Source organism: Triticum aestivum, chromosome 7B (genome assembly GCF_018294505.1).
Source record: "Triticum aestivum cultivar Chinese Spring chromosome 7B, IWGSC CS RefSeq v2.1, whole genome shotgun sequence".
Classification (NCBI taxonomy): domain Eukaryota; kingdom Viridiplantae; phylum Streptophyta; class Magnoliopsida; order Poales; family Poaceae; genus Triticum; species Triticum aestivum.
Window position 1 is genome coordinate 92,154,317 of NC_057813.1, and position 72,089 is coordinate 92,226,405.

General features: G+C 46.0%; 1 protein-coding gene and 2 pseudogenes across 1 annotated transcript; all 3 read right to left on the minus strand.

Annotated features, from left to right (window-relative positions):
- Window positions 1–18,557: 18,557 nt before the first annotated feature.
- On the minus strand, window positions 18,558–19,508 carry LOC123163196 (12-oxophytodienoate reductase 1-like; annotated as a pseudogene).
- LOC123163197 (putative 12-oxophytodienoate reductase 4) lies at window positions 19,480–20,122 on the minus strand. Its single transcript, XM_044580943.1, has one exon. It carries the CDS (start codon window positions 19,957–19,959, stop codon window positions 19,588–19,590), a length of 372 nt encoding a protein of 123 aa, XP_044436878.1. The 5' UTR covers window positions 19,960–20,122; the 3' UTR covers window positions 19,480–19,587.
- A 16,551-nt stretch (window positions 20,123–36,673) lies between these two features.
- LOC123161730 (12-oxophytodienoate reductase 1-like) lies at window positions 36,674–38,137 on the minus strand (annotated as a pseudogene).
- Window positions 38,138–72,089: the final 33,952 nt, after the last annotated feature.

Consider the following 72,089-nt stretch of genomic DNA (forward strand, 5'->3'; position numbering starts at 1 on the left):
AGATGTCCTCTTCGGAGACAAAGATCATTTTCGCCGAGAGCCAGTTTGGTTTGAAGTGGTGGACCTTGAAAGCCCATACCAAGCATTGCTTGGCCGACCTGCTCTGGCCAAGTTCATGGCGGTCCCCCACTACGCTTACCTCAAGATGAAGATGCCAAGTTCAAAGGGGATTCTGACCATGGCCGGCGACTACAGGAAGTCGTCCGCCTGCGCGACCGAGAGTAGTCGGCTGGTCGAGTCCCTGGTGATCGCAGCTGAGAGGCGGCTCCTTGATCGGGTTGTGGCAATGGCTGGCAAGCAGCCAGAGATGTCGCCCGACCCCAAGGAGTCGGAAGCTGAGGGTTCGTTCAAGCCGGCTAAAGAAACAAAGAGGATACCTTTGGACCCGGAGCATCCGGAAAGGCACGCTGTCATAGGTGCAAACCTAGACAGCAAATAGGAAGGCGAGCTTGTCGATTTCCTCCGTGAGAATCGAGACATCTTCGCATGGTCCCCTAAAGACATGCCAGGTGTACCCGCCGAGCACAAGTTACATGTCCGATCTGATGTGAAGCCCGTCAGGCAGCCTTTGCGCCGCCTGTCAGAAGAGAAAAGAAGAGTTGTTGGAGAAGAGATAGCCCGACTCCTAGCGGCTGGCTTCATTATGGAGGTGTTCTTTTCAGAATGGCTGGCGAACCCGGTCCTAGTGTTGAAGAAGAACAAGTAGTGGCGGATGTGTATCGACTACACAAGCCTCAACAAAGCTTGCCCCAAAGATCCATTTGCTCTGCCAAGAATTGACCAGGTGATAGACTCCACAGCCAGATGCGAGCTGTTGAGCTTCTTAGATGCATATTCAGGATATCACCAGATCAAGCTGAACCCGGCAGACAGACTGAAGACTGCCTTCATCACGCCGTTTGGAGCCTTCTGCTACCTGACTATGACATTCGGCTTAAGGAATGCCGGCGCCACCTTTCAGCGTTGCATGCAGAAGTGTCTCCTCAAGCAACTCGACAGAAATGCCCACGTCTACGTGGATGATGTGGTGGTGAAGACGGAAAAGCATGGGACATTGTTGGAACATCTCCAAGAAACCTTTGAGAATCTGCGCCGATTCCAGATCAAGCTCAACCCGGAGAAGTGCGTCTTCGGAGTACCAGCCGGCCAGCTCCTTGGCTTCGTGGTCTCTGAACGCGGCATAGAGTGCAACCCTGTAAAGATCAAAGCCATCGAGAGGATGGAAGTCCCCCGCCGACTGTTAGATGTGCAGAAGTTCACCGGCTGCTTGGTGTCCGTCAACCGATTCATCAGTCGGCTGGGCGAGAAGGCTCTCCCTTTGTACCAACTGATGAAGAAGACCACCTTTTTTGAGTGGAACCACAAGGCGGACGAAGCACTTCTCGAATTGAAGAAGATGTTAACTACTCCCCCAGTGCTGGCGGCTCCGACTCCCAAAGAGCCTATGCTCCTATACATTGCCGCCACCAGCCGGATAGTCAGCACAGTTATCGTAGTCGAACGCAAGGAGGAAGGCAAGGCGCTCCCTGTCCAGAGACCGGTATATTACCTGAGCGAGGTACTGTCGACCTCCAAGCAGAACTACCCCCACTACCAGAAGATGTGCTACGGCGTGCATTTCGCCGCCAAGAAGTTGAAGCCTTACTTTCAAGAGCATCCAATCATTGTGGTTTGCACCGCTCCACTGGCCGAGATCATCGGAAGCCGTGATGCTTCAGGTCGAGTAGCCAAGTGGGCCATAGATCTGGCTCCCTACACCATCTACTACCAGCCCCGCACCGCCATCAAGTCACAAGCATTGGCCGACTTCCTTGTCGACTGGGCCGAGACCCAATACCTGCCGCCAGCACCCGACTCCACCCATTGGCGGATGCATTTCGATGGCTCCAAGATGCGCACCGGCTTGGGAGCCGGCGTCGTCCTCACCTCCCCCAAAGGCGACAAGCTCAAATACGCAATGCAGATCCACTTCGCTGCCTCCAACAATGTTGCCGAATATGAGGCGCTCGTTCATGGGCTCCGGCTTGCCAAAGAACTCGGCATCCGTCGGATCCTGTGCTACGGCGATTCCGATTTGGTGGTCCAGCAGTCATCTGGTGACTGGGACGCCAAAGATGCAAACATGGCGAGCTACCGCTTCCTGGTGCAGCAACTCAGCGGATATTTTGAGGGGTGTGAATTCCTTCACGTTCCAAGAAATGACAACGACCAAGCAGAGGCCCTGGCACGAATCGGCTCCACCCGTCAAGCAATACCATCCGGCGTCGCCCTTCAGCACCTCCCCAAGCCGTCTATCAAGCCTTCGCCAGAATCAGACTCCATTTTTGTGCCAGCTCCCCCCGAAGAAGTCGGATCCGACTCAAGAGCACCAGCAGACGGCACAAGAATCCGTACAGACGGCTCCAAAAAAGTCGAAGCCGGCCCGGGGACTTTAGAACCTGGCCCGAGGACTGCGACGGTCAGCCTGAAGACTTCAGAACTCGGCCCGGGGACTGCGCCAGTCGGCCCGGGGACTTCACCGATCCAGCAAGAGGCCGCGGATCCCAGCCCGCCGCGTCCCAGCCCAGCCGCCCTTGTCCAAGTCGCAATAGTGAAAATCGAAGAAATAGCAGCACCCTCATGGGCCCAGCCCATCCTCAAGTTCCTAGTAAACATAGAGCTGCCAGCTGATGAAATCCTGGCTCAGCAAGTGCAACACCGAGCGGCAGCCTATACCATAGTCAACAGAGAGCTGGTCAGGCGCAGTGTCACTGGTGTCTACCAACGCTGTGTCGAGGCAGAACAAGGCCAAGCAATTCTCAGAGACATTCATGAAGGCGAGTGTGGCCACCATGTGGCTTCAAGGGCACTCGTCGCCAAAGCCTTCCGACACGGTTTCTTCTGGCCGACTGCCCTAGAAGAGGCCAAGGAATTAGTACAAAACTGCAAAGGGTGCCAGATGTTCCGTTCCAAGCCGCTCCAGCCAGCTTCAGCGCTCAAGACCATTCCCATCGCCTGGCCCTTTGCGGTTTGGGGCTTGGACATGGTGGGACCATTCAAGACGGCACGAGGCGGCCTAACTCACCTACTTGTCGTGGTGGACAAGTTCACCAAGTCGATAGAAGCAAAACCCATCAAGGAGTTGAATGGTCCGACTGCAGTAACCTTCATCGCCGACATTACGACTCGGTACGGCATACCACACAGCATCATCACCGACAATGGCACAAACTTTGCCAAAGGAGCCTTGGCCCGTTTCTGCGCAACACAGGGCATCCGACTGGACTTAGCGTCCGTCGCCCATCCGCAGTCAAACGGCCAGGTGGAGTGAGCAAACGGCCTCATCCTATCCGGCATCAAGCCCCGTCTGGTCGAACCACTGGAGTGTTCGGCCGGCTGTTGGCTTGAGGAGCTGTCAGCCGTCCTCTGGAGTCTGCGCACGACTCCAAACAAGTCAACCGGCTTCACGCCTTTCTTCCTCGTCTACGGTGCTGAAGCCGTCATCTCGACGGACATAGAATTCGACTCCCCGCGAGTCACCATGTACACCGAGGAGGAAGCAGAAAAAGCACATCAAGACGGCGTCGATCTGCTAGAAGAGGGCCGGCTGTTGGCACTCAGTCGGTCCGGCATCTACCAGCAGAGCCTGCGCTGATACTACAACAGGAAGGTCAGGCCAAGATCTTTCCAAGAGGGCGACCTTGTGCTCCGACCGATCCAGCGGACAGCCGGCCAGCACAAGCTCTTGGCACCTTGGGAAGGCCCCTTCATTGTCAGCAAAGTGTTGGGCAACGACTCCTACTACCTGATTGACGCTCAGAAGCCCCGAGCACGCAAGAGAGATGAATCCGGCAAAGAGTCGGAACGGCCATGGAATGCAAACCTCCTTCGAAGATTTTACAGTTGATTCAGTATGTATCACGCTACCCCTTTGTATTAAAGTACCGAGACTTTGGGCCCCCCGAGACGAGCTCGGGGACTGCCCCTTTTGATTATCTGTATGATAAGAATTATGCCTTTAAGTATGCTACCTCTTGCTATGCCGCTTGGCGCCGGGTTCGACTAGTCGGCCCGAGGACTCGCCGTCTGGCGCTATGAAATGTTTCCTGAAGTCAGACAAGTAGTGTGCGGCGCCTAAGCCGTCTCCTGCCAGAAGCCGTAGCTCGCAGAGCGACTGTTTGGTAGGCAGGAGTAAGGATGAATGGGCGTCCACATGAAAAATGGCTAAGGACCTAAAACATTAACATAGCCTAAGCCGGCTTCGAGCCCCCTTTCCACAAGCCGACTCGCGAGTATTTGGCTTGCCACTTTCTATCCAACTTGTTAAATAAACTCCAATGAAAGGCAAGTACTTGCTTTCCCCAAAGTAGCCAGGCATTTGGTCCAGCGGCAGTCCGCAGAGCGGACGTCCGGCTGACAAAGTGGCAACTAGGGGAAGGCGGCAAAGGAAAAAAGCCAAAGGAGCAATGAGCAAGGAAAGATAGAACTCGGATTAATATTTACATAAGCATAGGCCCATTGGCCAAATCTTCAGGCAGAAGTTCAAAATACACCCCGAGGGTGGAATTGTGCAAATTAACAAGTTCCTTAAAGACTTTCTAGAGCAGATAAATAAAGCCAGAAGGCAGCCTAGGGAGCAACAGACGGGTTCGGAGGGTCGGAGGAGACGACGGTGCCAGGCGCCGGGGGGGTCGGCTGGGCAGTCTTGGCTTGATCGCCGCCAGCGGCAGTCGGCCCGGTCGGACGCGGCTTGTTGCTAGAGGCGCGGTCGAGCTGAGGCTGGTCGCCCGCTCCGCCTTCTGGCGCCTCCGTCTCGCCTTCGTCCTCCGCCTCGCCTTCTTCCTCGGTGCTGGAGTCAATAACCTCCGCCGAGTCCTCGCCATATTCCGGGTTCATCCCGAACCACTCTGACGGCACCTTCTCGCCGCCTTCAGCCCGCTCGGAGACGAAGACACTGGTGTCCGTGTAGTCAGTGATGGCCGCCGCACGCTCGACAAGGGCGCCCTCCACGGCTTCCAGCTCGGCCTGGGCCTCTGACCGGAACGCGGCCAGACGGTCCAGGTCCAGCCCCGGATACCACGCCTTGACGAATTCTAAGGCCCGGCGCGCTCCGGCCCGGGCCGAGGAACCCTTCCAGGCCTCAAGACGGCCGGCTGCGACCTCCAACCAGTCGGCAGTCCGACTGGCGGTGCACAGAGCCGGCATGTCTGGCCACAAGGCGGCAACTGCCTGGGCGCCGGCACGCTGAAGCCGGCGCATCAGCCGATGGGCAGGACGAAGACGGGCCTCGATGGTCAGAAGCTGCTCATCGACGGTCAGGGGGGCGTTGGCGGCAATCACCTTGCCACTCGCCCTTCGCGCCTCAGATCAGCCTCGATGGCTAGAGGGACTGCCTGCGAGTGGCCAGGGAAGAAGTCTGCCAAGACAAAAAAGAAGCAAGTCAAAAAATCAAAAGTCAGCCTGACACATAGTCGGAGACTCAAAGAAAGAAACTCACCGTCGACGATGTCCTCAATCTCATGGAAGCCGGAGGTCAGCATCGCCTCCTTGTCGGTCCAGGAGGAGCGTTCGCTCTCGAACTCGGCCAGAAGAGCAGCCTCCTCCTTCTCGGCCTCGTCCTGCGCTTTCTTGAGCAGCTCCTTCTGCTCGGCCAGCTGCACAGTAAGCAGATCGCGCTCCGCAGCGAGCTTGCTGCACTCCTCCCCCTTGATGCGCAAGGCGGTGTTAACTTCACCCAGCTGCTCCTGAAGAGTAGCGTTGGCCCCTGAAGAACGAAAGAAAGAGACGAATAAGTCGTCAGCAAAGAAGATCGCCGGGAAGATCCGGCCCGACTGCTCAACAGTCGGCCTGAATCTCGGGGACTACAGCCCGGTGCGCCAGCGCGCCCCGCGAAGAAAGAAGAACAAGGAAGGAGACGTCGAAGTCGTCAAGAAGGAAGATCGCCGGGAAGATCCGGCCCGACTGCTCAGCAGTCGGCCCGAATCTCGGGGACTACAGCCCGCGGGTGCGCCAGCGCGCCCTCGTGAAAAAGAGGAAAAGAACTTACTCCGACTTTCCATCAAGTCGGTAGTCCACTTGCTCAACTCCTCAACATTGCGGTTGAAGGCAGTGGCGCGGAGGTTGTGATACTCCTGCAAACAAAAATTTCAGACAAAGATAAATACTTGGAACTCGCCAGAGGGAGTTCCGAGCCGCCTGCTCAGCAGCCGGCCCGAAACTCGGGGACTACACCCAGTGGGTGCGCTGGTGCGCCCCCACAAAGAAGAGCGAGAAAGACAAGAATCAAAGAGGAAAACATACCCGGACGGCCGCTCGCGATGCTAGATGCGCCTTGGTGCAGATCTGGAGGGCGTCGCCTTCGGCTCGCAGCTTCGCTTGGACATCCAGAAGCGCCTGGTTCAGCGAGCCCGTGCCGCCTCCGCGCACCCATCCAACGGGCGCGGCACTCGTCGCCTCGGCGTCTGGGATGGCCGAGCTGGCGGCTCCGACCTCCAGGGGCCACGGCGCCGAAGTCGCCTTCTCGAGGCGGCGGCGCACTGGCGAGGCAACCTGAAGAAGCAGCCTCGCCTCATCCTTAGTCGGCGGCACCGGCGGGCCTGCCGGCTGTTTGCCGTGGGCCCTCCCAGACGGCGGTGGAGGCGGAGGCGGCGGCACCAGCGTGTCCGACATGGAGGCCTCGCCGCTCTCCTCCACGACGGGGTTCTCGGCGCCGGCTTCTCCGGTCTGCCCCGTGAATTCCAGAGGCGGCGGTGCGGAGGATAGTGGGGCGACAAGCAACGCCGATTGGCGACGTGCCGCCTCCTCGACTCGCCGTCTCGCCACGAGGGCGGCTTCAGCATCCTCCAGCTTCTTCTGGGCGGAGGCAGCCGCCTTCTCCAGGCGGTCGGCCTCCTCCTCGTTGCGCTTCTCCCGCGCGTTTCGCTCCGTCGCCTCCCGGAGGTCGGCGGCGGGGTCGACCCGCCGAGTATTGGCAGACGTCTCTACCGACCCCATGACAGAGGGGACGGTGACTCTCTCAAGGGAAAGGGGGCCCTGAAGAGAAAAGGGGAGGAGTGTAAAAGAAGAACTCGGACAAGATTCACCGGAGAAAAATAAAGAAAAAAGCAAAAAAACTTACGCAGAGACTAGCGGCGGCCTTCTCACTTCCCTACGAAAGCGATTGGCCTTCGCGGCCGCCTCCTCCCGCTTGGTCGCGGCGGCCGCCCCCTTGAACTTCTTCAACTTGCCGCCAGGCGCACTCGGCCCGACATGGCGCCTCTTCACGCCGCCTTGGCCGGCCAAGCCGGCGGAGGAACCCGCGCCCAATGGGCCGACCCTTAGTTGATGGCGCGGGATGACTTCCCCTTCAGCGTCGTCCTCGGGCCAGTCGGCAAAGGTGGCCGAGGGCCTGAGGCCGCTTCCCGCTCCTCCTCCTCCGCCTTCGGCATCGGCTTCCATCGCCGCCGCCCCCAAGTCGGGTTCGTCGACGTTGCTCTCCGCTCGGATGGGGACGTACTCGCGGGGCGGTCTCGTGACGCCGGCTGCAGGCTGCATGAGGGGGTTCTAGTTCAGAAGAAACCAATGAAAATCAGAAGTCGGATTCGGCTATAAATAAGACAAAGCAATAAGGAGATGCGACTTACCACTGGAGGGGGGTTGGCGCGCGAGTACGGCTCCTTGCCGAACTGCCAGTCCTCCCCGAACTTGCAGTTCGCGATATGGTTCACCATGTTTGCCACCTCCACGCGGGGCATCTCCTTGGTGCTCATCTGACTCGGGTCTCGGTGGCCGCTCATCTGACAGATCAGGCGGGGCCGGCCCTTGAGCGGGAGGACTCGGCGCGCCACGAAGGCGGCCAGCAAGTCGGCCCCGACGAGGCCCTCCGACTGCGTCAAGACTCGGAGTCGCGCCACGGCGGCGGCTCCGGCGGGAGTCAGCGTCTTGACTCGATGAGACCAGCTGGGGAGCCTCCCAGCTGGGGCGTCGGCTTCATAAGGCGGCAGATTAACCCAGTCGCCGTCGGGGGCGAGGTTCTTCACGTAGAAGTACGAGCGCTGCCACATCTTCACCGACTTGATCAGCGAGATGGAAGGGAAGGGGTTGTCGGCCGTCGATGGCCGCATCGCGATGAAGGCACCGCATTGAGCCGGCACGCCGGCGACGTGTGTGCCGAGCTTAGATGAGAAGAATTCCCCCCACAGCTCAATGGTGGGGAGAACACCGAGGAAACCTTCGCACAGTGTGGCGAAGGCGGACAGCAGCACCACCGTATTCGGGGTGAGGTGGTGCGGCTGGAGGCCGTGAAACTCCAAGAAGGAGCGGAAGAAGCCGCTCACCAGCAGCCCCAGGCCGCGCATGACGTGCGAGCGGAAGATGACCCGCTCGCCCTCCTCCGGTGCCGGCGATATCTCCCTCGCCGGTGCGGTGCGGGCTTGCACGAGGTGTGCGCCGGGGAGGTAGTGCATCTTGCGGAGGAACTAAATGAGGTCGCCGTCGACCACCGAGCCGTCCCACGCACCGGAACGCACGGCCGGAGCCGCGGCGGCGGAGGAAGAGCTCATCGCTGGCTGGTGTGGTGTGGTTCTGCTCGCCGGCGGCAAGAAGAAGGAGAGAGGAGGCAAGAGGAGACGGGGATCGGGGGAGATGCGCGCGCGTTCTTTGCCGCTCCACTCCCCCCTCCTACTTATAGCCTTGGAGGCTGAGAAGCCGAGGGGCGGGCATGGGATTAACTGCGCTCAGAGCCCCACGCTGCCCCATGATTTACCCCACGAAGTTACTGCATGCAGTAACAACGTGGGTAGCCCAACCGTTCGCACGGCCGCAGCGGATCCATTCGCGTGCCGAGGCGCGGTAGTGGCGGGCCCCGCCTGACGGCCCGTCCCGTCGCGCGCGTGGGCAAGCAGACTGCCCCAGACGCGTGGCAGGCGGCAGCAGGGAAGCGTATCAAGCACGCCGCCTGGTCTCCCGCCACGACTTTCAAGCTCTTTATAGAGCAAGACGACCCTCTACGAATCCGACTTCGAATAGTTGGCCCAGAGGAAGACAGCAAGCGAAGCCCAGATTCCACCACTGGAAGAATGAAACTGTTGAGGCCCCACAACGTGTCACTCTCGGGGCCTCACCAGCTTCGGGGACTACTGTCAGAGTAATGGGCCATGGGTAGGCTAACCCGAGCCCCAGAACCTTTCAAGACATCGGGGCAGGCCGCGCCCCTCAAAGCCGACTCTCAGATGGCGACTCCCAGATGAGCTGAGTCCCAGATGGCGACTCCCAGATAAGCCGAGTCTCAGATGGCGACTCCCAGATGAGCTGAGTCCCAGATGGTGACTCCCAGATAAGCCGAGTCTCAGATGGCGACTCCAAGATAAGCTGAGTCCCAGATGGCGACTCCCAGATAAGCCGAGTCTCAGATGGCGACTCCAAGATAAGCCGAGTCTCAGAGGCGACTCCAGGATAAGCCGACTCATGGCCGATGACTTCTGGAGGAGCTGGCTATGGAGAGTCGGCCCACGACTCTACTCTCGTCGCGATGGGCGAGGCGGGTACGACCACGGCGTGGCCGTCACCTCCTGCTTACGAGGGGCCGGCATGGATACAGTGTGCCCTACCGCTGGAGATCTCGGGCGTGGCCCGACACTGTTGCCATGACAGCCCTGACCTCAGCCACAGTGTGTGGCGCACTGTGGCCACGATGGCCTACCTGTACGGCTCAGAGACGGCGGACCCGCCAGTCAGTGAGAGCATGGAAGACGGCGGATACGCCCCGAAGGCGGCCCCGTGGGAGTCGGCTCCCTAGAGTCGGCCGGCCTCTCCCACGGTTCCCACGCGCCATTAACCAGACAAGACGGGAAGTAACGACAGTGATCGCCCGATAGACGGCGGCACTGTTGCCATGACCCCATGACCAAGCCTGCGTCATCAGAATCACGGCTACAGTACCGGACTCGCTGGCGGGGCCCACAAGTCGGCGGGCCCCAGCAGTCGGCGGAGAAGACGGCGGCCTATGAGACAGACGGCTGGGACCCGCGCCCAGCCGGATTACCATTGTACCCCCGGGGGGTAGGCCTATATAAACCCCCCGGGGCACCCATGCAAAGGGTTCGCATCCATTAGCCTTAGACCAGATCATATAGGAAGAAGAGAGCTAGCCTTGCCTCCTTCTACCTCCCGAATACAGCTCTAGGAGCAACCTTGTAGTCACTACGCCTTAGTGATCATGCGGAGACCCCACAGAGCAGTAGTAGGGGTGTTATCTCCCCGGAGAGCCCCGAAGCTAGGTAAGATTCGCCGGCATGCATGCCTTCGCCTCATCCCGTTTCCAGGCACCGGCGACGTTCTACTCGCTCCCACCATGATAAGCCATCCTTTGGCATATGTCGCACCCAACCCCCGACACTCAACTTTGTACTAGAGCTAGTACAAAGTTGTACTAAGCTTGAGACACCTATTTTGGGACAGAGGGAGTACAAAATAGCTCAGATGAGATGCTAAATGACGAACAAATCAGATGAGACATCTAAATTGTGCAGAAAATAGTACAGAGGAGCAATAGACGGAGCGGGGCAAGGCAACCTTGGCAGGCATGGGAATGGTGCCAGGGGTCCCGAAGATGGTACATGCCTGGAAGAGCAGCTGGATAGGGAACACCCTCCTCACTCGCTGCGGCCACCGCCTTACGCCGCCGCCACGACCTCCACTGTCACCACCCCCATTATCCCCGCCCCGAGCTCCACCATCACCATCCCCATCACAGGCAACTCCAAGACCCAACCATTAGCGTGAGAAAGAACCAGTAGGCGGAGGTTGTCTTGTGGCAGGAGAAGTCCGACATCTCGGACGGGAGCGGCGCCACCGCTGTGGTGAGACAAGGCAACGGACAAAAGCTTCAAGCCCAACTCGATTGCCGTGCCCATCCTTCACGCCGATGGACGGCTGCAGCGAAGATCGAGGGGGGCGGTAGCTGGTTCACTGGATCTCTCCACTGCCCACGGTTGGCTGTCGGAAGGTAAGGCGAAAGGGGAAGGAGGGGAATACATATTGGGGACAGGAGAAATATTGGAGCTCGATGTAACGAACCAGGGAGAGGGGATCGGGGTAGGTGAGGAGAGCAAGGGAGGCGAGACTTGGAGAGGAAGATGGGATTACTATTAGAGAAGGATTGGGAAGAGTTGACAGTCTGTTATATCGCATGCCTCGCCACAGACGGCTGGCTGCCCCTTTTATCGCTCCCTCGCTCTCTCGCGCGCACTCTTACAGATGGGGCCCGATCCTTGCCAAGTCACACTGGACAAGTGGCAGACAAGTGGCTAGGTATGACATTCTCCCCTCCTTGAGATCGAGCTCCGTCTTCAGGGCTGTCGTCCTCGTCTTCCCAGATGAGAGCTGCTGGAAAGCATTGCCGTAAGGTGTCGTAGTCCTCCCATGTCGTGGCTGAAGTAGTGCTGGTCCCCCATTGCACCCTGATCTGGACGACTGGGGCATTGCCCTTCTTCATCATGCGTCGTTCCAGGATGCGCGTGGGTGTCATGGTTGCCACGGACAGATCGGGCACCCGTGGCAGTTCGGCGTACACCAGCGTGTAATCCGGCATGAACGGCTTCAACTGCGAGACGTGGAAGACCGGGTGCACGCGGCTGGATTCCGGTAGGTCAAGTTTGTACACCATGAACCGATGCGCTCGATGACCGTGTAGGGCCCGAAGAACTTGTAGGCGAGTTTGGCGCAGGGTCGGCTGACGACAGATTGCTGGACGTAGGGCTGCAGTTTCAGAAGTACCTGCTCGCCCACTTGGAACTGGCGCTTGGTGCGGTTGCGATCAGCTTGTTTCTTGCAGCGCTTCTGGGCACGCTCCAGCTGGGCGCGTATGTGCGTTGTGTGCGCCGCCCAGTCCAGGTCGTCGCCGGTGGGAGCGTCGCTTGGCCAAGCCGCCATGGCTCACGGATTGGCCTCCTTCCCGTACAGCGCCTTGAACGGGGTGCAGTTGAGCGACGAGCGGAAGGTCGAGTTGTACCAGAACTCCGCTGTGGGCAGCCAGCGACGCCACTTGCCCGGGGTGTCATGCACCGCGCACCGGAGATACATCTCCATGCACTGGTTCACTCGTTCGCTCTAGCCATCGGTCTGCGGGTGGTAGGCGATGGAGTACAGCAGCTTCGTGCCGGCTCCGGCGAGCAGCTCCGGCCGAAGATGGCTGGTGAAAACCTTGTCGCGGTCAGAGACGATCGAGGTGGGCACCCCGTGCAGCTTGACCACGTTGTCCTAGAACGCGCGCGCCACCTGCGCCGCGTGGAAGTGGTGACGGAGCGGGACGAAATGGGCGAACTTGGTGAAGTGGTCCACCACGACCATGACTGTGTCAAAGCCTTCCGATGGTGGCAGCCCCTCCATGAAATCCATGGTGAGGTCTTCCCAGGGTGCGGATGGAATGAGCAGCGGCGCCAAGAGTCCGACAGGCTTGGTGTGTTCGTGCTTGGCCTGTTGGCAAGTCATGCACTGCTGCACGAACTCCTCGGTGTCGCGCTTGAGCCCTCGCCATTCAAAGTGCTTGCGCACGCGCTAGTAGGTGGCGGTGACGCCAGAGTGGCCGCCGACCGCGCTGTTGTGGAGCGCGGCGATGAGCTTGGTGCGAAGCGCAGTGTTGGCGCCGATCCACAGGCGGCCACCGCGACGGATCACACCGTGGTGAAGTTCGTAGCCGTCGTCGTCGGGGATGGTGATGGCAAGTTTTTGCAGTTGATCATGGGCGTCCGGGTCGATGGAGTAGGAGTTGAGAACCTCCTGGATCCAAGCCGGCTGGCACGCCGAGAGCGCGACCAGGTCGAGTTGCTTGCCCACGCGAGACAAGGCGTCGGCCGCGCCGTTGTCGAGTCCACGCTTGTACTGAAAGCGGAACTGCAGCCCGGCAAGTTTCGCCATGGCCTTGCGCTGCAGCTCGGTCTCGAGGTGTTGCTCCCCAAGGTTGCAGAGCGACTTGTGGTCAGTGAGGATGTCAAAGGGGCCACGCTGCAAGTAGGGGCGCCACTTTTCGATCGCCATCATCACCGCCAAGAACTCCTTCTCGTACGTGGAGAGCTTCTGGTTGCGCACGCCGAGCGCCTTGCTGAAGAACGCGACCGGGTGGCCTTCCTGCACCAGCATGGCTCCGACGCCCGTGTCGCATGCATCAGTCTCGATGGAGAATGGCTTGTCGAAGTTGGGCAGAGCGAGCACTGGTGTTGTCGTCATTGCGATCTTCAGCCGTTCGAATGCTGCTTGCGCCTGCTCACTCCAGGCGAAGCCCTTCTTCATGAGGAGCTGCATGAGGGGCTTTGCGATGATGCCATAGTGCGGCACGAACTTCTGGTAGTAGCCGGTGAGCCCCAGGAACCCGCACAGCTCGGTGGCGTTCGTCGGCGTTCGCCACTGCTCCATGGCCTGCGTCTTGTCCTTGTCAGTGGCCACGCCCTCCTTGGAGATGATGTGCCCAAGGTAGTCGATGTGGTTGCAGGCAAAACTGCACTTGCTCTCCTTGACGAACAGTTGGTGCGCCCGCAACAGCTCGAAGACGATCTGGAAGTGCTCGATGTGTTCTTCCATCATTTCACCGAAGACAAGGATGTCGTCAAGGAAAATGATCACAAATTTGCGCACATACTTACTGAATATGGTGTTCATGAGGCATTGGAAGGTCGCCGGGGCGTTCGTCAGTCCGAATGGCATGACCCTGAACTGGAAATGCCCATGATGCGTCTTGAACGCGGTCTTGGCCTCGTCCTCTTCGCGTATACGAATTTGGTGGTACCCCGCGCAGAGATCCAGCTTGGAGAAGACTGCTGCGCCCGCGAGTTCATCCAGGAGCTCATCGACGATCGGGAGCGGAAACTTGTTTTTGATCATGGCATCATTCAGGCAACGGTAGTCGACGCAGAACCTCCACGTCCCGTCCTTCTTCTTGACCAAGAGGACCGGCGTGGTGTACGGGCTGACACTGTGCATGATGATGTCGGCGTCGAGCATTTCCTTGACCCGACGCTTGATTTCATCCTTTTGGAGCGGCAGTAGCAGTACGGGCGAGTATTGGCGGGGACTACGCCTTCCACCAGGGTGACGGCGTGGTCGTACTGGCAATGGGGCGGCAGGCCCTGGGGAGCGGCGAAGACGTCGGCTAATTCCTCCAGGAGATCGGCGAGGGGCGTCTGGCTGACGCACTTGCGCCGTGGTGGCGGTGCGCGCCCGCACGTGTCCACCATGGCCATGGCCCAGACGTCATTGCTCGCGATCATCTTGCGCAACTCGTCGGGTTTGATCGCCTTAATGGTGGCGGGCGCCTTGGTGGGCGCACCCCGGAGCGTCAACTTCTTATCGTCGTCGGTGAACTTGACCCACTTGTCTTGCCAGTGGCATGTCATGGGGCTGTGTTGGGCAAGCCAGTCCATGCCCAGGATGCCATCGTACGCGCTAATGTCTAGCTCGCGCATCGGTGTGGCAAATGTGTGCCCTTGCATCCACCATTTAAGCTCGGGGATGATGCGGTTGTAGGAAGACGGTCACCGTTGGCGACGCGCACGTCCACCCACGGCATTTCTTCTGTCGCCAACCCGAGACGATCGACGAAGGACTTGTTGACGAAGCTATGTGAGCTGCCCGAATCAAGGAGAAGCAGCATGACCTGGTTGCCCACCAGGGCGCGCAGGCGGATCGTTGTCGCCGAGTCCATGCCGTCCAGAGTGTGCGACGAGAGGAGGCAGCACTCTGGTGCGTCCCCAGCAGGAGCGGGTGGCGGTGCCGGTCCGGGGTCGTCGAGCAGTTGCAGGGCGTGGATGGTGTCGTCGGAGAGGACCTCACCGTGGTCCCCTATGTTGATCGTGAGCAGCTGGGCGGGCTGAGCGCACCGGTGCTCCCGCGAATAACGGTCACCGCACTTGAAACATAAGTTATTGGCGCGACGGTAGTCGCGTAACTGGCGCTCGCGTGCGTAGTCGTCCGTGGGAGCGCGGTTGGGCACGGCCGCCCGTGGCTGGAGTTGCGTCGTCGCCCGTGGAGGTCGCCCCGTTGATGTGATGCGTGGGCGTGTGCGCGTCATGCCCAGTTCCTCTTCCTGGATGCGCGCCAGCACGGATGCCCTGGTGATGCTCGAGGGCGCCTGGAGCCGGACCGAGGCGCGCAGTTCGTCCTTCAGGCCCAGGATGAACTGGGTGACAAAGAACTTTGTGTTGATGTTTGGATCGAGCGCGAGCAAGTGGTACATATGCTCGTCGAACGCCGCATGGTATTCGGCGACGGTGGCAGTCTGCCAGAGCTGCAACAGTTTGTGCATGAGCACCTCAAACTCATCGGCACCGAACTCCTCCAGCACCGGTGCGGTGAACGAATCCCAGGTGAGACCGCGGCGTGTTTGACGAAATGCTTGCAGCCAGTGCGCAGCTTGGCCTTCAATGTACAGGGCCGCCATGGTCACCCACTTGTGTGGCTCGACCTTGTAGAGTTCGAAGTACGCCAGGCATCGATCCAGCCAGAGGTACGGCGCGGCGTCGTCGAATCGAGGAAAATCATGCTTCGGTGGCTTGTGATAGTCGTTGCAGTGGTAGCCCGATGTAGGATATGGAATGGCGGCGGGCGCGACGAATCCGCCCTGGGCGCCACGGGAATCAGCAGAGGACGATGATCGCCCAGGCGTGCGTGGGTGGTCGCCGGGTGGCCCTGTTCGGTGGCCACGCGTGGCGAGTGTGGAGGCGGCGGGGGCGGTGGTGGGGGTTGTTGCGGAGCGTTATGTTGGTGCAGCACGGTGGTGACCGACCCCGATGGCGATGCCGAGCCCTCCGCCGTCTTGCGAGTGGCGTCAACGTCGGCCTGCGTCAGATCGATCTGGCGGGCGAGGCCGCGCACGTCCTGCAAGATCTGCGCGTTGAAGGCGGCCTGAATCTCGGTCTGCTTGTCGTGGACCGCCTTCTGTTCGTCCATCTTGGCGAGGAGAGACTCGAGCATCTTGGTGATGTTGTTGTTGCCTTCGTCCATGGCGGCCAGCACCTGACACGTCGCCACTGAAGCTTTGGAGGGCGCTGTCGCCTTGCTTGAAGGAGATCGAACCCCGCGACGGATTTCGAGTGAGCTTGCCGAGGCAGCACACACCGACGCAGTGGATGTTACCAATCTGCAACCAGCGCGATTGGAAGAAAAGTTTTGGGGTGATTTTGGCTTTGATTACCAACTGTAACGAACCAAGGAGAGGGGATCGGGGTAGGTGAGGGAGAGCAGGGGAGGCGAGACTTGGAGAGGAAGATGGGATTACTTTCAGAGGAAGGATTGGGGAGAGTTGACAGTCTATTACATCGCATGCCTCGCCACAGACGGCTGGCTGCCCCTTTTATCGCTCCCTCGCTCTCTCTCGCGCACTCTTACAGATGGGGCCCAATCCTTGCCAAGTCACACTGGACAAGTGGCGGACAAGTGGCCAGGTGTGACACTTGACGATTGTTTGTTGGCTGCCAGCCGGGAGAGGCGGCGGTGGCGGCGGCTCTGACCGTGGCTGCGTGCGAGGTGGGGAAAAGAGTGGCTGTGAAGTGAAGTTTAGGTGCGATGAGGTGGGGAAAGAGGATAAGACTAGATTTTCTCCCGAAGAATAATCATACGGGAGCTCTGCGATTCTTGTGTTTTCTTGTGTTGGTGGGGTAAATGCCTTGGTGCTTCAAATAATTTAGTACTCTATCCGTAAAGAAATATAAAAGCGTTTTGATCACTAAAGATTTTTCTACAAAGGAAGTAATTTCAAACAAGGTTAAAAATAATTTAAATCTTTCTTTTTTTGAGAATCATTTTTGAATCAAATATTACACTCACATAAAAAGTTTGACCAGAGAATATTTCCCATTGACTACAGGGCAAAAACAACAAATCTATGACGGCAATACATCGTGACTAGTACTTTTTATAGTGTTTTTTTCTCGAATCCTTAACCCATGACGGTGAATCAAATATAATCAAGTAAAAGGCATTTCCTGACTGCGGATCTTTTTACATGAGCACAAATACTTGTCACGCTGATTCCTAAAAAGTTTCGGAATTTTTAAAACTTTTGTTGAATTACTCTTTTTTTTTTGCATATAGGGGCGCGCGCACCTGGGAGCACCACGTCCCCTTCCATGTTGGTGGTGCCTATGTATATAGTTGGAGTACTCGTATTAGATTATAGAATTTTTATCGTTTTGTTTAGCTCGAAATTAGCTAGAGAGTTGGCCTCCTCCCGAGTACAAGCCATTTTCTACTACTCGACTTTAAACTTCACTCGGTTTGAGCTTGCTTGAATTTTAGTATGAGCTGAGCTGAGCTGAGCCTAGCTAACTCGTTCATGTTCGACTCGTTTGCTACCCTGACAATTTATTTTTATATGTCTCACATTTGCTAAAAACACTCATAATGAACTCGCTTAACCCTAAGACCAGGTTGCACTCATCGAGATATATTCACTTTAAACAAAGTGCATTTTCATTAGTAGCAGAATTTTATGTAGCTGCATTTTTTATACATGTTAAATTTGTTGCCCATTGTATTTGCATATGGGACGAGAGGACCACCTCCTTTCCAGATCCTGCGTGTATCTCTGGGTCAGTAATTTTACTACTGTAATATGAATTATACATAATAAAAGTTGTGCCATTAAAAAGTAAAACACTTAAAGTTTCTAATGGTATAATTTTTATGAAATATAACTTATATTATGTAGATCAAATCATTGATCTAGGGGTGGTATTCAAATATTCATAGCGATACAACCATATGTCGCATGCAACATCCACCAAGCTAAATATAGTTTATTTGATCGATACTATCTTCATATATAATTTTGTTAGCCCGTGGCAACGCACGGGCATTCTACTAGTAAGAGATAAATCAGGGCTTTAATTGAAAGGAGGACCAATTCAGTTTCTCCTTCTCCTCCAATCTTCTTGCACCCAGGTCGTGTTGCACCTTCAAATGTGACTTATGCACTGGGACAGAGGGAGTAGCAATTGTTAGGCTCACATTTATATCCCGCACTTTCATAAAATTGCTAATAAGTAATTAATTTTTTAGTTATACCTATTCACCACCTCTAGGTCCATCTCAATCTTTTGAATTGGTATCAGAGCCTCGTGCACTATCTTGTGGCTTAACTGCACTAGAGCGAGATGATTCGTGAAGGGAGAAAATGGTACTTAAGTCCACTGAGCTATTTGACCCTCCGGCCCGTGCCTCCTCACAATATGAGAAGATCTATAGCTAAAGGGACCTAACAAGATTTCTAGCTAAGCAATGCATCAATGTTCAAGAAACGATTGATCTAGCGATGGAAGAATTATGGGCATCCAGAAGCCCTAGTGGTGTCGCTACCGCTACGTATGTGTCTGCGCCATCGGTGGCCAAGCCCAATGCCCCTCCTTCCTCTACCCTACCCTCGGGGGTCAATCCCGATGAATATGGATGGGTTTATCCAAAGCCACCACTTCAAGAACCTAAATAATGAAGAACAATTTGAATGAGTGAGCGAAAACATTACATACTACAACCACATATCTCTCGTATTTATTTTCAAAATGAAGAACAATTTGAATCCACCCTTGTACCGAAATAAAAACAAATACGTATGAACATTTGTCACAAAATGAATATCTCTATATTTTGGCATTACAGGGGAAGACAATAAACTATTTATGAAAAATATACAATGCACATGCATGAACTCACATATTGAATAAATCATTACATACTATATATATAAGCGAACCACATCAGTAATTGAAGTTGGGTGAATGAACTACTCTGCATTTGAGTCATTAAGGAAAGGATAATCTGTGTAACCGATGACAGGATCCTGCGTGTAGAAGGTTGATCGGTCATACTTGTTCAAGGGGACATCTAGCTCGAATCTCTTAGGCAAATCTGGATTAGCGAGAAATAGCCTCCTATAGGCAATGAGATCAGTATAACCATCAATCACCATTTTGTTGCCTTCCTCTCGGTCATACCCTCCAGCGGCAATAAAAGTGCCGTTAAAGGCTTTCCTAAAGGGCAACAGCCGGTGGGGTATCTGCATGTGACCATCCACAATGGTCATGTGAGGCTCTACCATGTGGCAGTAAAGAAACTCTTTGTGCTTATTAAGTTGTTGTATCATGTAGGTACCAAGCACATGTGGATTAGAGTCGAAGCAGTCCATGTAGTCAACGAATGGAGACAACCTGATTCCCACACGATCCGCACCGATCTCGTGGACGATAGCATCAATCACCTCCACAGCAAAGCGACATCGGTTCTCGAGGCTGCCACCATACATGTCAGTACGGTCATTTGAGCTATCTTTCATGAACTGCTCCAAGAGAAACCCATGTGCTCCGTGGATCTCTACACCATCAAACCCCGCCTCAATGACATTCCGAGCGACGCGTCTGAAATCGTCTACGCAACGGTACCTCATCTGTATGAAGCCGTCGAGGCTTCGAGTAGACCGTGCCGGACTCAGCATCAGGCGGTATCTGCTTGTCGGTGCTAGAGATCGGCGCATGCCCATCCGGCTGAAACTCTGTTTTGTTTGCCATATAAGCAGGAGCCCAAAACTAGTGACGTAAAATAAATCACAGGATCAGGTAAATTTGCCACGGAACTCAGTACAGTTTATCAACACAAAATGTCATGAATTCCTAACTTGCCGTTTGTGGAGACCCTTCCAGCGTGCCAAATCTGGCAGAAAAACAGAGCGCCCTTGCCGTGGACGGCATCAACGATGGGTTTCCAAGCGTCTACCTGCTGCTGCGTCCAGATGCCAGGGGTATCAGGAAACCCCTGGGCGGTGGCGGAGACGCCGGTGGCCTCGGCGATGAGCAGGCCGCCCTTTGTCGCCCGCTGCGAGTAGTGCAACGCCGCGTGCGGCTGCGGCACGTTGCCGTAGGAGCGGCACCGCGTCAGTGGCGCGAGCACCACCCGGTGGGAGAGCTCGAACTGCCCCATCTTGTGGGGCGTCAGCAGCGGGATCGGCTCCTTCGTGGCCATCTTGTCTCGACCGGTTGCCGATGTGCTTCGATCGACAGCGTGGTGGTGCAATATACGGAGTATGAAGCTATGCGATGGAATCTATGACAAGCTTTGTTTGCTCTGTTTCTTGCTTGTGATGTGAGCTCTGCTCGAATAATGCTATGGTCCTTGCTTTCAACGGTAGGTGGCGGGGTCTTAATAAAGCAAAATTATATTATGTAATAAAGTACCAGAAGTTTGGTGTGATAATAAGCGGTGACGCAGCAAATGTGTATTCTAGAGGCTAGAACCTAAAGCGTGTACATAATGGCAAGAAAAGAACGTCATACTTTATACTTTATGTACAAGTTCTTCTGTCCATTCATTCTTGAGAAAAAAAATGCCACCCGTGGAAGGCATTACCTACAGCACTATAGCAACTCTAGCGGGGCCATACAATAGCTACTTCTCCATTCTATAATGTAAGACTTTCTTAACACTACATTATGGGACGAAGCGAGTACTTAATAACTGTTGATATCTGTAAAAAAAACTTAATAATTGTTGATATAGTGATTTTGATCCAAAATGACGCTCTAGCAGAATTGTTATATGCATATGGAGCGTGTTCTATATCGGGCTCGCGAGCCTTCATATTTCAAGGTTGTGGACATTGTTATGAAGTTGTTTCCATCCACAACCGCCTGTACAGAAGCGACGTTTCAGGCCGACCTCTTCCCCCCGCACGCTGATCGGTCAACGGCGTTGGCATACGCACACTTGCCGCTTCAGCATGTGTCAATGCCGCAAACGCCTTTTCACTACGAACATCGCCAATTAATGGCCGTCGTCGCGTTCCGCGCCCTTTCCCTATATGCACGCGGAAAATCCGCCCCATTTTTTGTTAGAGCGCGCCCATACAACCCTCGACTCTGTGTGGGAAAGGGTGTGCCACTACTCTGTGTGGGTTAAGGATAACACACATCGTAAGGCTGAACCGTTGGCCACATCTGCCTCCCTACAACCCTCGACTACTTCGACCGCATGTCGGTGGCCGCCTACGCAGAAATGAATGGCGTGCGCACGCTGGTCTTAAAAAATGTGGTTGTGCCCCGCATCCAGGATGCACATGCGTTCATCGACCACGTGGTCATAAAAATTGTAGCAACTGAAGCCTCCCTGCCTATGAGGTCACTTCCAAGGGGAGGAAGAGCCTATAGTTCAATCAGTACAGAATCATAGTGTCCAAGGTTGTTGAAATCTAAGTTGTAATCCTTTTGAAAATTCATTTTGTAAATTCATGTTGAAATCTTAGTTGATATCCTAGTTTAAAGACTTTCATTGTTGAGGTGGGAAAGGAAGATGTCTTCTAGCCACTGACAAATGGGTCCCACAAGGGAAAATTTAATAAAATGCACTTTTCTGACGATTCCACATTTGTGCTTTGCCTTGGCGGCCTCCGTATCCATATGCAGTGCGCTCCATAAACCTTATGGGGTTACCCAATTGGCGACTCTATTAGAGTTGCTCGTATATCAGTAGTCTATGCCAAAGAATTTTATGTATGTAGTTTATGATTTCTTTGGTGGATGTTTTCAAATATGTGTTCTCCACAAGACTGGCTGGCTTGAATATGCACAACTACAAAAAATGTCAAGCTCGATCCGACCTAGTACCTAATAAACTTTTTCGAGAAACTGTCATTTTAATCATCTTGACATAAAATATATTATTTAGTTATTCTTAGTACAATATTAATTTATGCTATGGTATTTGATTTAATGCTAAAACCAAAGCTCAAGCCAGTGTCGAGCTACACATGATCCCTACTACTTCTATTGTCTTAATATAAACACATGCTATCTCATCACTACTTCAATTTATTTTAGCCACACATCTCACATCACAACACATGTCACCTTATCAAATGTTCACCTCAACATGCATGAGAATATCTTTTCCATATATCATGCTACTTATATAATAAATATGTTTCAACTACACAATATAAAATACAATATATTATATGTATTTATATTTTGAATTAATATATTATTAATCAAAATATTCATGTTTAATACAAACAAATCTCATTGAAACATATACAACTGATTCTCACAGCAACGCGGAGGGTATCATCTTGTAGTTCAAATGCGTTGATGCCACATGCATTCCTTGTCTTTGGATTCCTGAAATTATTCACACGTTCAAGAATAAATGACACCAAACTTGGTGTGTGCATGCACTTTAGTATAATGTCTTGAAAATTATTTATTCTTGCTTGCATGTGCGCTCAAAAATACCTCGTGGCTAAGTATTTCACGAGCATTCATATGCAATTAGCACACTCCCTTTTGGCCTAATAAACAACATGGAAAATGCCTATGACAAGTTTGAATGGGAATATTTAAAATATGTTCTTTGTGCAACTGCGGTTTGAATCCTCTTGGGTTGACATTGTTATGAGACGTGTCACCTCTAAGGTTAACAATGAATTAACCGACTCCTTCACCCCAACTAGAGGCATTTGCCAGAGCGATCCTAATAGTACATGTTTATTCTTGATATGTGTTGAAGGTTTATCGTGTTTAATGCAACTGAAGAAATTCTCTAGCGATCTCAAATGAGTTCATAATGGTAGGAGTGGACCACCTATCTTGCATCACTTATTTGAAGACAATAATGCTTTCTTTGTGAAAGGAGATGAAAGAAGCACAAATACCCTAAAAGATGTTCTAGAGACTTACTGTGAGGGTACATGTCAGAAAATTAATTTACATAAATCTTCCATCTAGGTTGGCGCTTGATGTAACACTCCAACTATAGGAAGGATGAAGGACAAATTAGGTGTGCAAGACGAAACTCTTCAGGATACTTACATGGGCATGGCAACCTGTGTGGGACGGTCTACATAGAGTAACTTTAACTTTCTCATAGATAGGTAATGGAAGAGGTGTAACGGCTAGAGCGACATGCCTCTGTCAAGGGTTGGTAAGGAAGTACTCTTGAAATCAGTTGCACATGCAATTCTGACATACATGATGAACTATTTGCTGATCCCCACTAATATTAGTGACACACTAAGAAGACCAATCTCCAATTTCTAGTGGGGCATTGAAGGTGGTAGGAAGAAATTGCACTAGAGATCTTGGGACGGCTAGCCCTATCTGAAGTATCTTGGGGAAATGAGCTTCCTAGACATGTACTTATTTAATCAAGCCATGCTTGCAAAACAATGTTGGTGACTGTTATTGGAGCCCTTCTATCTATGCCATCGTGTAATGAAAGGAAAATATTTTCTTGATGGAGACTTCGAGAACTCAAAATGCCCAAGAGTAGCATCCTACACATGGTGAAGTCATGTATAGGAAGGAGCTTCTCTCGAGAGGATTACTAATAATAGTTGGAGATGCATACATATTTCTATTTCCAAGGATAATTGGGTGTCAGATACCATACCTGGGACAATACACACTTTAGCTCCGATGGAAGGTACCAAATAGTGAGTTATGTAATCTTTGGTAATGGTTCCACATGGAAAGAGGATATTGTTAGAGAACATTTTGCTCAAGACATTGCAGAAAGAATTCTTAAAACCCCCCTAAGATCTAAAGGGTGCAGCAATTTTGCCTCCTACCATATACCAAGACTGAAATTTATACAATGAGGTGGGGCTACAATCTTGCAAGAACACATTTGTTCTGGACTACTGAAGCTTTGCCCGTAGCGGATCTTCTTCCAAACAGGTGTTACGCAAAACTTGTGGAATTTTTTGTGGAGAACTCAATGTCCAACTATAATGAAGATAGTACTGTGAAGAAATTGCACACAATTTTCTTCCTATGGATGACCGTCTTCATGAACGGTCAATTTGAGTGTGGTATGACTTCATATATATTGTAACAAGATTGAGATAGGAACACTATTTACTTTTGTTCCATTATGTTAAGGAAATCTAGGCAGAGCTAAAAGACCATTTGATTTATCTTAAAACTGAAAATATTTGTCCATATTCAACAATGACTACTGGATTGGATTTATAGTGCTTTAGATTTACATTCAATAATCCTTACGGTTGCAATTTAGCACATTTGGGAGAGCCAGAACAATATAAGAAATGGTGGGAAAATGCCTCATCTTTCACATGAGGTCGGCAAGATCAAAGCATATGTTTATTTAATTTTATTGTACAACTTCAGGTAGACTCTCTCCATTAGATGTGAGCACGGGACATCAAACCCAAGTGGTCTCCACTGCTAGCTGAGTCGGGCATGGTCAATGTTGATGCTGCAAGCTTTTGCCCAGACAAAACGCATGGGAATTAGTGTTGTCATTTTCAACCACATGGATAGGGTGCTATCTCAGAGAAGATGGTTTGTTTATCATGTTGATAATCTAGAGTTGGGTGAAGCTATTGCGATGCGCCATGATTTCATTTTTTGCTGAAAAATATTGTGGAATCTGATTGTGCTACTTTGAATAGCAAAGTAAAGAGCAAATTGAATGCCATATCTCACATAGGTGTTGTAGTATTTTACATTAAGAGTAGGGCTCCAAATTTCATATCATGTTGTTTTACTCATGTTAGTCGATCTTGTAATATGGTAGTCCATGTTCTAGCAAAGACTGTCGAACATGATACAGAGTCATGTTGTTTAATGTATCTCCTGATGTTATCAGGACGATAGTTCATACTGAACAAATCTCAAATGAATGAATAACATGGCCCATTATCTAAAAAACTATTTTGTGGACGTGGCTTCCTCACATGCCCCCACTTGGGTTTGGTTCGGTTATTTAGCACGTGAGAGGGGTTGGTTGCAATTTCTCAGGGTTCATTTAAAATAAGCTCCGAAATTATCTAATTTGGCTGCCTTGTGTACCACCTTTTTCTATAATACATTGGTCGCAAAGCATTCCTAGCCAGGTTTCTCTCGGCCTTGAAGCCTAGACATGTTGCTCTCCTCAATTTTTCTCGATGAGCTTGCCCCTCCCCCAAAATTGATCACCATGTAGTTCACATCCCTCATTTTGAGGGTTGATTCCCTTGGGCATCCATGGACACCCCTCATGTGCCGCTTGTGATCTGCTATGACTGCTAGCGGATAGTGATAAAAGATATGACTTCACAAATGGATGAAGACTTCCTATTCCCTACAATCCAATGATTAAGGCGCACACGCATCCTAAAATCAAAATTTAACCAGAAACTAGACCAACCAAATGTGGGCTATATGTGTTAGAAAAATTACTATTATATGTTGGAGAACGTAGCAGAAATTCAAAATTTTCTACGCATCACCAAGATCAATCTATGGAGAGACTAGCAACGAGAGAGAGGGGAGTGCATCTTCGTACCCTTGAAGATCGCGATGCGGAAGCGTTACAAGAACGCGGTCGGTGCAGTCGTTCACGAAGCGATTCAGATCGCGGCCGAATCCGATCTAAGCACCGAAGAACGGTGCCTCCGCGTTCAACACACGTATAGCCCGGGGACGTCTCCTCCTTCTTGATCCAGCAAGGGGAGAGGAGAAGTTGAGGGAGAACTCCGACAGCACGACGGCATGGTGGTGATGGAGCTCGTGGTTCTCTAGCAGGGCTTCGCCAAGCACTACGGAGGAGGAGGAAGAGTTGGAGGAGGGAGAGGGCTGCGCCAGGGGAAGGGTGCGGCTGCCTTCTCTCTCCCTCACTATATATAGGGGGAAGGGAGGAGGGGGAGGCACCCTAGGGTTCCCTGGGGAAGGGGCGGCGGCCATAGGGGAAACCCTAGATGGTTTTGGGCGCCCCCACCCCCTAGGAAACTTGCTCCCCAAGCCGGGAGGGGCGGCTGCCCTAGGGGTGGCGCCCCCACCTCTCCTGGTTATGTGAGATGGGGTGGGAGGGGCTCTCAGCCCCTTAGTGGGCTGATGTGCCCTCTCCCCTTGGCCCATAAGGCCCCCCAACGCTTGTCGGGGCCTCCGAAACCCCTTTCGGACACGCTGGTCATCACCTGGTACCCTCGGAACAATTCCGGACTCCAATACCCTTCGTCCAATATACCGATCTTCACCTCCGGACCATTCTGGAGCTCCTCGTCATGTCCGGGATCTCATCCAGGACTCCGAACAACCTTCCGTAACCACATACTATTTCCCATAACAACTCTAGCATCACTGAACCTTTAGTGTGTAGACCCTACGGGTTCGGGAACCATGCAGACATGACCGAGACGTTCTCCGGTCAATAACCAACAACGGGATCTGGATACCCATGTTGGCTCCCACATCTTCCACGATGATCTCATCGGATGAACCATGATGTCAAGGATTCAAGCAATCCCGTATGCAATTCCCTTTGTCAACCGGTATGTTACTTGCCCGAGATTCGATCGTCGGTATCCCAATACCTCGATCAATCTCGTTACCGGCAAGTCACTTTACTCGTTCCGTAATGCATGATCCCGTGACTAACTACTTAGTCAGATTGAGCTCATTATGATGATGCATTATCGAGTGGGCCCAGAGGTACCACTCCGTCATACGGAGTGACAAATCCCAGTCTCGATTCGTGCCAACCTAACAGACACTGTCGGAGATACCTGTAGTGCACCTTTATAGCCACCCAGTTACGTTGTGACGTTTGGTACACCCAAAGTACTCCTACGGTATCAGGGAGTTACACAATCTCATGGTCTAAGGAAATGATACTTGACATTAGAAAAGCTTTAGCAAACGAACTACACGATCTTGTGTTATGCTTAGGATTGGGTCTTGTCCATCACATCATTCTCCTAATGATGTGATCCCATTATCAATGACATCCAATGTCCATGGTCAAGAAACCATGACCATCTGTTGATCAACGAGCTAGTCAACTAGAGGCTCACTAGGGACATGTTGTGGTCTGTGTACTCACACATGTATTGCGGTTTCCGGTCAATACAATTATAGCATGAATAATAGACAATTATCATGAACAAGGAAATACAATAATAACCATTTTATTATTGCCTCTAGGGCATATTTCCAACAGTCTCCCACTTGCACTAGAGTCAATAATCTAGTTCACATCACTATGTGATTGTAATGAATCCAACACCCATGGGGTTTTATCATATCTCGTTTGTGAGAGAGGTTATTAGTCAATGGGTCTGAACCTTTCAGATCCCTGTGTGTTTTACAAATCTCTATGTCATCTTGTAGATGCAGCTACCACACGTTATTTGGAACTATTCCAAATAACTATTCTACTATATGAATCCGGTTTACTACTCATAGTCATCCAGACTAGTATCAAAGTTTCCATCGACGTAACCCTTTACGACGAACTCTTTTACCACCTCCATAATCGAGAAAATTCCTTAGTCCACTAGTTACTATGGATAATTTTGACCGTTGTCCTGTGATCCATTCCTGGATCACCCTTATACCCCTTGACTGACTCATGGCAAGGCACACTTCAGGTGCGGTACACAGCATAGCATACTGTAGAGCCTACGTCTGAAGCATAGGGAACGATCTTCGTCCTTTCTCTCTCTTCTGCCGTGGTCAGGTCTTGAGTCTTACTCAATACTCACACCTTATAACACAGCCAAGAACTCCTTCTTTGCCGATCTATTTTGAAATCCTTCAAAAACTTGTCAAGGTATGTATTCATTTGGAAGTACTATTAAGCGTTTTTGATCTATCCTTATAGATCTTGATGCTCAATGTTCAAGTAGCTTAATCCAGGTTTTCCATTGAAAAACACTTTTCAAATAACCCTATATGCTTTCTAGAAATTCTACATCATTTCTGATCAACAATATGTCAACAACATATACTCATCAGAAATTCTATAGTGCTCCCACTCACTTCTTTGGAAATACAAGTTTCTCAGAAACTTTGTATAAACCCAAAATCTTTGATCATCTCATCAAAGCGTATATTCCAACTCCGAGATGCTTACTCCAACCCTTAGAAGGATTGCTGGAGCTTTGCATGCTTGTTAGCATCTTTTAGGGTTGAAAAAACCTTCTGATTGTATCACATACAACCTTTCCTCAAGCAACTCTTCGAGGAAACAACGTTTTGACATCCTATCTGCAAGATTTCATAAATAATGCAGTAACTGCTAATATAATTCCAATAGACTCTTAGCATCGCTATGAGTGAGAAAGTCTCATCGTAGTCAACTCCTTGAACTTGTCGGAAAACATCTTAGCGACAAGTCGAGCTTTCTTAATGGTGACACTTACCATCATTGTTCGTCTTTCGTTTAAAATCCATCTATACCCAACAGCCTTACGACCATCAAGTAGTTCTTCCAAAGTCCACATTTTATTTACATACATGGATCCTCTCTCGGAGTTTATGGCCTCTGGCCATTTGTTGGAATTCGGGCCCACCATCGCTTCTCCATAGCTCGTAGGTTCATTGTTATCTAGCAACATGACCTCCAAGACAGGATTACCATACCACTCCGAAGCAGTATGCGTCCTTGTCGACCTACGAGGTTCGGTAGTGACTTGATCCGAAGTTTCATGATCACTATCATCAGCTTCCACTTCAATTGGTGTAGGTGCCACAGGAACAACTTCCTGTGCCCTGCTACACACTGGTTGAAGTGATGGTTCAATAACCTGATCCAGTCTCCACCATCCTCCCACTCAATTCTTTCAAGAGAAACTTTTCCGCGAGAAAGGATCCATTTCTAGAAACAATCACTTTTGCTTCCGGATCTGAATTAGGAGGTATACCCAACTGTTTTGGGTGTCCTATGAAGATGTATTTATCCGCTTTGGGTTCGAGCTTACTAGGATGAAACTTTTTCACATAAGCATTGCAGCCCCAAACTTTTAAGAAACGACAGCTTAGGTTTCTCTAAACCATAGTTCACATGGTGTCATCTCAATGGAATTATGTGGTGCACTATTAAAGTGAATGCGGTTGTCTCTAATGCCTAATCCATAAACGATAGTGGTAATTTGATAAGAGACATCATGGTATGCTCCATATCCAATAGGGTGCATCTATGATGTTCGTACACACCATCACACTATGGTGTTCCAGGCGGTATTAGTTGTGAAACAATTTCCACAATGTCTTAATTGTGTACCAAACACGTAACTCAGATATTCATCTCTATGATCATATCATAGACATTTTATCCTCTTGTCACGACGATCTTCAACTTCACTCTGAAATTACTTAAACCTTTCAATAATTCAGACTTGTGTTTCATCAAGTAAATATACTCAGCATCTACTCAAATCATCTGTGAAGTAAGAACATAACAACATCCACTGCGTGCCTCAGCACTCATTGGACTACACACATCAAAATGCATTACTTCCAACAAGTTGCTTCCTTGTTCCATTTCACTGAAAACGAGGCCTTTCAGTCATCTTGCCCATGTGGTATGATTTGCATGACTCAAGTGATTCAAAATCAAGTGAGTCCAAATGATCCATCTGCATGGAGTTTCTTCATGCGTATATACCAATAGACATGGTTCGCATGTATCAATCTTTTCAAAAACGAGTGAGTCCAAAGATCCATCAACATGGAGCTTCTTCATGCGTTTTATACCAATATGACTCAAATGGTAGTGCCACAAGTATATGGTACTATCATTACTATCTTATATCTTTTGGCATGAACATGTGTATCACTACGATCGAGATTCAATAAACCATTCATTTTAGGTGCAAGACCATTGAAGGTATTATTCAAATAAACAGAGTAACCATTATTCTCCTTAAATGAATAACCTTATTGCGATAGACATAATCCAATCATGTCTATGCTCAACGCAAACACTAAATAACAATTATTTAGTTTTAACACTGATCCCGATGGTAGAGGGAGCGTGCGATGTTTGATCACATCAACCTTGGAAATACTTCCAACACATATCGTCACCTCGCCTTTAGCTAGTCTCTGTTTATTCCGTAGCCTTTTATTTCGAGTTACTAACACTTAGCAGCTGAACCGGTATCTATTACCATGGTGCTACTAGGAGTACTAGTAAAGTACACATCAATATACCGTATATCCAATATACTTCTGTCGATCTTGCCAGCCTTCTCATCTACCAAGTATCTAGGGTAGTTCAGCTTCAGTGACCGTTCCCCTCATTACAAAAGCACTTAGTCTCGGGTTTGGGTTCAACCTTGGGTTTCTTCACTAGAGCAGCAACTAATTTGCCATTTCATGAAGTATCCTTCTTGCCCTTGCCCTTCTTGAAACTAGTGGATTTACTAACCATCAACAATTGATGCTCCTTGATTTCTACTTTCGCGGTGTCAAACATCGCGAATATTTCAAGGATCATCATATCTATCCCTGGTATGTTATAGTTCATCACGAAGCTCTAGTAGCTTGATGGCAATGACTTTGGAGAAACATCACTATCTTATCTGGAAGATTAACTCCCACTCAATTCAAGTGATTGTTGTACCCAGACAATCTGAGTACAAGCTCAACGATTGAGCTTTTCTCCCTTAGTTTGTAGGCTAAGAAACTCGTTAGAGGTCTCATACCTCTTGACGTGGGCACTAGCCTGAAATCCCAATTTCAGCCCTTGGAACATCCCCTATGTTCTGCGATGTTTCAGAAATCGTCTTCGGTGCCTCAATTCTAAACCGTTTAACATTACTGAACTATCACGTAGTCATCAAAATGTGTATGTCAGATGTTCGCAACATCCACAGACGATGTTTGAGGTTCAGCACACCAAGCGGTGCATTAAGGACATAAGCCTTCTACGCAGCAATGAGGACAATCATCAGTTTACGGACCCAGACCGCATAATTGCTACTATCAACTTTCAACTAAATTTTCTCTAGGAACATATCTAAAATAGTAGAACTAAAACGCGAGCTACGAAATAATTTGCAAAGACCTTTTCACTATGTTCAGGATAATTAAGTTCATCTAATCAAATTATTTAATGAACTCCCACTCAGATAGACATTCCTCTAGTCATCTAAGTGATACATGATCCGAGTCAACTAGGCCGTGTCCGATCATCACGTGAGACGGACTAGTCATCATTGGTGACCATCTTCATGTTGATCGTATCCACTATACGACTCATGTTCAACCTTTCGGTCTCTTGTGTTCCGAGGCCATGTCTGTACATGCTAGGCTCGTCAAGTCAACCTAAGTGTTTCGCGTATGTAAATATGGCTTACACCCGTTGTATGTGAATGTTAGAGTCTATCACACCTGATCATCATGTGGTGCTTCGAAACAACAAACTTTCGCAATGGTGCATAGTTAGGGGGAACACTTTCTTGAAATTATTATGAGGGATCATCTTATTTACTACCGTCGTTCTAAGCAAATAAGATGCATAAACATGATAAACATCACATGCAATCAAATAGTGACATGACATGGCCAATATCATTTGGGACAATTGCATTTTTAACCCTAGTTGGTTCCTACCCACGGGTTTTGCCCTTACTTTTCGAGCTTGCTCAGTGCCCTTACTTTTTCCGTTGTGGTCCCTCAAATGTCCTTTGACCGTTTGACCAAAACTTTGAAAATTCATAACTAATTCATATAAACTCAGAAAAATGCAAATAAGATATCAAAATGTTCATATAAACATTACCTTTATGTGCATATCATTTTCATTTGGGACAAAAGCACCCTTTTAAACTACCTGAGGTAATTAATGTTATTAACATTATTAAAAATAAAAAGGTATAAACAATATTTTTTTCATGAATAAAAATTACATGCAAATGTAGGTGATGTTTCGTGAACATCCAGATATCTTATTTTCATTTTTCTGAGTTCGTATCATCTTGTTATGAATGTTCTAACGACTTTGACCATTATTTGGAAACTCCATACCAAATTGATACGAACTCAGAAAAATGCAAATAAGATATCAGGATGTTCAGGAAACATCACCTACATTTGCATGCAATTTTTATTCATGAAAAAAAATATTGTTTATACCTTTTTATTTTTAATAATGTTAATAACATTACTTACCTCAGGTAGTCTAAAGGGTGCTTTTTTCCTGAATGCAAATGATATGCACATAATGGTAATGTTTATCTAAACATTTTGATGTCTTATTTGCATTTTTCTGAGTTCATATGAATTAGTTATGAATTTTTAAAGTTTTGGTCAAATGGTCAAAGGGCATTCGAGGGACCTCGACGGAAAAAGTAAGGACAAAACTGAGCAAGCTCGAAAAGTAAGGGCAAAACCCGTGGGTAGGAGCCAACTAGGGGCAAAAATGCAATTGTCCCATATCATTTTGCTCCTTTTGATCTCCATCTTCGGGGCGCCACGATCATCATCGTCACCGGCATGACACCATGATCTCCATCATCATGATCTCCATCATCGTGTCTCCATGAAGTTGTCTCGCCAACTATTACTTCTACTACTTATGGCTAACGGTTTAGCAATGAAGTAAAGTAATTACATGACGTTATTCAGTGACACGTAGGTCATACAATAAATAAAGACAACTCCTATGGCTCCTGCCGGTTGTCATACTCATCGACATGCAAGTCGTGATTCCTATTACAAGAATATGATCAATCTCATACATCACATATATTTCATTCATCACATCCTTCTTGGCCATATCACATCACACGGCATATGCTGCAAAAACAAGTTAGACGTCCTCTAATTGTTGTTGCAAGTTTTTACGTGGCAGCTATAGGTTTCTAGCAAGAACGTTTCTTACCTACGCCAAAACCACAACGTGATATGCCAATTGCTATTTACCCTTCATAAGGACCCTTTTCGTCGAATCCGATCCGACTAAAGTGGGAGAGACTGGCACCCGCTAGCCACCTTATGCAACAAGTGCGTGTCAGTCGGTGGAACCTGTCTCGCGTAAGTGTACGTGTAAGGTCGGTCCGGGCCGCTTCATCCCACAATACCGTCGAAACAAGATAGGACTAGTAACGGTAAGCATATTGAACAAAATCAATGCTCACAACAACTTGTGTTCTACTCGTGCATAGAATCTACGCAATAAACCTAGCTCATGATGCCACTGTTGGGGAACGTGGCAGAAATTCAAAATTTTCTACGCATCACCAAGATCAATCTATGGAGAGACTAGCAACGAGAGAGAGGGGAGTGCATCTTCGTACCCTTGAAGATCGCGATGCGGAAGCGTTACAAGAACGCGGTCGGTGCAGTCGTTCACGAAGCGATTCAGATCGCGGCCGAATCCGATCTAAGCACCGAAGAACGGTGCCTCCGCGTTCAACACACGTATAGCCCGGGGACGTCTCCTCCTTCTTGATCCAGCAAGGGGAGAGGAGAAGTTGAGGGAGAACTCCGACAGCACGACGGCATGGTGGTGATGGAGCTCGTGGTTCTCCAGCAGGGCTTCGCCAAGCACTACGGAGGAGGAGGAAGAGTTGGAGGAGGGAGAGGGCTGCGCCAGGGGAAGGGTGCGGCTGCCTTCTCTCTCCCTCACTATATATAGGGGGAAGGGAGGAGGGGGAGGCACCCTAGGGTTCCCTGGGGAAGGGGCGGCGGCCATAGGGGAAACCCTAGATGGTTTTGGGCGCCCCCACCCCCTAGGAAACTTGCTCCCCAAGCCGGGAGGGGCGGCTGCCCTAGGGGTGGCGCCCCCACCTCTCCTGGTTATGTGAGATGGGGTGGGAGGGGCGCTCAGCCCCTTAGTGGGCTGATGTGCCCTCTCCCCTTGGCCCATAAGGCCCCCCAACACTTGTCGGGGCCTCCGAAACCCCTTTCGGACACGCTGGTCATCACCTGGTACCCCCGGAACAATTCCGGACTCCAATACCCTTCATCCAATATACCGATCTTCACCTCCGGACCATTCCGGAGCTCCTCGTCATGTCCGGGATCTCATCCGGGACTCCGAACAACCTTCGGTAACCACATACTATTTCCCATAACAACTCTAGCTTCACCGAACCTTAAGTGTGTAGACCCTACGGGTTCGGGAACCATGCAGACATGACCGAGACGTTCTCCGGTCAATAACCAACAGCGGGATCTGGATACCCATGTTGGCTCCCACATTTTCCACGATGATCTCATCGGATGAACCACGATGTCAAGGATTCAAGCAATCCCGTATGCAATTCCCTTTGTCAATCGGTATGTTACTTGCCCGAGATTCGATCGTCGGTATCCCAATACCTCGATCAATCTCGTTACCGGCAAGTCACTTTACTCATTCCGTAATGCATGATCCCGTGACTAACTACTTAGTCAGATTGAGCTCATTATGATGATGCATTATCGAGTGGGCCCAGAGGTACCACTCCGTCATACGGAGTGACAAATCCCAGTCTCGATTCGTGCCAACCTAACAGACACTGTCGGAGATACCTGTAGTGCACCTTTATAGCCACCCAGTTACGTTGTGACGTTTGGTACACCCAAAGTACTCCTACGGTATCAGGGAGTTACACAATCTCATGGTCTAAGGAAATGATACTTGACATTAGAAAAGCTTTAGCAAACGAACTACACGATCTTGTGTTATGCTTAGGATTGGGTCTTGTCCATCACATCATTCTCCTAACGATGTGATCCCGTTATCAATGACATCCAATGTCCATGGTCAGGAAACCATGACCATCTATTGATCAACGAGCTAGTCAACTAGAGGCTCACTAGGGACATGTTGTGGTCTATGTATTCACACATGTATTGCGGTTTCTGGTCAATACAATTATGGCATGAATAATAGACAATTATCATGAACAAGGAAATACAGTAATAACCATTTTATTATTGCCTTTAGGGCATATTTCCAACATTATATTCATATTCAAAAGAAATTTTCAACGATAATAACTTTTAAGTCACAAAAATATATATTCTTGGTCTAGTTTCTGATCGGAGTTAAATTTTGAAATGTGTATGTGCCTTATTCATTTGGAGGGAGTATGTGACTTCTACCAGTGCGTGAACCACCAACATGAATGAAAAGTGTAGTTTTTGGCCATGGCACAAGAACATGTAATCAAAACAAACAAATTATCACAACTCCACTTGTTAGATCAAAAATTGTAGACCCTACCCTAGACATTCAAGCCGTTGTGCAATCATATGTAGTATGTTTAATGGAGTTCTTATTTACATTAAAAGGACTATGTACAACACGCACATGAAACAATCAATGTGGCGTTCTAAGAAAAGCTACAAATGATTATTTTTTGGCTAAACTGAATATTATTTGTCGACAAAGATACCAAGGTGGTGTAGGCACACATAACCTTAACCCTTAACCGAAAAATAGTTCCTCATTAGCAAATAGCCTTTCAAAAATGTATAAGAGGAGGGTGCCTGGCAACAAGTTTTTCAGAAGATAAGTACTCGAAAGTAAAACTAAACTCAAGTTAGGTGAGTTTGTGGAGTTTTCTAATTTTTGGTAAGGTTTATAGGCATACATGACTTGACTCTTTTTGGTACCTTGAAAAAGGGACAAAATGAACATAGGTATACTTAATAGATTCCAATTCACCATCTCTCAACTTCCTATAATGCATCGGGATGCCAAAGTATTGGAAAGAAAAAGTTCCTAGTTCATGCCCAAACAATTGCGTGTACCGTCAAAATCTTTGGCTTTCCCGAAGAAAATAGAGCAAAATTCTTGGATGTTTAGGAGATGGTCCACTAATTCAAGAAAGTGGCCCATTTTTTGGAGGTGGAGAGAGTGAGGGGGAGCAACTCAACCCTGCGTCTCTCAAATTTAAGTGCTAACACAATGATGAATTTGCACTTGTAACAGAAAGAGTAGAAGAACATACAAATATTTATCACTACATTAATATCTCTAGATAATCATTTTTGGAAAAAATATCTCTACATATTGGTACAGAAGTAAATTGTTGGTGGAAATGATACAATGCGCATGCCCATGCATAACATACTGGAGAAAAATCATTACATATTATATAAACCAAGCAAGTCATTAATGAAAGTTGAGCGGATGAACTACTCAGCATTTGAGCCATCAAGGAAAGGATAATCTGTGTAGCCGATGATAGGGTCCTGCGTGTAGAAGGTGTTGCGGTCATACTTGTTCAAAGGAGCGTCGAGCTCAAATCTCTTAGTCAAATCTGGATTGGCCAGAAAGATCCTCCCATAGGCAACGAGATCAGCATAGCCATCGGACACCACTTTGTTGCCTTCCCCTCGAGCACAACACCTACCTGGAATGGCGCGTCAGCACAATACATCATCGAGGCCAACTAGATGTAGCAGCGCCTAAGAGCTGTGTGGTGTCCCAATAAACGCTTGCCAGAGAGGATCAACGACGTAAATAACTAAAGAATCACAATTCTGATTTAATAAAACCCTAATATGTGTAATTATTCTATTGTAATTACTTGAATTGGTTCAATTCTTGCCCTCATATTGAAATGAATCGAGATTGATAAGGAGTTATTAATGATGTTTGAACATGTACTTCTTTTGAGTGTCTATTTATTTTTGATTGGTATCTATGGATTGGTCACAAGCCAAAACATGGTTAGAACTCTAATATGTCTTGAACTTATACTGAATTCACTTAATATAGATCTCGTAACTTTTTTGATCTATTTGATAGTCGTCAATTAAAAGGAGATGTTTGGACAAATTTTGTTATAGCCCTTGCAGCTGCTGAAACCACTATCAGATAGCCCGGATAGGGAAGTCCCCTCGTCATCCAAATGAAACCAACCGGCAACGACGCACCACTTTTTGGCCTTTTGGGTACCATGGCAATAGAATTTATATTACAGGTAACTGAAGACAATGTTGTCACTGTTGGTGCAAAAAATATTATTTTGACGTATTGACATTACATGGGAGAACAAAAGTAAATTATTGGTGGAAATGATACAATGCACATGCCCGTGCATACACATTGAATAAATCATCACATACTTCATAAAATCGAGCAAATCACTAATTCAAGTCGAGTGGGTGAACTACTTGGCATTCGAGCCTTCAAGGAAAGGATAGTCTGTGTAGCCAATGACAGGATCTTGCGTGTAGAAGGTGTTGCGGTCGTACTTGTTCAAGGGTGAGTCGAGCTCGAATCTCTTTGGCAAATCTGGATTAGCCAGAAAGATCCTCCCATAAGCAACGAGATCAGCATAGCCGTCGGCCACCACTTTGTTTCCTTCCTCTCGGTCGTACACTCCGGCGGCAATGAAAGTGCCATTGAATGCTTTCCTGAAGGGCAGGAGCCCGTGGGGTATCTGTCTACGACCATCCACAATGGCCATCCGGGGTTCTACCATGTGGCAATAGACGAACCCTTGATGCTTGTTGAGTTGTTGTACCATGTACATCCCGAGTGCATGTGGGTCGGAGTCGAAGCAATCCATGTAGTTCACGAATGGAGACAATCTGATTCCTACACGATCCGCACCAATCTCATGGACGATAGCATCAATTACCTCCACCGCAAAGCGGCATCGGTTCTCAAGGCTGCCACCGTACTCGTCGGTGCAGTCGTTAGAGCTGTCTTTCATGAACTGCTCCAATAGGCACCCGTGTGCCCCGTGGATCTCCACGCCGTCGAACCCCGCCTCGATGGCATTCCGGGCAGCGCGTCTGAAGTCATCCACGATCAGCGGTATCTCGTCTGTTTCAAGTTGTCGGGGCTTGGAGTAGACCATGCCGGACTCAACATTGGGTGTTATCTGTTTGTCGGTGCTGGAGATCGGCGCCTGTCCATCTGGCTGGAAATCTGTTTTGTTCGAATAAACAGATAGCAAGATAAGTACTGTAACAATTAATCGGTCATGGGGATGATATAGTTGAGCAACACAAAATAGCATGAATGCCTAATTGCTTAGGAAAAGCAGAGTACCGTTGGTGGAGACCCTCCCGACGTGCCAAAGCTGACAGAAAAACAGAGCGCCCTTGCTGTGGACGGCGTCGACGATGGGCTTCCAGGCGTCGACCTGCTGCTGCGTCCAGATGCCGGGTGTCTCCGGGTACCCCTGCGCGGTGGCGGAGACGCCGGTGGCCTCGCTGATGAGGAGGCCGCCCCTGGTGGCCCGCTGCGAGTAGTACACCGCCGCGTGCGGCTGCGGCACGTTGGCGTAGGAGCGGCAGCGTGTGAGCGGCGCGAGCACCACCCGGTGGGAGAGCTCGAACTGCCCATCTTGTGCGGCGTCAGCAGCGGGATCGCCTCCTTGGCCACCATCTTGCTCGCTACCATCTTGTGTGAACTGGATGCAGATTGTGCAGCTCAAGTATTACGATGGTATTGCAAAGGAATCACTAAAACCTTGCTCTGTTTCTTGCTTCTGAACTATGCTCTGTAGTCTGTATGTCTGTGGCTGAACATGCGAATGAAGATTGTATTTATAGGTGCCGGTGGCATCCCGCGCCGGGCGTTCTTTTCCCACTGTGTCGACATTGTTTGACCAGACTCTTCTCCCGTTCCCGCTTCCTCTCGTCACCCTCTCCGTCATCGGCTCATCCGAAGAGAAGCGAGTCCTGTGGGAACAAGATACAGTGTATCTGGCCGGGTTCTCATCAAGGCACCAGCAGTTTGGTGCTTTTTTTTGGCCGACCAGGTTGGTGCTGATTGTGATCGATCATCATAGAAGCGATGACGCAAACTTGTGTGTCCTAGCCTTTCTGGGTTGTACAGCGTGTACCTCCAAAAATGGAATTTCACAAGCATCACGACAAGATCTCTATATAATTCATTTGAGAAAGTTTGAATTCAAGTAGACATATTTTTACAATGAGAGTACTGTTGTTTAAAGTTAAAACCAGTTGCGATATTACATTAGACCATGTAATTCCAATAAATTTTACTCCCAATATATAGTGGTCAACGAGTTCAGTAGATAACCTCTTTTGTGGTAAAAGAATTAAACCCTTTTGTGGCTAAGCATAGATAACAACCTGAACTTCTCGGCCATTTTCAGAAAGGCCGAGGTCGCGGGGGTGATCAGCTCGATCAGAGGGGTCTCGGCAACACAACGTTTATCCATTTATGCGGACGATGTTGCTTTGTTTATCAAACCCTCCGACCAGGATCTACAGTTTGTGCGAGCAGCCCTACACAGTTTTGGCGAAGCATCTGGGCTCCGGGTTAACTACAGGAAGTCGATGACTGTGCTCATTCGAGGAACGGAGGAGGACCAGAACAGGATTGCTACCATCCTCCAATGTGCTATAGGCAAATTTCCATGAAAATACTTGGGCATCCCTCTGTCTATCAACCAGCTTACGAAAAATGACTGGCAGCCCCTACTTGACCAAGTGAAAAAATTCATCCCGGCCTGGCAAAAGGGCCTCATTCATAGGCTTGGACGGCTTGTGCTCATTAAATTTGTGGTCTCTGCCAGACCCATACATCAGCTTATGATCCTCGAGGCGCCGGCTTGGGTGTTTGAAGAGATAAATGGCTGGATGCGATCCTTCTTTTGGGCTGGGAAGGAGAAGTCTAATGGAGGGCAGTGCTTGGTGGCGTGGAACACTATATGCCGCCCAACTTGCTATGGAGGTTTGGGCATAAAAAACCTCAGGTTACAAGCTTTGGCGCTCAGGGCACGGTGGGAGTGGTTGCGACGTACAGATCCTGAACGACCATGGCAAGGAATCCCGTTCTTGGTTGACAACGAGGCTAAAGAGGTGTTCAACAGTTTGGTTGCAATCACAGTAGGCATCGGCAGCAGGGTTCTCTTCTGGAGGGACCGATGGATTAACAGTCGCACAATCGAACAGGCGCTCACAGATAACAGATGGGAACGCGACATGAGTGCACCCACCCCTTTCTTGGCGCTGATGCAGCTCATGAATCTCAGACTTGCAACTTCGAGGGTGGCAAGGGATACACAATTGCCGGACCAATTCAGATGGCCAGCTGATGTCTCTGGGGTCTACTCGGCCCGCTCCACTTACCTCAGGTTGTGTTTGGGTCTGACGAGAACACCAACATTCGAATGCATATGGAGGAGTTGGGCCTTACTTAAGTGCAAAATCTTTCCGTGGCTGGCCGTGCAGTACCTGTGTGGACCTCTGATAGGCGTACCAGGCATTGGCTACAGGACAACACGTCACCATGTTTTACATGCTTGCAAGAGGAGGACACTATGGACCACATACTGGTACAGTGCACTTACGCCCGCGAGGTGTGGTACCGTTTCTTCGCACTGGTACACATACCTATCCTCATACCATCACATGACAACACTTTCACGGCATGGTGGCTGGATGCAAGGGCTAGAGTGCAGAGCAAGACGAGAAGGGCTTTTGATACGGCAGTCATCGCCATCGCTCGGTCACTATGGAAGCAGCGTAACGCGCGTGTGTTTGGAAGAGTACACGAGCAAAGGGGTACAGTGGATCTTGTTGCCCAAATCAGGGATGAGCTGAGTGATTGGAACATGGCGGGTGTGGGTAGATTACAAATCTTTGCGAGAGAGTAGATTAATTTGTTTACGGGTGTTGTGTGTGTTTCCGTGATGCTTGCATCATTTGGAAACATTCTTGTAATTATGTTTTGCTCCCTTCTATAAAAATCAGGTACGTCATTAGTGTACTCTCGAAAAAAAAAACAACCTGAACTTCTTTCCTGGAAGGCTTGGTGCGAGAAATGGTCAACGAGTTCAGTCGATGAACTTCTTTTGTGGCTTTAGCGTCTCGCGACAGAAAGAAGCCAGGAGAAGCTTCCTGACCTTTCCATGATTCCATCAGTTGAGTGTTGTCGCACTCTTACAGCTGTGATTGGGAAGGCAGCTAGGGAGGGTGTGCTCTCTTCCTTCTCAGGCATCAAAGACACACAGAGGCTTTCAATCTTTGCCGACGATGTGGCCCTGTTCATCCGGCCATCTGTACCTGACCTGGCATGTGTGAGAGAGGCGCTAAATATCTTTGGGATAGCATTAGGACTTAGAATCAACTACAGGAAGACTTCTGCCATTTTAATTCGAGGAGATCCAGAAGATAAGGAAAGGGTGATAAGCTTCCTAAACTATCAATCTGGAAGTTTTCCATGCAAATATCTCGGATTACCAGTCGCCATAAACCAACTTACGAGGACTGATTGGCAACCGCTGTTAGATCAGGTTAAGAAATTCATCCCAGCATGGCAGCGAGGCCTTATTCAGAGACCAGCAGACTAATCCTCGCCAAGAGTGTCATTGCAGGTAGACCAATACATCATCTGCTCGTTCTAAACCCACCACTGTGGGTGTTTGAAGAAATCAATACTTGGATGCGATCTTTTTTCTGGGCTAGAAAAGACAGAACCAACGGAGGAGAATGCCCGGTTGCTTGGAACACCATCTGCAGGCCTACGAAATTCGGAGGCCTTGGAGTCAAAAACTTACAACTACAAGCACTTGCTCTACGTGTTCGCTGGGAATGGCTACGCCGCACTAACGCTGAGAGGCCGTGGCATGGACTGACAAATGACATTGATGAGGAGGCAAGAGCTGTGTTTGATAGCATCGTCCATATAACAGCAGGAAAAGGGGACAAGGTGCTCTTTTGGACTGATCGATGGATTCAAGGTTTCGCTGATGTGGATGTAGCACCCATGATCGTTGCTGCAGTTGATGTGCGCATCAACAATAGAAGGACGATCCAGCAAGCAATGACTGATAATGCTTGTATCAATGACATCCGAGGCGATCTTTCTTTCATGGCTCACATCCAACTCATTCACCTCCAGCATGTCATTACTACCACCCCGAGAGATGTCAATTCTGAGGATGCCTTTCAATGGCCTTGCGAACCGTCGGGCTCTTACACGGTCAGGTCCACTTACGAGAGGTTATGCCAGGGGCTGGTGAGATCGAGCACAACCACATGCATCTGGCGAAGCTGGGCGACCCTCAAGTGCAAAATCTTTGCATGGTTGGCTGTGCAATACCGTATTTGGACATCGGACCGAAGAGCTCGACATGGGCTACAGGATGCGCCTTCGGCATGCTATACGTGTATGCAGGAAGAAGATAATGTGGATCATATCTTGGCACAATGTGTCTATGCGAGGGAAGTCTGGCACCAATGCTTCCTTACCATGCAGGTCAATGTGGAGATCCCACAGGTCCTTGACACCTTTTAGGAGTGGTGGTTGAGGACAAGAAACAACTTCCGACAACCATACAAACGAGGGTTCGACACTTTTGTCATTGCCGCTGCCTGGTTGCAACGAAATGCAAGAGTTTTCAACCGGGCTGAGCAAGTGAGTTCCCCCATGAGGCTAGCTCAGCAAATACTAGAAGAGATCAGATCATGGAAGCTCGCGGGAATAGGAGTGGTAGACTTGAGTAGTTTTGTGAGAGAGTAATTGTTTGTGTTAAAGGAGTTGGAGTCGGTGTATCCACGGTGATGCTCGCATCGTCGTAGAATCTTGTAAAATTTTCTGCTTTCTTCTATAAAAATATGGTACACTATTAACGTACTCTCGAAAAAAAAAGTGTTGTCGCACTTGTCTAAATCGTGCGAACGTCAGCGCAAACGTACAGTTGATTTCGCTGCTGCCGCATGCTATTCCTGAACTCCTCTAATCACTCCTCTTAGCCACCGCTTGTTCTTTAAAATAAATGAAAAAAAAAACTGATGCAGACTTGTCGAAGAAAAAGAAACACGTTTATACATCACTGCGAGTTTTTGTCTACTGTCTCCTTGGCGCCCGGTATTTTAAAAAACTTGAAAACCATAATTCAAAGTTTCAAAACAAATATTGAAAGCTTATATGTATTCACTATGGTCCTCAAAATTTTCATTCTGAAATATACTCCCTCCGTTCCTAAATATAAGTTTTTTTAGAGATTCCAACAAGTGACTACATACGGAGCAAAGTGAGTGAATCTATACTCTAAAATATGTCTAAATACATCTGTATGTTGTAGTCCATTTAAAATGTCTAAAAAGAATTAGGAACGGAGAGAGTAGTTATCTGTAAGCTGAAAGAAACAAATCTCAGCCCAAAAACATCTACTAGGGTCAAATTTTGACCATAAACTTTACTGATAAAATATATATTGTATGTCACCATTTGTATCCTCTTTTGAACACAAATTCAATTGTACGATTACTTTCTATAGCATATGAATCATATTTTGGTAGTAGTTTACTTTCTATATTGGGTCAAACTTTGATGATCTACTCTAGATGGATAATAAATTTAGTAGTGCTATTATTCTATGTTGGAATATCAGGCAAGATCATGATTAATTCCAGTGAATAATTCATGACTAGGACAGAGACTAGCATGCAACAATTAGCAAACTAGAAGAGCAGCAAATCATGTACAACAGCATCACACCCATAATAGCAACTTCAGAGAAAGACATGAACAAATCACGATTGACGTACTGTTCGGTAGTTGCAGCAGGAGCGACCGTGTTGATGACGATGTTGGTGACGATCTGTTGTTGACGGCGATGAAGACGACGATGAGTAGCACCACCCGACTTGGACGGAAGACGACCCGTGATGACGAACTTGAGTAGTCGTGCAGAGCGCTTCTCAAAAACCTAATTTGTCATCTTCCGCACACCGATGCACGCCGGCGTCATGGATGAAATAGACTACGATGGCGGCACAAGTTGCGAGATGAGGTAGAACCCTAGATGTTTCCGGTGTGTCCCTGGCCGCAACCGGTAGCAGTATATATATTAGGACCAGAGACGGTATTGTGTCGCGATCACAATCCCAATCCGACTTGATTTCTAAGTCGTATACTTATCGGACACGGAATCATTAACTTGTTTGCCAAGACATAAAAATAAAACGGCAAAAGAAAGCTGCGCCCCTGCAAGTCAACGGACCGGATTTCTGCAGACCATTCACGCCTCCAGGCAAGGCGAGCGAGTGCGCGCGTGTGGTCTTCCCTCTCTCTTCTCAACACATCACTTAGAGTGGTGGAGAGAACACACTATATAAAGAGGTCCAACTCTTCTTCGACTTCCGGGGTGGGACTAAACTTTAGCACCACCACTTGTCATTTTACACGTTGGCTCATTGGAGATTCCAGATTTTATTAATGGGCCAGGCCTATTACTTCTAACAACCCCCCACCAGATCTCAAATACCCATTTAGAGATTTACCTTTTCTCATCACTTGTTTAATATACCAGTGTTTCAGTTGAGACTGTTAAATTGAATTTCTGCCTAGAACTTTAAGCTACATCCATTCACAACTTAACAATGGACTATGCCTTGAATTGCTAGTTTTGTGTGAACATGTTTCACCCAAAGTCTTAACCAGTACTTGGCTGCCAGTAGGCTACCTCGTGGTTTGGAGCATATACGTCGTACTCCCTGGTCTCTTCATGAGCTTACTAGAGATCACTCAAATCTCACAGACTGCGATGTTTACAATCGAAGCTCATATAGGCGCGTACTTTCAACACGGCTTTGTAGGACAGAATCTTTGGTATAATAGCCAATAGAACCCTTTAAGGCATGTTGCCAACCTGCCTTACAGCTCCGAGGCTTTACGGCTCTGAGAGTTTTGCATCTTCACCTAGCGACGAACACTTATTACTCTCCTCAGTTAACCATTGGCTTGTTCTTCCCAGATCCTAATTCACGGGATCTCCGATCACAAAGGTTGGGTTACTACTATGATGTAACATCTATGGGTCTCATACCCATCTCCCTTAATGCAATATCTATCACATTTCGTGATAGTCCCTTTGTAAAGGGATCTCCCAGGTTTTCATCTTTTTGAATATATGTAACAATTATTACTCTGGAATCTCTCAACTTCTTGACAGACTTTAAACATCTCTTCACGTGTCTTGATGACTTAGCATTATCCTTAGAATTGTTCACTTGAGCAATAACCGTTTGGTTGTCACAATTCATAAGAATAGCCGGTACAGATTTTTCAACCACACGCAAGTCCATCAAGAGCTCACGCAACCATTCTGCCTCAATAGTAGTTGTGCCTAAAGCAGTTAGTTCTGCTTCCATAGTTGACCTCGTCAATATGGTTTGTTTGCAAAATCTCCATGATACTGCGCCATGTCCATGAGTAAATACATACCCACTTGTGGCATAGAGTACATCAACATCGGAGATCCAATTCGAATCACTATATCCTTCTAGCACAGCAGGATGCCCTGAATATTGAATTCCGTAACTCATAGTACCTCTCAGATAGTGCAAGACCCTTTCTAGTGCATGCCAATGATCATCACCCGGGATGGACATGAACTTACTAAGTTTGCTCACAGCAAAAGAGATATCTGGCCTTGTAGCGCTAGCTAAGTACATGATTGAATCAACAATTTGAGAATATCCTAATTGATATCTCATTTCTTTCTTGTTCTTTCTGAGTGTCACACTGGGATCATAAGGTGTTGGAGAAGGCTTGCTATCCATAAAGCTGAACCGGCTCAAGACTTTCTCAGCATAGTGAGATTGCGTTAGAGTAATCCCACTCTTATCCTTAACAAGTTTGATTTTTAGAATTACATCGGCTTGTCCCAGATCTTTCATGTCAATTTTTTTTGATAGAAAATACTTGACTCATTGATTACATTAATGTTTGTACCAAAAGATTAGTATGCCATCCACATACAAATATAATACGACACTATTGCCCCCACCATAGTGATAGTAAACACACCTATCAACCTCGTTAATGACAAATCCCGCAGAAGTGAGAGTTCTTTCAAACTTCTCATGCCATTGCTTAGGTGCTTGTTTCAGACCATACAAAGATTTTAACAACTTGCACACCTTTCTCTCTTCACCCTTTACCACAAACCCGTCAGGCTGATCCATATAGAGTTTCTCTTCCAACTCTCCATTGAGGAAATTTGTCTTTACATACATTTGCTGAATGATAAGACCATAAGAGGAAGCTAGAGAAAGTAACACTTGAATGGTGGTCATTCTAGCAACGGGTGAATAGGTGTCGAAGTAATCTTCGCCTTCTTTCTAAGTGCAGCCCTTGGCCACAAGATGCGCCTTGTACTTATCAATAGTACCATCAGGCTTTAGCTTCTTTTTGAACACCCACTTACAGCCCACAGGTTTACAACCATATGGTCTATCAATTAGTTCCCAAGTTCCATTAGAAAGAATTGAGTCCATCTCATTATGAACAACTTCTTTTCAATCATCTACATCTGGAGATGCATATGCCTCTGCAATAGACTTGGGTGTGTCATCCATAAGGTATACAAACAAATCATCACCAAAGGATTTTGCCACCCTTTGTCTCTTGTTCCTTACAGGAACTTCATTGTTATCCTTATCAAGGACTTCCTCATGTGATTGTTCCAAATATTCATCAGTTGTACTACATTCAGAAATTATCTCATAAGAAAATCTAGCAATGTTATGCATATCTTTCATAAGCAATATATTCTCAAAAAATGTTGCATCACGAGATTACATTATAGTATCAACATGCATATCAGGTACTTCAGATTTTACCACTAAAAATCTATAAGCAATCCTTTGTTGAGCATATCCTAGAAAGAGACAATTCCCTGTCTTTGGTCTGACTTTGCATTTCTTAGGAATAGGAATATTGACCTTTGCCAAGCATCACCAAGTGCGAAAATAAGAAAGTGATGGTTTTCTCCCAACCCACTCCTCATAAGGGGTTTTCTCCTTATTCTTGTTATGAATTCTATCCAGGAGATGACATGAAGTCAATAGAGCCTCCCCCCCACCATGCCTTAGATAATCCGGCAGTGTCTAACATGGCATTCACCAAGTCAGTCGACGTGCGGTTTTTTCCTCTCGGCAACCCATTTGATTGGGGTGAATAGGGAGGCGTCCTCTCATGAATAATACCATGTTCCTCACAAAATTCATCAAATACTTTGGGAAAATACTCTCCACCATGATCGGACCTAAGACGCTTGATCTTTCTCTCTAGTTGATTTTCAACTTCAACTTTATATATTTTAAAGTAGTCTAATGCTTCATCTTTAGTTTGCAACAAATAAACATAGCAAAATCTAGTCGCATCATCAATCAGTCATGAAATATCTATTTCCACCTTTTATCAACACACCATTCATCTCACAAAGATCAAAATGTATGAGTTCTAGAGGTGTCAAGTTTCTCTCCTCGGCATCCATATGAGGCTTTCGAGGTTGCTTTGATTGCACACAACTATGGCACTTGAAACCTTTGGCAACAGTGAATTCAGAATTAAACTCATACTAGATAGCCGAGACATTAAACCAAAATTAATATGACATAAACAAGAGTGCCAAACACATGCATCATCATTAACACTAGCACAAATTTAGTTTACTGACTTATTGCAAAAATCTAAAAGGGAAAAGCAGAACTAGCCTCCGCACTCAGAGCCTTTGCCTATAAATTGTCTAAATCTCGACACGATTACTTTATTCGACTCTAAAACTACCTTAAACCCATCTTGACATAGAAGGGAGCCGCTAACTAGATTCTTGTTCATAGTAGGTACATGTTGCACGTTCCTTAGTTGCACGATCTTTCCCGAAGTAAACTTCAGATCTACCGTGCCAATACCACGAACAGAAGCATGTGACCCATTCCCCATTAGGACGGAAGAATCCCTTGCGACCTGATAAGAAGTAAATAAAGACACGTCAGCACACACATGAATGTTAGCACCCGAAATAATCCACCACGAAGGTGATTGAAATATTGAAAGCACAATAGGTAAATTACCATACCCATCAGTATTGCTAGCGGTCACCATGTTGACGGTCTTGGAGCTCTTTTTTCCTCTGCGGTTGATATGTCTCCAACATATCTATAATTTATGAAGTATTCATGCCATGTTTACAACAATTTTATATGGTTTTGGTATGATTTACATGGAACTAACCCGAACTAATGATGTTTTCAGCAGAACTGTCGTGGTGTTGTTTTTTGTGCAGAAATGAAAGTTCTCCAAATGAGCCGAAACTTTTGAACGATTTCTAGGAACAAAAGAGACCCCTGAAGCTTCATGGGAGGGCCAAAAGAGCCACGAGGAGGACACAAGACACGTGGGCACGTCAGGAGGCCCAGGCGCACCCAGGTGGGTTGTGCTCACCTCGAGGCCCATCTTAGCGTGAAACCAACGCCAAAAAATCCTATAAATAAGGAACCCCTAGAAATAACTCTAGATCAGAAGTTTCGCCGTTGCAAACCTCTGTAGCCACAAAAAAACAATCTAGACCCCGTTCTGGCAGTCCGTTGGAGGGGGAAATCATCACCGGTGGCCATCCTCATCATCCCGGCGGACACCATGATGATGAGGGAGTAGTCCACCCTTAGGGCTGAGGATTTGTACCAATAGCTATATGTTTAATCTCTCTCTCTCTTGTGTTCTTGAGATGTCACGATCTTGATGTATCGTGGCCTTTGTTAATATAGTCGGATCATATGGTGTTTTCCCCTCTCTATCTTGTTGGGAATTGAGTTTTCCATTTGAGATTTCGTTCTTATCGGATTGAATACTTTACGGATTTGAGAACACTTAGTGTATGTCTTGTTATGAATACTCATGGTGATAATGGGTCTCATATTGACTCACTTGATATATGTTTTGGCACTCAACTCGCGGATTCCCGAGGTGACATTAGGGTAATCTATGCCTAGGGGTTGATGCACGTTCTTGTCTTTGTTTCTCCAGTAGAAATCTTGGGGCACTCTTTGAGGTTCTTTGTGTTGGATAGAGCATTATGAATCAAATTTGTTTTGGTGTTATTTTAGTATGAACTCTTGATAGATCGATCAGAAAGAATAACTTGTGTTATTTCAGTACGAACACTTGATAGATCGATCGGAAAGAATAACTTGGTATTATTTTAGTATGAAATCTTGTATAGATAGATCAGAAAGAATAGCTACACAGAATGTCTTCTTATGTTCTCTGCTAGATAAGAACTTTGGAGGGATTCTTCACCACACTTGAGGGTTGGTTATATGATCCAATTATATTAGCATTGTTGAGAGATTGCACTAGCGAAAGTACGGACCCTAGGCCTCATTTTCAAGCATTATAATACCGTTTGTGCTCCATTTTATCAATTCCTGCATTGCTGTTTTTTATTGTTCCTATCACAAAAATCAATATCTACTATCGTTACTACGCTTTTATTATCATCTCTTCACCAAACTAGTGCACCTATACAAATTACCATTGTATTTGGTGTGTTGGGGATACAAGAGACTCTTTGTTATTTGGTTGCAGGGTTGTTTGAGAGATACCATCTTCATCCTACACCTCCCATGGATTGATAAACCTTAGGTCATCCACTTGAGGGAAAAATTGCTACTGTCCTACAAAACTCTGCGCTTGGAGGCCCAACACGAGTCTACAAGAACAAGTTGTGTAGTAGACATCAAGCCCTTTTCTGGCGCCGTTGCCGCGCAGGTGAGTGCTTGAAGGTATATCTTTAGATGTTTCAATTGAATCTTTCAGTTTCTTGTTTTATCACTAGTTTGGTTTATAAAAGAAAACTATGAAAATGGAATTGGGGTGGCCTCATATTATTCGTCTTTATAATGTCTTTCGTGAAAATGATGGAAATGAAAATTGTGCTCAATTGATAGAAGAAGAATTCTATAAAATGTTTGACAAAAAATCTTTGAATGATGAGCATGATTTCAATGTTTTTGGTATGAACACTTTGAATATCCATGATGCTAATGATATGCAAAGCCATAAGCTTGGGGATGCTATATTAGATGAAGTTGATATTTTTAGTCCGCCAAGTTTTGATGAGAAAATTTATTATGATGGTAGCATGCCTCCTACTTATGATGATTATATTGATGAAAGTGGATTTGGAGAGCTCATGACTTTATTTAATATTCAATCCACTATTTTGGAAGAGTTTTCAATTGATTATGATGAGAACAATGTTGCTACCTATGATGATTATTGTGATGACATCTATGCTATAAAGAATAATTATAACCATGAAACTTGTCATGATGATTTTAATTTTCAATCACATGATAGTTATTTTGTTGAGTTTTCTCCCACTACTACTGATGAGAATAAATTTCTTATGTGGAGAGTAATAAAATAATAAAATTTTCATGCTTGTAGATCATGAAAAGAATGCTTTATGTGATAGCTATATTGTTGAGTTCATTCATGATGCTACTAAAAATTATTATGAGAGAGGAACATACGCTTGTAGGCTTCTCAATAATATCAAGTTTTCTCTCTATGTGTTAAAAATCTTGAAGTTGCACTTGTTTTGCCTTCCTATGCTAGTTGATTCTTGCTCCCAAAAGTTTTTTCTCACAAAATCCCTATGCATAGGAAGTGGGCTAGGCTTAAATGTGCTTGCCATGTGATTCATGATGTTTTTTTTCATGCTTCAATTACCCTTTTTATGCAAGCATCATTGAAATCAGCATGCCTAGATAAAAAGGAATTAAAGAAAAGCGCTTGTTGGGAGACAATCCAACACTTTTACCTACTGTTTTTTGTGTAATCATGATTAGGCTATAGTAGTAATCATTTTTTATAGCTTTTGTTTCAATAAAGTGCCTAGTAAAGCCTTTGGGATAGTGTGGATGATAGCTGACTTGATTCTGTGCAAAAACAGAAACTTTTACACTTAGTCCAGGAATTTTAGAAATTGACTGGAACATTCTTTTGATCTAATTTTTTTAGAGATTACTTATATACTCCCTTCGTCCGGAAATACTTGTCGTAGAAATGGATGAAAATAAATGCATCTAGAACAAGGATATGTCTAGATACATCCATCTCTCCGACAAGTATTTCCGGACGAAGGGAGTACAAATTACCTACGTTGTCCTATTTTTCAGAATTTTTTGGAGTACCAGAAGTATGGTCATTGTCCAGATCATTACAGACTATTCTGTTTTTGACAGATTCTGTTTTCATGTGCATAGTTTGCTTGTTTTAGTGTTTCCATAGCTTATATTAAGTGATATAAATTTTGGAAATGATAAGGTACAGTAGGAATTGTGTGAGAACAATTATTAATCTTGTCCTCGATAGTAACAAAGTGAATGGTTTGTTCTTTATCATACAAACCTATCTCACAATGTTTCGTTAAGTTTTGTGTGATTGAAGTTCTCATGTTTTGGGTGAGATATCGATATGAAGAGAATAAGGATTGGCAAGACTCTAAGCTTGGGGATGACCAAGGCACATCCAAGGTAATATTCAAGGAAGATCCAAGCAACTAAGCTTGGGGATACCCCGGAAGGCATCCCCTCTTTCGTCTCCAACAATATCGGTAACCTTACTTGAGGCTATATTTTTATTCGTCACATGATAAGAGTTTTGCTTAGAGTGTCATTTTATTTAGTTAGGATTTTCTTTGTGTTATTTATAATAATGTTTTGCATCTTTTATTTCAATAAAAATGTTAAGTATAGCCTTTGCCATGCTTATTTTGCAAGTCTATATGTGACTGTTTCAAAACAGAAAGTTGCACGCTAGTGCATGAATTCTTTAGAAAAGTGAGAATGTGATAAAATGTTGAAACTTTTTTCACAATAAGTTATGACAAATTTTCTACGGTTTGCTATTTTTTCAGAATTGTTAAAGTTAGATAAGTATGAATCTTCTTGCATCATTTACAGACTGTTCAGATTGCTGCTATGTTTGCATTGTTTGCATATGTATGCTTGTTTAATGATTCTATTTGAGGACAGGAGTATTAAATATACAGAGGCATTTAGTATGCAATGCTAAATTATAATTTTAGTGATTTGCTACAGTAGAGAATGATAAGGTTTTGCATTGATTTTACTTATCTCGCAAGTTCTTGTTGAGTTTTGTGTGGATGAAGTTTTTAAGATTTAGGGAAACCATAATATATAAGGAATTAAGGAGACACAAAAGCTCAAGCTAGGGGATTCCCCAGGGCATCACAAGATAATATTTCAAGAAGTCTCAAGCATCTAAGCTTGGGGATGCCCCGGTAAACATCCCACCTTTCTTCATCAACAATTATCGGTTAGTATCAGTTGAGCCTAAGTTTTTGCTTCATCACATGATGTGTGCTATTCTTAGAACATAATATTTTTTTATTTTTCTTGATGTTTTAATAAAATACTTATATCTAAAAGTTTTTTAAATAACAGAGAGTCCTCAAATAGCTACCCATTTACTTAACTACTCGTTTGATCTTCACTTATATCTTTTTGGAGTAGTTTGTCATTTACTCTTGTGCTTAACTTATATCCTATGAGTAAATTGTTGAATGAATTGAATATCATGAAGTTGAAATTATATGTTCATATCATGCCTAGTAGTAGCTTCACAATGGGTTTAGAAAGTGAAATCTTTTGTAGCTTGACAATCACAATATTGGTCATACAAGCAATTCATGAATAGTATAAGGAAGAGAACTTTCACATGCAAATATATTATCTTGGAATTCTTCTATGATGAATACCATTAGTTATTTTCAAACTTGAAAAAAATAGTTGAAGTTGGACAAGCAAGATAATGTAATGAGTTATGGTTGTTGCATAGAAGTTATATTGTTAGGGATCCTCCAACATGTAGTGTTTGCCTAGGATCTTTTGCTAGCCAAAAATTTGTACTAAGTAGAGATACTACTTGTGCATCCAAAAACCCTTAAACTTAGTTTCTTGCCATGAGTGTCCACCATACCTACCTATGGATTGAATAAGATCCTTCAAGTAAGTTGTCATCGGTTCATAAAGCAATAAAAATTGCTCCTAAATATGTTTGATATTTTATTGTAAGGGAAAATTGAGCATTGTACGAATTTGTGATGGCAAAGTATAAAAGTGACGGACTGCATAATAAAGGTTTCTATCATAAGGGGCAATATAACATGACGTTCCTTTGCATTAAGAGATTGGGCATCCAAAACTAAAAAGCGCATGACAACCTCTGCTTCCCTCTATGAAGGGCCTATCTTTTACTTTTCAGTATTTACTTTTATGCAAGAGTCAATAGTATGCATTCTCATTTCAACCTCAATTATTCTTTAGTTGGAAAGCATCATGTGATGGGGAAAGATCTAAGCACATACGACCAGTCAAATATATTTGATCATGATTTATTATTGTTGACAATTATTTCTATGATAAATGAGTTGGGAGGCGAAACATTAATTAAGCCCCTATCTTCTTCTATGTTCGATGGATGCCATTTCTTCTAAAAATATGTTTTGAGTACTAGCAACCATAGAAGACTATATGATGATTGCATATGTGGAGCTCTTACTTAGACTCTGTTGAATAAGTTGAATTGCAATTGTTTGGTGACTAAGAATATATGTTGTTGAGTTTCAAGAGAATTCATTATTTGAACCTTAACATGTGAATTGGTTGCTACTTTAACATGAGAAGTTTTATGAGAAATAATTGCTATTATGATGCTAGGAAAAGTGATTGAAATTATCATTGACCAGACTTATGCACTTTGCTAGCATTCACACTTCATAAATAATTTCTTTTATCATTTACCTACTGGAGGACGAGCAGGAATTAAGTTTGGGGATGCTGATACGTCTCCAACGTATCTATAATTTATGAAGTATTCATGCCATGTTTACAACAATTTTATATGGTTTTGGTATGATTTGCATGGAACTAACCCAAACTAACGTTGTTTTCAGCAGAACTATCGTGGCTGTTTTTTGTGCAGAAATGAAAGTTCTCCAAATGAGCTGAAACTTTTTGATGATTTTTTTGGAACAAAAGAGTGTTGGGGAATGTAGTAATTTCAAAAACTTCCTACGCACACGCAAGATCATGGTGATGCGTAGCAACGAGAGGAGAGAGTGTATCTTCATACCCTTGAAGATCGCTAAGCGGAAGCGTTTATCAATGCGGTTGATGTAGTCGTACACCTTCACGATCCGTCCCGATCAAGTACCGAACGTACGTCACCTCTGCGTTCAGCACACGTTTAGCTCAATGACATCCTCGCCTTCTCGATCCAGCAAGATAGGCGAAGTACTAGATGAGTTCCGGCAGCACGACGGCGTGGTGATGGTGTTAGTGAAGAACAATCTCCGCAGGGCTTCACCTAAGCACTACAGAAACTATGACGGAGGATAAACTAGAGGGGACGGGGTTGCCGGCACACGGCTTGGTGTTTCTTGATGTGTCTTTGGTGCTAGCCCTGCCCCTCTATTTATATCTTGAGCCTTGGGGTCGAAACTTGGAGCAAAAGCCTCCTCAAAGTCGGTTTTGCCCGAAAGGCAAGAGTCCCACTCGGACTCCAGGACCAAACGCCACAATCCTTGGCGTCTGGCCCAGACACCATGGGCCTCGGCGTCTGGCCCAGGGCCAGACGCCAGGGTCTCCGGCGTTTGGCCCCCTGGCCTCCGCAAAACTCCTTTTGCACCGACTTATAGCCCCGTGGGCCTGACCCCTTGGCCTAACCATATCATCCAATATGTGAATCTTTACCTCCGGACCATTCCGGAGCTCCTCGTCATGTCCGTGATCTCATCCGGGACTCCGAACAACATTTGGTCACCAACATACATAACTCATATAATACTATATTGTCAACGAATGTTAAGCGTGCGGACCCTACGGGTTCGAGAACTATGTAGACATGACCGAGACACTTCTCTGGTCAATAACCAATAGCGGAACCTGGATGCCCATATTGGCTCCTACATATTCTACGAAGATCTTTATCGGTCGAACCACACAACAACATACGTTGTTCCCTTTGTCATCGGTATGTTAGTTGCCCGAGATTCGATCGTCGGTATCTCAATACCTAGTTCAATCTCGTTACCAGCAAGTCTCTTTAATCGTTATGTAATGCATCATCCCGCAACTAACTTATTAGCTACATTTGCTTGCAAGGCTTATAGTGATGTGCATTACCAAGAGGGCCTAGAGATACCTCTCCGACAATCGGAGTGACAAATCCTAATCTCGAAATACGCCAACTCAACAAGTACCTTCGGAGACACCTGTAGAGCTCCTTTATAATTTGTGACGTTTGGTAGCACACAAAGTGTTCCTCCGGTAAACGGGAGTTGCATAATCTCATAGTCATAGAACATGTATAAGTCATGAAGAAAGCAATAGCAACATACTAAACGATCAAGTGCTAAGCTAACGGAATGGGTCAAGTCAATCTCATCATTCTCCTAATGACGTGATCCCGCTAATCAAATGACAACACATGTCTATGGCTAGGAAACTTAACCATGTTTGATTCAACGAGCTAGTCAAGTAGAGGCATACTAGTGACACTATGTTTGTCTATGTATTCACACATGTATTATGTGTCCAGCTAATACAATTCTAGCATGAATAATAAACATTTATCATGAAATAAGGAAATAAATAATAACTTTATTATTGCCTCTTGGGCATATTTCCTTCAGTATCCCACTTGCACTAGAGTCAATAATCTAGTTCACATCGCCATGTGATTTAACACCAATATTCACATCTGTATGTGATTAATACCGATAGTTCACATCGTCATGTGATCAACACCCAAAGGGTTTACTAGAGTCAATAATCTAGTTCACATCACTATGTGATTAACACCTAAAGAGTACTAAGGTATGATCATGTTTTGCTCATGAGAGAAGTTTAGTCAACGGGTCTGTCACATCCAGAGTCGTTTGTATTTTGCAAAATATTCTACGTCTACAATGCTCTGCACTGAGCTACTCTAGCTAATTGCTCCCACTTTCAATATGTATCCAGATTGAGACTTAGAGTCATCTGGATCGGTGTAAAAGCTTGCACTGATGTAACTCTTTACGACGGGCTCTTTTATCACCTCCATAATCGAGAAATATTTCCTTAGTTTTTACTAAGGATATTCTTGACCGTTGTCCAGTGATCTACTCCTAGATTAAAATTGTACTCCCTTGCCAAACTCAGAGCAAGGTATACAATAGGTCTGGTACACAGCATAGCATACTTTATAGAACCTATGATTGAGTCATAGGGAATGACCTTTCATTATCTTTCTATTTTCTGCCATGGTCGGGTTTTGAGTCTTACTCAACTTCACACCTTGCAACACAGGTAAGAACTGTTAGAAATATGCCCTACAGGCAATAATAAAATGGTTATTATTATATTTCCTTGTTCATGATAATTGTCTGTTGTTCATGCTATAATTGTATTAACTGGAAACCGTAATACATGTGTGAATACATAGACCACAACATGTCCCTAGTGAGCCTCTAGTTCACTAGCTTGTTGATCAATAGTTGGTTATGGTTTCCTGACCATGGACATTGGATGTCATTGATAACGGGATCACATCATTAGGAGAATGATGTGATGGACAAAACCCAATCCTAAGCATAGCACAAGATCGTGTAGTTCGTTTGCTAAAAGCTTTTCTAATGTCAAGTATCATTTCCTTAGACCATGAGATTGTGCAACTCCCAGATACCGTAGGAATGCTTTGGGTGTGCCAAACGTCACAACGTAACTGGGTGGCTATAAAGGTGCACTACGGGTATCTCCGAAAGTGTCTGTTGGGTTGGCATGAATCGAGACTGGGATTTGTCACTCCGTGTGACGGAGAGGTATCTCTGGGCCCACTCGGTAATGCATCATCATAATGAGCTCAATGTAACTAAGTAGTTAGTCACGGGATCATGCATTACGGAATGAGTAAAGTGACTTGCCGGTAACGAGATTGAACGAGGTATTGGGATACCGACGATCGAATCTCGGGCAAGTAACGTACCAATTGACAAAGGGAATTGTATACGGGATTGCTTGAATCCTTGACATCGTGGTTCATCTGATGAAATCATCGTGGAACATGTGGGAGCCAATATGGGTATCCAGATCCCGCTGTTGGTTATTGGCCAGAGAGCTATCTCGGTCATGTCTGCATGATTCCCGAACCCGTAGGGTCTACACACTTAAGGTTCGGTGACGCTAGAGTTGTTATGGGAATTAGTGTGCAGTTACCGAATGTTGTTTGGAGTCCCGGATGAGATCCCAGCCATCACAAGGAGTTCTGGAATGGTCCGGAGGTAAAGATTTATACATGGGAAGTCCTATTTTGGCCACCGGAAAATGTTCGGGATTTTTCAGTATTGTACCGGGAAGGTTCTAGAAGGTTCCAAAGTGGGGCCCACCTGCATGGGGGACCCACATGAACCTGGGTAGTGAGGGAACGGCCCCACACCCCTGGTCAAGGCGCACCAAGATCCCCCCTTAGAAGGAATAAGATCATATCCCGAAGGGATAAGATCAAGATCCCTGAAAAAGGGGGATAACAATCGGTGGGGAAGGAAATGATGGGATTTCTTTCCTCCCACCTTTGCCAACGCCCCAATGGACTTGGAGGGCAAGAAACCAGCCCCCTCCACCCCTATATATAGTGGGGAGGCGCATGGGAGCTGCAACCCTTCCCCTGGCGCAGCCCTCTCCCTCCCCAACACCTCCTCCTCCTCCGTAGTGCTTGGCGAAGCTCTGCCGGAGAACTGCAAGCTCCACCACCACGCTGTCGTGCTGCAGAGCTCTCCCTCAACTCCTCCTCAACCCTTGCTGGATCAAGAAGGAGGATACGTCCCCGGGCTGTACATGTGTTGAACGCGGAGGCACCGTTGTTCGGTGCTTAGATCGGATTCGGCCGCGATCTGAATCGCTTAGTGAACGACTCCACCGACCACGTTGTTGCAACGCTTCCGCATCGCGATCTTCAATGGTATGAAGATGCACTCCCCTCTCTCTCTCGTTGCTAGTTACTCCATAGATTGATCTTGGTGATGCGTAGAAAATTTTGAATTTCTGCTACGTTCCCCAACAGTGGTATCAGAGCTAGGTCTATTGCGTAGATTATATGCACGAGTAGAACACAAGTAGTTGTGGGTGTTGGTTTGTTCAATTTGCTTATCGTTACTAGTCCTATCTTGATTCGGCAACATCGTGGGATGAAGCGGCCCGGACCGACCTCACACGTATGCTTACGTGAGACAGGTTCCACCGACTGACATGCACTTGTTACATAAAGGTGACTAGCAGGTGCGAGTCTCTCCCACTTTAGTTGGATCGGATTCGATGAAAAGGGTCCTTATGAAGGGTAAATAGCAATTGGCATATCACCGTTGTGGCTTTTGCGTAGGTAACAAACATTCTCGCTAGAAACCCATAGCAGCCACGTAAAACATGCAACAACAATGAGAGGACGTCTAACTTGTTTTTGTAGGGTATGCTATGTGATGTGATATGGCCAAAAGAATGTGATGAATGATATATGATGTATGAGATTGATCATGTTCTTGTAATAGGAATCACGACTTGCATGTCGATGAGTATGACAACCGGTAGGAGCCATAGAAGTTGTCTTAATTTATTGTATGACCTGCGTGTCATTGAAAATGCCATGAAATTACTTTACTTTATTGCTAAACCGTTAGCCATAGTAGTAGAAGTAATAGTTGGCGAGACAACTTCATGAAGACACTATGATGGAGATCATGATGATGGAGATCATGGTGTCATGCCGGTGACGAAGGTGATCATGTCGTGCCTCAAGATGGAGATCAAAGGCGCAAGATGATATTGGCCATATCATGTCACTTTATGATTTGCATGTGATGTTTGTCATGTTTACATCTTATTTGCTTAGAACGACGGTAGCATAAATAAGATGATCCCTCATTAAAATTTCAAGAAAGTGTTCCCCCTAACTGTGCACCGTTGTGAAAGTTCGTTGTTTCAAAGCACCATGTGATGATCGGGTGTGATAGATTCTAACATTCACATACAACGGGTGTAAGCCAGATTTACACACGCAAAACACTTAGGTTGACTTGATGAGCCTAGCATGTACAGACATGGCCTCGGAACAGAAGAGACCAAAAGGTCGAACATGAGTCGTATAGTAGATACGATCAACATGGAGATGTTCACCGATGATGACTAGTCCATCTCACGTGATGATCGGACAAGGCCTAGTTGACTCGGATCATGTATCACTTAGATGACTAGAGGGATGTCTATCTGAGTGGGAGTTCATTAGATGAACTTAATTATCATGAACATAGTCAAAAGGACTTTGAAAATTATGTCATAGCTTGCGCTTTAGTTCTACTATTTAAGATATGTTCCTAGAGAAAGTTTTAGTTGAAAGTTGATAGTAGCAATTATGCGGATTGGGTCCGTATACTGAGGATTGTCCTCATTGCTGCATAGAAGGCTTATGTCCTTAATGCACCACTCGGTGTGCTGAACCTCGAGCGTCGTTTGTGGATGTTGCGAACATCTGACATACACGTTTTGATGACTACATGATAGTTCAGTGCGTAATGTTAAACGGTTTAGAATTGAGGCACCGAAGACATTTTTGAAATGTCGCAGAACATATGAGATGTTCCAAGAGCTGAAATTGGGATTTCAGGATCGTGCCCACGTCAAGAGGTATGAGACCTCTGACAAGTTTCTTAACCTACAAACTAAGGGAGAAAAGCTCAATCATTGAGCATGTGCTCAGATTGTCTGAGTACTACAATCACTTGAATCGAGTGGGAGTTAATCTTCTAGATGAGATAGTGGTGGTTCTCCATAGTCACTGCCACCAAGCTATTAGAGCTTCGTGATGAACTATAACATATCAAGGATAGACATGATGATCCTTGAGCAATTCGCGATGTTTGACACCGCGAAAGTAGAAATCGAGTAGGAGCATCAATTGTTGATGGTTAGTAAAACCACTAGTTTCAAGAAGGGCAAGGGAAAGAAGGGATACTTCATGAAACGGTAAATCAGTTGCTGCTCTAGTGAAGAAACCCAAGGTTGAACCCAAACCCGAGACTAAGTGCTTCTGTAATGAGGGAACGGTCACTGAAGTAGAACTACCTAGATACTTGGTAGATGAGAAGGCTGGCAAGGTCGAAGAAGTATATTGGATATACAATATATTAATGTGTACTTTACTAGTACTCCTAGTAGCACCAGGGTATTAGATACCGGTTCGGTTGCTAAGTATTAGTAACTCGAAATAAAAGAGCTACGGAATAAACGGAGACTAGCTAAAGGTGAGATGATGATGTGTGTTGGAAGTGTTTCCAAGGTTGATATGATCAAGCATCGCATGCTCCCTCTACCATCGAGATTGGTGTTAAACCTAAATAATTGTTATTTGGTGTTTGTGTTGAGCATAGACATGATTGGATTATGTTTACCGTAATACGGTTATTCATTTAATGAGAATAATGGTTACTCTGTTTATTTGAATAATACCTTCAATGGTCTTGCACCTAAATGAATGGTTTATTGAATCTCGATCATAGTGATACACATGTTCATGCCAAAAGATATAAGATAGTAATGATAGTACCACATACTTGTGGCACTGCTGTTTGAGTCATATTGGTATAAAACGCATGAAGAAGCTCCATGTTGATGGATCTTTGGACTCACTCGTTTTTGAAAAGATTGAGACATGCGAACCATGTCTATTGGTACATGTGCATGAAGAAACTCCATACAGATGGATCGTTTGGACTCACTTGATTTTGAATCACTTGAGACATGCAAGTCATACCACATGGGCAGGATGACTGAAAGGCCTTGTTTTCAGTAAGATGGAACAAGAAAGCGACTTGTTGGAAGTAATACATTTTAATGTGTGCAGTCCAATGAGTGCTGAGGCACGTAGTGGATATTGTTATGTTCTTACTTCACAGATGATTTGAGTAGATGCTGAGTATATTTACTTGATGAAACACAAGTCTGAATTATTGAAAGGTTCAAGTAATTTAAGAGTGAAGTTGAAGATCGTCGTGACAAGATGATAAAATGTCTATGATATGATCATAGATGAGTATCTGAGTTATGAATTTGGTATACAATTAAGACATTCTAGAAATTGTTTCACAACTAATACCGCCTGGAACACCATAGTGTGATGGTGTGTCCAAACATCATAGCTGCACCCTATTGGATATGGTGCATACCATGATGTCTCTTATCGAATTACCACTATCGTTTATGGGTTAGGCATTAGAGACAACCGCATTCACTTTAAATAGGGCACCACGTAATTCCATTGAGATGACACCGTATGAAAAATGGTTTAGAGAAACCTAAGCTGTCATTTCTTAAAAGTTTGGGGCTATGACGCTTATGTGAAAAGTTTTGCCTGATAAGCTCGAAACCAAAGCGGATAAAATGCATCTTCATAGGACACAAAAATAGTTGGGTATACCTCCTAATTCAGATCCGGAAGCAAAAGTGATTGTTTCCACAAACGGGTCCTTTCTCGAGGAAAAGTTTCTCTTGGAAGAATTGAGTTGGAGGATGGTGGAGACTTGATGAGGTTATTGAACCATCACTTCAACTAGTGTGTAGCAGGGCACAGGAAGTTGTTCCTATGGCGCCTACACCAATTGAAGTGGAACCTAATGATAGTGATCATGAAACTTCAAATTAAGTCACTACCAAACCTCGTAGGTCGACAAGGATGCGTACTACTTTAGAGTAGTACATAATCCTGTCTTAGAGGTCATGTTGCTAGACAACAATGAACTTACGAGCTATGGAGAAGCGATGGTGGGCCCGGATTCCGACGAATGGCTCGAGGCCATAAAATCCGAGAGAGGATCCATGTATGAAACCAAAGTATAGACTTTGGAAGAACTACTTGATGGTCGTAAGGCTGTTGGGTACAGATGGATTTTAAAAGGAAGACGGACAATGATGGTAAGTATCACCATTAAGAAAGCTCGACTTCTCATTAAGATGTTTTCCGACAAGTTCAAGGAGTTTACTATGATGAGACTTTCTCACTCGTCGCGATGCTAAGAGTCTGTTGAAATTATATTAGCAGTTACTGCATTATTTATGAAATCTTGCAGATAGGATGTCAAAACATTGTTTCCTCAACGATTTTCTTGAGGAAAGGTTGTATGTGATACAACCAGAAGGTTTTGTCAATCCTAAAAGATGCTAACAAGTTTGCAAAGCTCCAACAATCCTTCTAAGAACTGGAGTAAGCATCTCGGAGTTGGAATATATGCTTTGATGAGATGATCAAAGATTTTGGGTTTATACGAAGTTTATTGGAAACTTGTATTTCCAAAGAAGTGAGTGGGAGCACTATAGCATTTCTGATGAGTATATGTTGTTGACATATTGTTGATCGGAAATGATGTAGAATTTCTGGAAATCATATAGGGTTATTTGAAAAGTGTTTTTCAATGGAAAACCTGGATTAAGCTACTTGAACATTGAGCATCAAGATCTATAAGGATAGATCAAAATCGCTTGATAGTACTTTCAAATGAGTATGCACCATGACAAGATTTTAAAGGAGTTCAAAGTAGATCGGCAAAGAAGGAGTTCTTGGCTGTGTTATAAGGTGTGAGTATTGAGTAAGACTCAAGACTTGACCACGGCAGAAGAGAGAGAAAGGACGAAGGTCGTCCCCTATGCTTTAGACGTAGGCTCCACAGTATGCTATGCTGTGTACCGCACCTAAAGTGTGCCTTGCCATGAGTCAGTCAGGGGTACAAGTGTGATCCAGGAATGGATCACAGGACATCGGTCAAGGTTATCCTAGGATAGTGGACTAAGGAATTTTCTCGATCATGGAGGTGGTAAAAGAGTTCGTCGTAAAGGGTTACGCCGATGCAAACTTTGACACTAATCTGGATGACTCTGGGTAGTAGACCGGATTCGTATAGTAGAGCAGTTATTGGAATAGTTCCAAATAGCGCGTCGTAGCTGCATCTAGGAGATAAAATAGAGATTTGTAAAGCACACACGGATCTGAAAGATTCAGACCCGTTGACTAATAACCTCTCTCACAAGCGAGATATGATCAAACCAAATGGGTGTTGGATTCATTACAATCACATAGTGATGTGAACTAGATTATTGACTCTAGTGCAAGTGGGAGACTGTTGGAAATATGCCCTAGAGGCAATAATCAAATGGTTATTATTATATTTCCTTGTTCATGATAATTGTCTGTTGTTCATGCTATAATTGTATTAACTGGAAACCGTAATACATGTGTGAATACATAGACCACAACATGTCCCTAGTGAGCCTCTAGTTGACTAGCTCGTTGATCAATAGATGGTTATGGTTTCCTGACCATGGACATTGGATGTCATTGATAACGGGATCACATCATTAGGAGAATGATGTGATGGACAAGACCCAATCCTAAGCATAGCACAAGATCATGTAGTTTGTTTGCTAAAAGCTTTTCTAATGTCAAGTATCATTTCCTTAGACCATGAGATTGTGCAACTCCCGGATACCGTAGGAATGCTTTGGGTGTGCCAAACGTCACAACATAACTGGGTGGCTATAAAGGTGCACTACGGGTATCTCCAAAAGTGTCTGTTGGGTTGGCACGAATCGAGACTGGGATTTGTCACTCCGTGTGACGGAGAGGTATCTCTAGGCCCACTCGGTAATGCATCATCATAATGAGCTCAATGTGACTAAGTAGTTAGTCACGGGATCATGCATTACGGAACGAGTAAAGTGACTTGCCGGTAACGAGATTGAACGAGGTATTGGGATACCGACGATCGAATCTCGGGCAAGTAACGTACCGATTGACAAAGGGAATTGTATACGGAATTGCTTGAATCCTTGACATCGTGGTTCATCCGATGAGATCATCGTGGAACATGTGGGAGCCAATATGGGTATCCAGATCCCGCTATTGGTTATTGGCCAGAGAGCTGTCTCGGTCATGTCTGCATGATTCCCGAACCCATAGGGTCTACACACTTAAGGTTCGGTGACGCTAGAGTTGTTATGGGAATTAGTGTGCAGTTACCGAATGTTGTTCGGAGTCCCGGATGAGATCCCAGACGTCATGAGGAGTTCTGGAATGGTCCGGAGGTAAAGATTTATACATGGGAAGTCCTATTTTGGCCACCGGAAAATGTTTGGGATTTTTCGGTATTGTACCGGGAAGGTTCTAGAAGGTTCCGGAGTGGGGCCCACCTGCATGCGGGGACCCACATGAACATGGGTAGTGAGGGCAAGGCCCCACACCCCTGGTCAAGGCGCACTAAGATCCCTCCTTAGAAGGAATAAGATCATATCCCGAAGGGATAAGATCAAGATCCCTAAAAAAGGGGGATAACAATCGGTGGGGAAGGAAATGATGGGACTTCTTTCCTCCCACCTTTGCCAACGCCCCAATGGACTTGGAGGGAAATAAACCAGCCCCCTCCACCCCTATATATAGTGGGGACGCGCATGGGAGCTGCAACCCTTCCCCTGGCGCAGCCCTCTCCCTCCCCAACACCTCCTCCTCCTCCGTAGTGCTTGGCGAAGCTCTGCCGGAGAACTGCAAGCTCCACCACCACGCCGTTGTGCTGCCAGAGCTCTCCCTCAACTTCTCCTCTCCCCTTGCTGGATCAAGAAGGAGGAGACGTCCCCGGGCTGTATGTGTGTTGAACGTAGAGGCACCGTTGTTCGGTGCTTAGATCAGATTTGGCCGCGATCTGAATTGCTTAGTGAACGACTCCAACAACCACGTTCTTGCAACGCTTCCGCATCGCGATCTTCAAGGGTATGAAGATGCACTCCCCTCTCTCTCGTTGCTAGTTTCTCCATAGATTGATCTTGGTGATGCGTAGAAAATTTTGAATTTCTGCTACGTTCCCCAATAAGAACTCCTTGTTTCACTGTTCCATTTTGAACTACTTCAAAATCTTATCAAGGTGTGTACTCATTGAAAAATCTTATCAAGCGTCTTGATCTATCTCTATAGATCTTGATGCTCAATGTGTAAGCAGTTTCACCGAGGTCTTTCTTTGAAAAAAACTTATTCAGGTATCCTTTTATGCGGTCCAGAATTTCTATATCATTTCCAATCAACAATATGTCATCTACATATAGTTTTAGAAATGCTATAGAGCTCCCACTCACTTTCTTGTAAATACAGGCTTCTCCAAAAGTCTGTATAAAACCATATGCTTTGATCAACTCATCAAAGCGTATATTCGAACTCTGAGATGCTTGCACCAGTCCATAGATGGATCGCTAGAGCTTGCACATTTTGTTAGCACCTTTAGGATTGACAAAACCTTCTGGTTGCATCATATACAACTCTTCTTCCAGAAATCCATTCAGGAATGCAGTTTTGACATCCATTTGTCAGATTTCATAAAATGTGGCAATTGCTAACATGATTCCGACAGACTTAAGCATCACTATGGGTGAGAAAGTCTCATCGTAGTCAACCCCTTGAACTTGTCGAAAACCTTTCGCAACAAGTCGAGTTTTGTAGATAGTAACACAACTATCAGCGTCCGTCTTCCTCTTGAAGATCCATTTATTTTCTATGGCTTGCCGATCATCGGGAAAGTCAACCAAAGTCCATACTTTGTTCTCATATATAGATCCTATCTCAGATTTCATAGCCTTAAGCCATTTCGCGGAATCTGGGCTCATCATTGCTTCCTCATAGTTCGTAGGTTTGCCATGGTCAAGTAACATGACCTCCAGAATAGGATTACCATACCACTCTGGTGCGGATCTTAATCTGGTTGACCTACCAGGTTCGGTACTAACTTGATCTGAAGTTTCATGATCAATATCATTAGCTTCCTCACTAATTGGTGTAGGAATCACTGGAACTGATTTCTGTGATGAACTACTTTCCAATAGAGGAGTAGGTACAGTTACCTCATCAAGTTCTACTTTCCTCCCACTCACTTCTTTCGAGAGAAACTCCTTCTCTAGAAAGGATCCATTTTAGCAACGAATATCTTGCCTTTGGATCTGTGATAGAAGGTGTACCCAATAGTTTCCTTTGGGTATTCTATGAAGATGCACTTCTCCGATTTGGGTTCGAGCTTATTAGGTTGAATTTTTTTCACATAAGCATCGCAGCCCCAAACTTTAAGAAACGGCAACTTTGGTTTCTTGCTAAACCACAGTTCATAAGGCGTCGTCTCAACAGATTTTGATGGTGCCCTATTTAAAGTGAATGCAGCTGTCTCTAATGCATAACCCCAAAACGACAGTGATAAATCGGTAAGATACATCATAGATCACACCATATCCAATAAAGTGCGGTTACGACGTTCAGACACACCATTACGCTGTGGTGTTCCATGTTGCGTGAGCTGTGAAACTATTCCACATTGTTTTATATGAAGGCCAAACTTGTAACTCAAATAATCTCTCCACGATCAGATCGTAGAAACTTTATTTTCTTGTTACAATGATTCTCCACTTCACTCTGAAATTCTTTGAACTTTTCAAATGTTTCAGACTTGTGTTTCATTAAGTAGATATACCCATATCTGCTTAAATCATCTGTGAATGTCAGAAAATAACGATACTCGCCACGAGCATCAACACTCATTGGATCGCATACATCAGGATGTATTATTTCCAATAAGTCAGTAGCTCGTTCCATTGTTCCGGAGAACGGAGTTTTAGTCATATTGCCCAAAAGGCACGGTTCGCAAGCATCAAATGATTCATAACCAAGTGATTCCAAAAGTCCATCTTAATGGAGTTTCTTCATGCGCTTTACACTGATATGACCCAAACGATAGTGCCACAAATAAGTTGCACTATCATTATCAACTTTGCATCTTTTGGCATCAATATTATGAATATGTGTATTACTACGATCGAGATCCAACACACTATTTTCTTGGGTGTATGACCATTGAAGGTTTTATTCATATAAACAGAACAACAATTATTGTCTGATTTTAAATGAATAACCGTATTGCAATAAACATGATCAGATCATATTTATGCTCAACGCAAACGCCAAATAACATTTATTTAGGTTTAACACTAATCCCGGAAGTATAGGGAGTGTGTGATGATGATCATATCAATCTTGGAACCACTTCCAACACACATCGTCACTTCACGCTCAACTAGTCTCTGTTTATTCTGTAACTCCTGTTTCGAGTTACTATTTTTTAGCAACCGAACAAGTATCAAATACCCAGGGGCTACTATAAACACTAGTAAGGTACACATCAATAACCTGTATACCAAATATACCCTTGTTCACTTTTCCATCCTACTCATCCACCAAATATTCAGGGTATTTCCGCTTCCAGTGACCATTTCCTTTGCAGTAGAAGCACTTAGCTTCAGGCTTTGGTCCAGCTTTGGGCTTCTTCATGGGAGTGACAACTTGCTTGCCATTCTACATGAAGTTCCCTTTCTTTCCCTTTGCCCTTTTCTTGAAGCTAGTGCTCTTGTCAATCATCAACACTTGATGCTCTTTTCTTGATTTCTACCTTCGTCGATTTCAACATCATGAAGAGCTCGGGAATCGTTTTCGTCATCCCTTGCATACTATAGTTCATCATGAAGTTCTTCTAACTTGGTGATGGCGACTAGAGAACTCTGTCAGTCACTATTTTATCTGGAAGATTAACTCCCACTTGATTCAAGCGATTGTAGTACCCAGACAATCTGAGCACATGCTCACTGCTTGAGCTATTCTCCTCCATCTTTTAGCTATAGAACTTGTTGGAGACTTAATATCTCTCAACTTGGGTATTTGCTTGAAATTTTAACTTCAACTCCTAGAACATCTCATATGGTCCATGACATTCAAAACCTCTTTGAAGTCCCGATTCTAAGCCGTTAAGCATGGTGCACTAAACTATCAAGTAGTCATCATATTGAGCTAGCCAAACGTTCATAACGTCTGCATTTGCTCCTGCAATAGGTCTGTCACCTAGCGGTGCATCAAGGACATAATTCTTCTGTGCAGCAATGAGGATAAACCTCAGATCATGGACCCAGTCCGCATCATTGCTACTATCATCTTTCAACTTAGTTTTCTCTAGGAACACATAAACATAAGGAAGCAACAACGCGAGCTATTGATCTACAACATTATTTGCAAAATACTACCAGGACTAAGTTCATGATAAATTAAAGTTCAATTAATCATATTACTTAAGAACTCCCACTTAGATAGACATCCCTCTAATCATCTAAGTGATCACGTGACCCAAATCAACTAAACCATGTCCGATCATCACGTGAGATGGACTAGTTTTCAATGGTGAACATCACTATGTTGATCATATCTACTATATGATTCACGGTCGACCTTTCGGTCTCATTGTTCCGAGGCCATATCTGTATATGCTAGGCTCGTCAAGTTTAACCTGAGTATTCCGAGTGTGCAACTGTTTTGCACCCGTTGTATTTGAACGTAGAGCCTATCACACCCGATCATCACGTGGTGTCTCAGCACGAAGAACTTCCGCAACGGTGCATACTCAGGGAGAACACTTATACCTTGAAATTTAGTGAGAGATCATCTTATAATGCTATCGCCAATCAAAGCAAAATAAGATGCATAAAGGATAAACATCACATGCAATCAATATAAGTGATATGATATGGCCATCATCATCTTGTGCTTGTGATCTCCATCTCCGAAGCACCGTCATGATCACCATCGTCACCGACGTGACACCTTGATCTCCATTGTAGCATCGTTGTCGTTTCGCCACCTATTGCTTCTACGACTATCGCTACCGCTTAGTGATAAAGTAAAGCAATTACAGGGCGATTGCATTGCATACAATAAAGCGACAACCATATGGCTCCTGCCAGTTGCCGATAATTTGGTTACAAACATGATCATCTCATACAATAAAATATAGCATCACGTCTTGACCATATCACATCACAACATGCCCTGCAAAAACAAGTTAGATGTCCTCTACTTTGTTGTTGCGAGTTTTACGTGGCTGCTACGGGCTTAGCAAGAACTGTTCTTACCTACGCATCAAAACCACAATGATAGTTCGTCAAGTTAGTGTTGTTTTAACCTTCTCAAGGACCAGGCGTAGCCTCACTCGGTTCAACTAAAGTTGGAGAAACTGACACCCGCCAGCCACCTATGTGCACAACACGTCGGTAGAACCAGTCTCGTGTAAGTGTACGCGTAATGTCGGTCCGGGCCGCTTCATCCAACAATACCGCCGAACCAAAGTATGACATGCTGGTAAGCAGTATGACTTGTATCGCCCACAACTCACTTGTGTTCTACTCGTGCATATAACATCTACGCATAAAACTGGCTCGGATGCCACTGTTGGGGAATGTAGTAATTTCAATAAAATTCCTACGCACACGCAAGATCATGGTGATGCGTAGCAACGAGAGGGGAGAGTGTATCTTCATACCCTTGCAGATTGCTAAGCGGAAGCGTTTATCAACGCGGTTGATGTAGTCATACACCTTCACGATCCGTCCCGATCAAGTACCGAACGTACGTCACCTCTGCGTTCAGCACATGTTTAGCTCAATGACATCCTCGCCTTCTCGATCCAGCAAGACAGGCGAAGTACTAGATGAGTTCCGGCAGCACGACGGCGTGGTGATGGTGTTAGTGAAGAACAATCTCCGCAGGGCTTCGCCTAAGCACTACAGAAACTATAACGGAGGATAAACTAGAGGGGACGGGGTTTCCGGCACACGGCTTGGTGTTTCTTGATGTGTCTTTGGTGCTAGCCCTGCCCCTCTATTTATATCTTGAGCCTTGGGGTCGAAACTTGGAGCAAAAGCCTCCTCAAAGTCGGTTTTGCCCGAAAGGCAAGAGTCCCACTCGGACTCCAGGACCAAACGCCACAATCCTTGGCGTCTGGCCCAGACGCCATGGGCCTCGGCGTCTGGCCCAGGGCCAGACGCCAGGGTCTCCGGCGTTTGGCCCCCTGGCCTCCGCAAAACTCCTTTTGCACCGACTTATAGCCCCGTGGGCCTGACCCCTTGGCCTAACCATATCATCCAATATGTGAATATTTACCTCCGGACCATTCCGGAGCTCCTCGTCATGTCCGTGATCTCATCCGGGACTCCGAACAACATTTGGTCACCAACGTACATAACTCATATAATACTATATTGTCAACGAATGTTAAGCGTGCGGACCCTACGGGTTCGAGAACTATGTAGACATGACCGAGACACTTCTCTGGTCAATAACCAATAGCGGAACCTGGATGCCCATATTGGCTCCTACTTATTCTACGAAGATCTTTATCGGTCGAACCGCATAACAACATACGTTGTTCCCTTTGTCACCGGTATGTTACCCGAGATTCGATCGTCTGTATCTCAATACCTAGTTCAATCTCGTTACCAGCAAGTCTCTTTAATCCTTATGTAATGCATCATCCCGCAACTAACTTATTAGCTACATTTTCTTGCAAGGCTTATAGTGATGTGCATTACCGAGAGGGTCCAGAGATACCTCTCCGACAATCGGAGTGACAAATCCTAATCTCGAAATACGCCAACTCAACAAGTACCTTCGGAGACACCTGTAGAGCTCCTTTATAATCACCCAGTTACGTTGTGACGTTTGGTAGCACACAAAGTGTTCCTCCGGTAAACGGGAGTTGCATAACCTCATAGTCATAGGAACATGTATAAGTCATGAAGAAAGAAATAGCAACATACTAAACGATCAAGTGCTAAGCTAACGTAATGGGTCAAGTCAATCACATCATTCTCCTAATGATGTGATCCCGTTAATCAAATGACAACACATGTCTATGGCTAGGAAACTTAACCATCTTTGATTCAATGAGCTAGTCAAGTAGAGGCATACTAGTGACACTATGTTTGTCTATGTATTCACACATGTATTATGTGTCCGGCTAATACAATTCTAGCATGAATAATAAACATTTATCTTGAAATAAGGAAATAAATTATAACTTTATTATTGCCTCTTGGGCATATTTCCTTCAAAGAGACCCTCGAAGCTTCGTGAGAGGCCAATAAGAGCCACGATCAAGGAGGATATGAGACACCTGGGCGCACCAGGAGGCCCAGGCCCGTCCAGGTGGGTTGTGCTCACCTCGGGGCCCATCTTAGCGTGAAACCAATGCCAAAAAATCCTATAAATAGAGAAACCCAAAGCATTAACCCTAGATCAATAGTTCCGTTGATGCAAGCCTCTGTAGCCATGAAAAACCAATCTAGAACTTGTTCCGGCACTCCGCCAGAGCGGGGAAATCATCACCGGTGGACATCTTCATCATCCCGGCGGCCACCATGATGAGGAGGGAGTAGTCCACCCTCGGGGCTAAGGGTTTGTACCAGTATCTATGTGTTTAATCTCTCTCTTTCTCTCTCTCTCTCTCTCTCTCTCTCTCTAGCGTGTTCTTGAGATGTCACGATCTTGATGTATCATGGGCTTTGTTAATATAGTTTGATCATATGGTGTTTTCCCCTCTCTATATTATTGTGAATTGAGTTTTACCTTTGAGATTTCGTTCTTATCGGATTGAATACTTTTATGGATTTGTGAACACTTGGTGTATGTCTTGCTATGAATACCCATGGTGACAATGGGGTATCTTGTTGATTCACTTGATATATGTTTTGGCACTCAACTCAGGGATTCCCGAGGTGACATGGGGTAATCTATGCATAGGGGTTGATGCACATTCTTGTCTTTGTTTCTCCGGTTGAAATCTTGGGGCACTCTTTGAGGTTCTTTGTGTTGGATTGAGTATTACAAATCTGAATTTGTTTTGGTGTTATTTTAGTACGAACTCTTGATAGATTGATCAGAAAGAATAACTTGTGTTATTTTAGTACGAACTCTTGATAGATCGATTGGAAAGAATAACTCGGTGTTATTTTTGTATGCACTCTTTTATAGATTGATCGGAAAGAATAGCTACAAATAATTTCTTCTTATGTTCTCTGCTAGATAAGAACTTTGGAGTGATTCTTCAAAGCACGTGAGGGACGGTTATATGATCCAATTATATTAGCATTGTTGAGAGATTGCACTAGCGAAAGTACGGACCCTAGGCCTCATTTTCAAGCATTGCAATACCGTTTGTGCTCCATTTTATCAATTGCTACCATGCTCTTTTTTACTGTTCTTATCACAAAAATCAATTTCTACTATCATTACTACACTTTTATTACCATCTCTTCGCCGAACTAGTGCACCTATACAAATTACCATCGTATTTGGTGTGTTGGGGACTGATACGTCTCCGTCATATCTATAATTTTTTATTGTTCCATGCCAATATTATTCAACTTTCATATACTTTTGGCAACTTTTTATACTATTTTTGGGACTAACATATTGATCCAGTGCCCAGTGCCAGTTCCTGTTTGTTGCATGTTTTATGTTTCGCAGAAACCCCATATCAAATGGAGTCCAAACGGGATAAAAACGGACGGAGAATATTTTTGGATTATTTGTGATTTTTGGGAGGAAAAATCAATGCGAGACGGTGCCCGAGAGGGCCACAGGGCACGGGGGCGCGCCCTTGACCCTCGTGGGCACCCCGTAAGGCGATGGACGCTCTT

What these genes read in the sequence shown, in the direction of transcription:
- LOC123163197 (XM_044580943.1), bottom strand. Translation starts at nt 19,959, where the DNA reads ATGGCCACGAAGGAGCCGATCCCGCTGCTGACGCCCCACAAGATGGGG.